A 72,089-nucleotide genomic window follows, 5' to 3' on the forward strand; every position below is an offset into this window, starting at 1 on the left:
GGGTGGCACTGATGGACACTGTAGGGTGGCACTGATGGACAATGTGGGGTGGCACTGATGGACACTGGGGCGGCACTGATTTAGCTATGTTGCCAGTCAGTGCCCATTTGTGGGCACTGATTGGCATCTTTTTTTTTTTAATGCTTTTTTTTTTTTATTTTTTGACAGACTTTTTTTTTTTTTTTGACAGACTTTTTTTTTTTTTTTTTGCCCACCCTGGTGGTCCAGGGTGGGCATCCCTGGTGGTCCATGTGGCGATCCGAGGGGGGGCTGCGCTGATAAACAATCAGCGCGAACCCCCCCTGTCAGGAGAGCCGCAGATCGGCTCTCCTCTACTCGCGTCTGTCAGACGCGAGTGAGGAAGAGCCGACAACGGCTTTTCCTGTTTACACCGTGAACAGCCGTGATTCGACACGGCTGATCACGTGGTAAAGAGTCTCCGTGAGAGACTCTTTACCAAGATCGGTGTTGCGGGGTGTCAGACTGACACCCCGCAACAACGATCGCCGCGATGCGCGCCCCCGGGGGCGCGCAGCGGCTCAGAATCCTGAGGACGTCATATGACGTCCGGTCAGGATCAGACAACCACTTTGCCGCCGTCAATATGTCATTGGCGGGCGGCAAGTGGTTAAAAAATAAAATAAAAATATATTAAAAAAATATATTTTTTTTTATTTAAAAATAAATAAAAAAAGGGGGGTTGCCAACTGGGGCCCTGGGGGCCTCCGGGCCCCTGGGGACCCCTAAAAAAATTGTCCCTTTAATAAAAAAACCTCTAAAAAAAAATTGGCCCTTTAATAAAAAATATATTAAACAAATATATTTTTTTTTATTTAAAAATAAATTAAAAAAAGGAGGGTTGCCAATTTTTTTTTTTTTTTTTTTTTAAAGGGGGTTGCTTTGGGCCCCCAACAGTGACAGGGCCCTGGGCAGCTGCCCCATTTGCCCTGTGGTAAAGACGGCCCTGCCCGTGGCATCTGAGCTTGGCACCATCCTGTCATCACACAACTTTCTATTACTTCCACAATCGGATCTCCTAACCTCTCTGAAAACTGCATCCAGGCACTGCTCCAACCAGGGGACCCTTCCCCTTGAAAGACGGGATGAACTGCTCTGGTCTCGAGACAAGATTTTTGTTCCCTCGGAAACCCGACACCTAGTTCTTAGTACTTTCCACGATCACAAACTGGGTGGGTCACTTCGGAACTCGAAAGACCGCAGAACTGGTCTCCCGCACCTTCTGGTGTCCAAGCTGGAGGCAGGATTGCAAAGCCTATGTGTCTGCATGTACTCGTTGCCAACGCAACAAAGGGCCAAATACAAAAAGTTGGGGGTTACTCAAGCCTTTGCCCATTCCTGAACGACCATGGTCAGAAGTCTCTATGGACTTTATTGTGGATCTCCCTCCTTCCGGGGGTTTTACCTCAATTTTTGTAGTCATCGACCGTCTTTCCAAGATGGCACACTTCTTACCCATGGTGGGCACCCCCTCAGCTACAGAAACAGCCAAAGTTTTCTTTAAAGAAGTTGTCCGGCTTCACGGGACTCCCAAGAGTATCGTCTCTGACAGAGGCATACAATTTACGTCTAAATTTTGGAGAGAACTCTGTGAATCTCTTGATATCAAGGTTTGTCTCTCATCGGCCTATCACCCGCAGAGCAATGGCCAGACAGAAAGGACGAACCAGACCCTGGAGCAATATCTCCGCTGTTTCTGTTCAGCCTCTCAGGATGACTGGTCCTCACTACTTACATCCGCAGAGTTTGCGTACAACAATTCCATCCATTCCACAACCAACCAAACTCCCTTTTGGTCTAACTTCGGGTTTCATCCTTCAATTTTGCAGAGCTCTATTCCAGAAACGTCGGTTCCAGCCGTTCAGGAGCACATAACCTCCGTTCAACAACATTTCAGGAAACTCCAGGAGATGATGCATCAGGCTCAGGAGGACCACACATTTTTTTTTGATAGGAGGAAAAAGGAGGGTCCGACCTTTGAAATCGGGGAGAAAATCTGGTTGTCAGCCGCAAACCTCAGGTTACACATACCTTCTCGGAAGTTAGGTCCGAGGTTCATCGGTCCCTTTAAAATCAAACGGAAAATTAATGATGTGGCTTTCGAGTTGGCTCTACCTAATTCTTACAGAATTCATCCCGTCTTCCATGTCTCCTTGTTAAAGCCTGTTGTTCCTGAGTCCTTCCCCAAGAGAGAAGAATTTCCGCCCTCACCTGTTGAGATCGAAGGTGAGATGGAGTTTGAGGTTGAGGCCATTCTGGGTTGCAGAAAGAGAGGAAGACAGCTTCAGTACCAGGTTAAGTGGAAGGGGTACACTGCGGAAGATAATTCATGGGAACCATCAAGGAACTTACATGCTCCGCGGCTAATCCGAGCCTTTCATCAAGACCACCCAGAGCTGATGTCCAGTTTGGGCGCCCGGAGTCCGCCCCTTGGGGGGGGGGCACTGTCAGGGAACCTGTAGCTCCAGCGCCTGATTCGCGCTACGGCACGTGCCCGTGCACCTCTGCGTTCCAGCGTGGTTCTGTTCTACGGCGCATCCACATGCACACCCACCAATCAAGGCTCAGCCCGGCCTATTTAAACCAGCCCCAAATCTATGGTGGGTTGCTGGTTTGTTGTCAGCTTATCCTGTTAAAGTACCTTGAAAACCTGAAACATTGACCTATTTTTGACCCGGATTGGACCTGACTTCTCTATGCCTTCTCCTGCACTTGACCCTCGGCTTGTTTCATCGGATCTGCTGCTGTCTATACCCCTTTGACCTCTGGCTTGTATCTTGGACTTTCTACCTTCTATAATCCCTGACCATTTGGCTTGTATCCCGGATCTGCTTATAGTCCTGATTTGAACTGGCTCTCAGTTTCCTGAACTTTGTTTGCACCTGAATCACTGTCAACACCTGCCACGGCCTTGCTTTGTGTCTACGAACCAAGTCTTCAGTGATCTACCATCAAACCATCATCCACTGCTGGTAGCCGGTGCCTCTTTGTGCCCTTCCTCGCTGTCTCCACCTCCAGGGGGTGAAGTGCACAGAGTCGCAAAGGTAGCCGCCCTCGGCATCTCGGCCTCGGTGAGTACTTATCCTGACAGCTCTGACATTGTACTTGTGCAAATGCTCCGATGCTTGACCCGATACCTGGGCAGTAAGGGGTGATCGGTGCAAAGGTGGGGGAAGTTACAAGCACCGATCTCCCTGTATAGATTTCAATGAAGCAGCGAAGAGCCGCTTTCCCCCCTGCGGCTTTCAGCTGCTTTATTGAAATCTATACAGGGAGATCGGTGCTTGTAACTCCACCCTCACCGATCACCCCTGACTGTCCCCTGTGTCCTCCTCCGTGCCCCCCTCTCCGTGCTCCTCCGGTACCCGCCATGTCCTCCCTTTTCCCCCCATGTGCCCCGCCATGTTCTCCCTGCTTCTCCGGTCCCCTGCCATGTCCTCTATGCTCCTCCGGTCCCCCTCCATGTCCTTCCTACTTCTCTGGTCCTTGGCCATGTCCTCCTTGCTCCTCCAGTCCCCCATCATGTCCTCCGTGCTCCTCCGGTCCCCCTCTGTCCTCCTCCGGTCCCCCCTGTGCCGGATCTGTCAGGATAGAGAGGGGAGGAAGGAGTCTGTAAATCTGTAATTTACCGGCTCCTTCCTTTTCTGAATGAATAGAGCCAGGGATCAATCACTGACTCTGTCCATTCACATAACTGAGCATAGTAATCTGTATTTACGATGTCTCAGTTTATGAATGCAGAGGAGCTGCTGTCTCCTGTCCATTCATTTTCAGTGCAGCTGAGGCTGCAGAGCAAGAGACTGGGGAATCTGTGTTCTCTCTTTAGACCTCTGATATCTCACCAAAGCCCCCCAACAGGGCTGATGAAAAAGAAAATAATAATAATAAAAAAATGTAATAAATATTTAAAAGGTAATTGTCAAAAAAAAAAACTGAAACTGTCCACTCCCCCCGAAAAAGGCAGTATAAAAAAAATAACAAAAAAAAATGAATTGTAATTTTTTTTAATAAATTGTAAAAAATAAAATTGTAAAAAAAATAAAAAACTACTCATACAGTCCACTGTCACATGACATTAAAAAAAGTATCCATTATCGGTATCAGCAAGTACTTGAAAAAAAAGTATTGGTACTTGTACTCGGTCTTAAAAAAATGGTATCGGTGCAACCCTGGTTGTAACATGACAAAATGTGGAAAATTTCAAGGGGTATGAATACTTTTTCAAGGCACTGTATGTTTTTTTGGTGTGTACCAATCTTTGTATATTCCCTTTTTGTTGATATTGTCAGCCCTAAGCAGCAATGGCCAACATATACTGTACATCGGATGCTGTACACATGTAGACATTAGCACAATGTTTATAAGCACTGCGGAAATTGACGGCGCTATATAGGTACCTGAAAAAATAATATGTGTACAGTGGATAATACTGCAGAAATAAATTATAACCCTTGATACAGTTGTGTTCTATTACTTACACTGCCAGGTGCAACGATGTGAATGGGCCCTATAGGCTTCTATACTGTTGCAGATGCTTACAAAACCATACGCTGTATGCACCCGTACATGACCTCTTTTACATCCATGTGTATTAGCCCTGATGTTTAATTTAATTTTAAATGTAATGATTTAATTAGTGACAAAGGACTTCCAGAGCACTATGGGTTACATAAAAATAAAGCACTGCAGAAGATGGCTGTCTCGAAGTTTGGTTTGTCTTTTTAAAACCTTGAACATAGCTGTCTGATAAAGTCACTGCTTTGACTCACTCATTCGTGAATGTAATTTTCATCTTGAGCTATTAACCACTTAAGGACCCCTTCACGCCGATATACTTGGCAGAATGGCACGGCTGGGCACAATCACGTACCTGTACGTGTCTCTTTAAGCCCAGCCGGTCCGAAGCTCCGTGCCCGTGCCTGTGGGACCCGCGGACCCGATCGCCGCCAGTGTTCCGTGATCGGTCACCAGAGCTGAAAAACGGGGAGAGGTGTGTGTAAAAACACCTTCCCTGTTCTTTGTTGTGGCAGTGTCATTGATCGTCTGTTCCCTGATATAGGGAAAGATGATCAATGATGTCACACGTCCACCCCCCTTCTCCCTACAGTTAGAAACACATATAAGGTCAAACTTAACCCCTACAGCGCCCCCTAGTGGTTAACTCCTAAACTGCAATTGTAATTTTCACAATAAACAATGCATTTTTATAGCACTTTTTGCTGTGAAAATGACAATGGTCCCAAAAATGTGTCAAAATTGTCCGATGTGTCCGCCATAATGTCGCAGTCATGAAAAAATTGCTGATCGCCGCCATTACTGGTAAAAAAAAATATTAATAAAAATGCCATAAAACTATCCCCTATTTTGTAAACGCTATAACTTTTGCGCAAACCAATCACTAAACGCTTATTGCGATTTTTTTTAACAAAAATAAGTAGAAGAATACATATCGGCCTAAACTGAGGAAAAACTTTTTTTATATATATTTTTTGGGGATATTTATTATAGCAAAAATTTAAAAATATAGAATTTTTTTCAAAATAGTCCCTCTATTTTTGTTTATAGCGCAACAAATAAAAACCGCAGAGGTGATCAATTACCACCAAAAGAAAGCAATTTTTTGGGGGAAAAAAAGGACGCCAATTTTGTTTGGAAGCCACGTCGCACCACCGTGCAATTGTCAGTTAAAGCGACACAGTGCAGAATCGCAAAAAGGGGCAAGATCCTTAACCTGCATAATAGTCCGGGTCTTAAGTGGTTAAAGTCTTGTTTTATTTTTTTCTTTAAAATAACCCTCCCTCTTGCTGGGTGCCCTACAGCAAGTAGCGTGCTCTGAGGGCACCCAAACAGGCATACTCCCGACCTATGTATCTGTATGTCCATTCACACACAGACCTGCGACTCGGCCTTCCCCCTCTGTCTCTTGATTAGCCCACTGGCTGTGACTGCCCGCAGCGGGAGCCAATCAGGAGTGTAAGTCACTGGAGAGAAAAGGCTCCCGTGGACATTGCTGGATTGAGAGGGGGCTCAGGTAAGTATTAGGGAGGGTTGGGGGGCTTCTGCACACAGAAGGTAAAAAACCTTGGGCCAGATTCACAGCCGAGATACGACGGAGTATGTCAGATACTCCGTCGTATCTCTCAGAGTATCTATGCGACTGATTCATAGAATCAGTTACGCATAGATATCCCTAAGATCTGACAGGTGTAATTGTTTTACACTGTCGGATCTTAGGATGCAGTACCGCGGCCGCCGCTGGGGGGAGTTTGCGTCGTAAACCAGCGTCGGGTATGCAAATTAGGAGTTACGGCGATCCACGGCGGTTTTCCGTCGCAAAGTTTAGTTTCCCGTCGCAAAGTTAGTCGTCGTTTTGGGTGCCTTAACTTTACACAGCACACGTATGTGCTGTATAAAGTAAGGCCGTCGTTCCCGCGTCGAAATGTAAAAATTCACGTCGTTTGTGTAAGACGTCCGGGAATACGGAAGTACGCTACGCACGTCGCCGTTCGAAAAAATGACGTCACTTCACGCAAAGCACGGCGGGAATTTCGAAACGAAGCATGCGCAGTAGGTCCGGCGCGGGAGCGCGCCTAATTTAAATGGCACACGCCCATTTAAATTACGCGGGCTTACGCCGGCGTAGGTTTTCATTGCAAGTGCTCTGTGAAACAGGCACTTGCGATGAAAACTTGCGGCGGTGTAACGTATCTACGTTACGCCGCCGCACTTCTACTTGAATCTGGCCCTATGTGCCTTTACAACCACTTTAACTCTGCAGCTAGTTACAAATCACCAGGAAAAAATGGGATTTGTAGTTGGTACAAAATTGTGACATGGACGGTGGACCTGGCGGCAAGGAGAAAGAGGAAATGAAGAAAAAAGCCCAAGAGCTTCACCCGCTGGCCATATAAAAGACTACATGATATTTCTATGCAATATTTCATATCACCTACTAAATATTTTGAATGGTAACAATTGTGGCACTGTGTCATAGAAATGTCGGGCGGATTTTGATCTGTACAGCAGTAGAAAACATTATAATGGAATAAATACATCACTATGATTTGAAGAGCCTCAACTGCAAAGTGAAATGAAACAAGATAAGATCACTTGATCCGTCTCGAGATGAAAGGAAACCAACACAAGTCTGTTTGTTCTTATATGGGGTTTTTGTTTGAGATAAAGCAGCTTGAGGCCACAACTGAAAAGCCATATCTGCCTATTCCATCTATGACATCCGCTGCGTTTTAAATCATTCACATAGTAAGTTATAGTTAGGATGGCTAAAATGTTTGAGGACGTTCTGCTGGGAGTGGTGGGACATGGAGGTGGCCTTGATGGAAAAGACAGAGGGCTAGATTCAGATAGCCCGCCGTAAGTTTGTGCGGGCGTAGCGTATCTCTGATATACGCTACGCCGCCTTAACTTAGTGAGGCTGCGGCTGGATTCACAAAAAACCTGCGCCCTAAGTTACGGCGGCGTAGCGTAAATCAGCCGGCGTAAGCGCGCCAAATTCAAATTTTGAAGAGGTGGGCGTGTTTTATGTAAATAAAACATGACCCCACGTAAATGACGTCTCTAACGAACGGCGAATCTAGCCCAGAGTTTTTGGGTTCTTTGGGCCAGATTCACATACATTTGCGGCCGTGTAACGTAACCCGTTTACGTTACACCGCCGCAAGTTTCCAGTTTTAGTGCCCGATCCACAAAGCACTTACCTGGAAACTTGCAGCGGTGTATCGTAAATACGTCCGGCGCAAGGCGGGCCAATTCAAATGGGCTTGTGCCATTTAAATTAGGCGCGCTCCCGTGCCGGACCTACTGCGCATGCTCCGTTTTGCAATTCCCGTTGTGCTTTGCGCGCAGTGACGTCACTTTTTCAAACGGCGACGCGCGTAGCGTAATTCCGTATTCCTGGACGGCTTACGCAAACGACGTTCATTTTTAAATTTCGACGCGGGAACGGCGGCCATACTTTATACAGCAATACGATTGCTGTGTAAAGTTAAGGCACCAAAAACGACGTCTAACTTTGCGACGGGAAACTAGACTAGCGGCGACGTAGCGAACGCGAAAATCCGTCGTGGATCGCCGTAACTCCTAATTTGCATACCCGACGCTGGTTTACGACGCAAACTCCCCCCAGCGGCGGCCGCGGTACTGCATCCTAAGATCCGACAGTGTAAAACAATTACACCTGTCGGATCTTATGGATATCTATGCGTAACTGATTCTATGAATCAGTCGCATAGATAGAAACAGAGATACGACGGCGTATCAGGGGAAACGCCGTCGTATCTCTTTGGTGAATCTGGCCCAGTGTTTGCTATTAGTTACACTTTCCATTTTTGTAATGCTTTTTCCTAATAGCGACAATACTTATTATTTATAGCACACATATTACAGTGTAGGCTGTGAGAATTCTCAGATGCTGCCAGTAATAAGCTGCTGTGGTTAGCATGGTTACCAAAGTGAGCAAAAATGAAACATCCTCCTGACATATACACAAGCTCGTAGATGGACCTCAGATTGCAACAGAAGCTTCCTCATTTCTATAAAATAAAAGTTACACATGTAGCATTGCCATAGAGATGACAAACACAGTTTTCGTTTGGGAATTTGTGTCTGGTTTCAATAAATAAGACAGACTATAAAGCTAAATGAGGCTCAGCAGTCAGCAAGCTATACAAATCATACTTGACTAGTAGAAGGAGCCAGTGTTTTACCAGGGGCGACTGGAGCCCCCCAGGGCCGGCTTTAAAGCAGGCCAAAAGGGGCAGCGACCCTGGGCCCTAGTAGGAACCCATGAGTAAGTCGCGTGCCTGTGACGTAACGCGTAGGGAGGAGCCTGCGATCGAATCCGAGTGCATCGGATCGAGCTGAGGAAACAGCATACTGAGTGGCGTTTTCATGCTTTACTGAAAGCGGGGATTCGTGAGTGCATATGTCAATGCTCTGAATACATTTTTGATCTGTCATCGAATATTGCGCAATGAGGTTTTTCTCTTTTCTTTCATGCAATCCCTGTCTGTGAGTACCTATATCATCTGATCACAGCGGTGGAGGGCTGGATTAGCATTCAGATTGAAGAGAGTGATTTTTCCCTGCATGGAATCCTGCTAATCACTGTGCACTAATTAAGGACATATTAGTAATTCACAGTTTATGGAGTGTTCTCCCTGATTAGTTTTCTTTGTACGTTTTATCACCTTTTAAGTTAATATTAGCGCATCTATATATTATATGACCCTGGGCCCTGTCATTGTGGGGCCCCTACTTGCCAACTATCCTGGTTTAAATTTCCTTGTCCCTTGAAGTTTTAGTCCTGTGCTGTGTCCCAATATCTCAGTGTGAAGTGCTGCTACTAATGCTACCCAGCTTTGCCCTATTCTTGTGTATGGATGACTCACCTGCAGACCCTGTGTTTACATGTAAATAACCGACATTCATATGTAAATAGCGACGTCATTCATATATAAATAGCAGTGGTTGGCAGCATTGAAATGTAAATAAAGGCAGCATTCATATGTATATCATGCCCCCCTAAGGTCATATCCACCCAGGGGCGGACTGACAACTCATGGGGCCCTGGGGCAATAGGAGATTATGGGGCCCCTGGGCAATAGGAGATTATGGGGCCCCCGGGCAATAAGAGATTATGGGGCCCCCAGGCAATAGGAGATTATGGGGCCCCCCGGGCAATAAGAGATTATGGGGCCCCCGGGCAATAGGAGATTATGGGGCCCCCAGGCAATAGGAGATTATGGGGCCCCCAGGCAATAGATTATGGGGCCCCCAGGCAATAGATTATGGGGCCACACAGTACTGTATATACACACACAGTATACATACACACACTGAGAAGGCACTGGAGAGGAGGGGCAACTATAATCTTGGTATTTTTAGACCAAAAGGATGTCGGTAAGGGACATTTCAGGGACAGATGTAAAAAAACACAGATTTTTACATACCATCCCTGGTTTTACTGAGGCTGGCAAACCTGATGGGGCCCCCTAGTGGCATGGGGCCCTCGGGCACTGCCCGAGTGCCCGAATGGTCAGTCCGCCCCTGTGTCCACCATCACCTATACTGAATGCTGCCCACTGGGGAGGTGAAGGGGCATGCTTAAAAGTCCTGCCTACAACTGTGGTCATTAAGCCTACCTTCAGCCTGTTCTGCTAAGGTAAGAAAATTGGTGGGGGTAGTGTGGGGTGTGCAGAGGTAGTCAGAGAAGGAATTACAGTTTGGGGTGCACAGGTGAGCAAAGAGAGGCTGTATAGAGGTAAGGGAGGTGGGTGCAAAGATGAGCAGAGGTGGCAGGTAGAGTTAATGGGGGGGGGGGGGGGTTGGAGTGAAGAGGATGGGGGAGGTTTGGGGTGCAGAGGTTAGCAGGGGAGGATGCAGAGGTGTACTGACAGGGTGGATAAAGTTGTAGGTAGCGTGTAGGGCAACCCATTTAATTCAATGTGCTGCTCTATGCACTGGAAATGCGGAAGAAAGTCCCAAACCCTTTTTCAAACTCACACGGTGCCACAGCACATGTCAGCAGATGCGTGGGGGCGTCATTAGCAATTAGCTGTGTATCTGCTAAAGGACAGCATATTTCTGTGGTGTCAGGAAAGAGATTTTGCATGTGTTCCTGACACACACAAATGTGAACGCAGGGTAAATGTCTCAGTTACATTGGTGGTCAATGTAAATCTTCTCATTACATTGGTGCTTGGTGTAGAATCCTTTCATTCACACTAGTGGCCAGTGTGAATATTCTCCTTACATTGGTGGTCAGTGTAAATCCCTCCTTACATTGGTGGTCAGTGTAAATCCCTCCTTACATTGGTGGTCAGTGTAAATCCCTCCTTACATTGGTGGTCAGTGTAAATCCCTCCTTACATTGGTGTTCAGTGTAAATCCCTCCTTTTATTGATGGTTACTGTGAATGCTCCTATTACATTAGTGGTCAGTTTAAACCCCAATTACATTGGTGGCCAGTGTTGAAACTCCTCTTTATATTGGTAGTCAGTAAAAAAAAAAAAAAAAAAAAAAAAAACCTCCCTATTTCATGGTGTGCAGGCAGTGAGGAGATGATGTGCTGTAACCTCTAGCAACCAATCAGTGAGCAGTATTTCTGTACAGTAATCTCTAGCAACCAAGTATGTGCTGTAACCTCTAGTAACTAATCAGTGAGCTGTAATGTGTGCTGTAGCCTCTAGCAACCACTAAGTAAGCAGTAATGATATGCTGTAACCTCTAGCAACCAGTAAGTAAGCAGTAATGGTATGCTGTAACCTCTGGCAACCAATCGCAATCGCTGCCTGATCTGATACAGTAAACTGATTTTGAGTCTAGATGCTATTTATAGTATGTCTTAAAGCAGAGGGAGAGCGAAATTGCATGGGGGGGCAAGAATTTTTCCCCCAAGGTCCAATCCAATATTAAAGATGGCCCTGCAGCCCCCACCCACCGATATGCAAAACCAGAAGCCTGTTGTCCACTGTTCTGCAGGAGAGCCCACATTGCAGCAATGTGCTAGCCCTACCAAATCTCAGATAAGAGTGCACAGAGCCAAGGCCAATGCCAAAGAGGCTTCTCTTTGGCGTTGCAATCTTATATGGACTTCCTACCAGGATGTTTTTTGCTGTGGGGGAGCGGGTGTTTTTTGCTTGAAAGGAGGGTACATTTTTGGAGGGCAGCTTAGTGGTTAGCACGTCCGCCTTGCAGCACTGAGTTCCTTTATTAAAATTCAGAAAAAGATGTGCATACATGGAAGGTGTTCCAGACCAAAAAGTAAAAGAGTCAGAATTATTTTTTTGGATATTGTGTTAAAAGACATCCAATACGTTTCAGGGATCAAAGGAACTCTCCCTTCAGGGCTTCAACAGAACATAATATAATGTAATGTAGTGGATGGTTGCTACTAGTTACTAACATCCACCATATCACCCTGCTGCCAGACCTCCATATATCACTCTCAGAGACAATGAACAGTCATTTTGCTTTGATTTTTTTTTTTTTATTATTGTTTATTTGGGGGATATAACTTGGTTGGGGGAAGGGGATATGGGATGCCCATAGAACAGATCACTTTGCCATCATATGTTAAATAATCACTGAATAAATTGAGCTTTGAAGAACTGATGGACTCCTCCTCTGCACTGACTCCTGCAGACTATTGCTCCCAGGACTCTTCCCCTCTTGCAAAAAACTTCACTGGGCAATGCTAGTTCCTCCACCACATCATCTTCACATTACACCAGGGATTACTCTGAATGGTCCCAGGTGCTCACGGAACATGCTGGCTTATTAATAGGCCAGGGGCCTGCAGTACCCCCTCTTGCAGCCTAGTTGATTAGCAGCTTGAGTTAGTTGATGGACTACTGATCCCAGCTAGTCCGACTTGCAAATCCTGAGCCGGCAGGCCACATTGGTTTGACACAAAACCCCAAAGTCTCTCCTCTCTTCTTGCACCCAGCTCCCCTGGCATGCTTCCTCCAGATACCCACTGTGACTCACTCACGACCTTCTCCTGCCCTGATTCCATGGTAAAGAACTTAAACAGACATGCGTACCGACTGCTTCTCTGGCTCCTCTGTTCCAGGACACCTCCTCCATGGCCGTGTAAGGATGAGGCTCCCTCCCAGCTCCCGAGCTCCTCTGCCGAGGCGCGCACCCCCCAGATGGGGGTGGGGCTCCTGTTTGCATCCTAACACTGCATTCTTCACATCTCACAGTTGACAACTCACCTCCAGTGGGCTGGACCCGAGCTTATAAAGGAGGCCTGCCCCCTGCCAATTCCAATTGGGGATTGGTCAGGACTCGTCACATGAGCTCCCTGTCACTCCAATTCCCAGCCCTGCCCCTCTTCCAGAACATTCTCCCTGGAAGCAGAGGAGGCACCCAAGAACTGAAGCACAGGTGGTCACACCCACTGCTACACTAACCACTCCCTGCCCCCAGATCAAAAACAATCAGGCCTAGCCTGAAGCATAGGCTTGCCTAAATGTACCTGCCTGGCACCTACCATAACAAAATTCCTCACTTCGAGCACCTACCTATGGTAGAGGGTGCTACATTCACACCCACCAATTTACAGCTGGTCCCCAGCTGTGGAAAAAAGTGCAAATTTTCAAAAATACCTCCTGGGCCCATGAGTAAGGCCATCCCATAATATAGGTTGGATGGGAGAAAACTTGGACAGGGCTATGCACAAATAATTTAAGTACAAAAATATAATATGTACATATTGGTCACATATTCACACTGTACATTGTTTGAGCATAGAATCCTAACTACAGGTCCCTGCAGCTAGGTGCATACAAGTGGAGTCAGAGCATTGCTCCCTCAGGAGGAATACTCTGCCTCACACAGGTCTTCATCTGTTCCCATGGTGGAGATGGACAGCCATCCCATCCGTGGCGTTCCTAAAAGAAGACACAAACAACAAAAACACACATCCTATCTGTACATTCCTAACTATACAATGCCACTCATCGTATCCCCCAAATTTGGGGTCTCTGTTACCCCTGGTCGCCAAGCTTCAACCCTCAAAGTCAATCTCTTTTTTGGGGGGCAAAGGGGCCTATCTTGATTAAGGGACCTGAAGCTGCAGCTCCAATAGCCCCTATGTTAATTCCAGCCATGCTGAGAGGGGATTACTATCTTCTCAGTGGCAAACCTTTTTTGCATTTACAACTGGTCATGTATTTCCCTGTCTTGTCACCCACCCAAGAGGGATCTAGGGGAACTTCCTGAGAGCACAGCCAGACATACATGCATAGTGGAAGGAAACTCTTCTCCTGGATGGAGGGGCCCCTCCTTAAGTGGCAGGCAGCAAGAGGTTTGGCAGGGACAGTACACCTATCAATGCCCATCCATGCCAGTCAGTGCCCACCTATCAGTGCTCTATAGTGCCACCCATAAGTACTCATCAGTGCAGCCTTTCAGTGCCCATCTGTGTCGCCTTTGAATGCCCATCAGTGTCGCATCATCAGTGCCACCACATTGGTGGCCGTCATTACCGCCTTAGTGCATGTCAGTGCAGCCTCATCAGTTCCCATCAGTGAAGTTTTCTTATTTACAAAATGTTATAACAGAAACAAAGAAAAACTTTTTTTTTTGAAAATTTTCAATTGTTTTTTTATTTGTTTAGAAAAAAATATAAACCGCAGAGGTGATCAAATACCACCAAAAGAAAGCTCTATTTGTGGGAACAAAATGATAAAAATGTTGTTTGGGTACAGTCTAGAATGGCCGCGCAATTAAACAGCGACTGTGCTGAAAGCTGAATATTGGCTTGGGCAGAAGGGGGGAAAGTGCCTGGTATTGAAGTGGTTAATTGAACAAGCTGATTGGCTGCCATGCACAGCTGCACCAGATTTTGCACTCTTTTAGGAAATCAACCCCTCTGTCTCGGCCTTAGAGATCCCTGCATCAACATCGCTTATGTTGCTGCAGGGATCTGTCCATTTCTTTTTAATTCAACTCGTTGGTTGAATGAAAAAAGCAGAGGGTAGCAATTCACACTATAGCTACTGATACATGGAAGGGAAGTAGTGACCTCTTGTGGTGAACAGTATGTATCATCCTTTGAGCTGGAACAGCAATATACAGTGTAGATAAAAAAAAAAAAAAAGATATCCACGCTAGTGGTAAATAAAACAGTTGCTGAATAGAAACAAATGATATATCAAATATAAATAAAGTGATGATAAATGATATCAATAAAAAATATATACATCAATATAAGGTAAGGTAATTTATAGTTAACGTCCCTAAAGAGTCAAACAGGTGCACAGTGAAATGTACTGGTAAAAATACTGTAGATGTGAAAAACTGTGGATAAAAAGTCCCATTCAAACTTTATTGAATCCAACAATACGATTTTAAATCATATTAAAAATGGGAAGCAAAACAAGGAAGAGGATATCAACCTCCATTGAAAAAACAGTTGACAACTCACTCCATATACAACCCCAGAGGGATATGTATTCTAATGCCGCGTACACACGACCGTTTTTCATGACGTGAAAAAATGCAACTTTTTTAATTGGTCATTAAAAACGATCGTGTGTAGGCTCCAGAGCATTTTTCTCTACGTGAAAAATGGGCATTAAAAATTTACACACGGTCGGAATTTCCGATGGAAAAAGTCCGTCTGACATTTTTCATCGGAAATTTCGATCTTGTGTACGAGGCAAAACAAGCCATTCGTATTTCAAGTGGAAGATTCTCCTTACTTCTAAAAGCCCTTCCCAACTGTACCAAAATCTACCAGGACAAGTTTTGAATGGACCTTGGTTTTTATGTAATTTGTGGTGGTTGAGATACTCTTAGGCTGCATTCACACCTGAACGCGGCGTATTGTACCGCAATTTGCCGCGACAAATTGCAGCGTTTCGTCCCGCGATTTGCTGCTAAAAAGGGTGTTTTTTAGCCTAAAATACGTCAGAGGGGTGATTAAACATTGTCGGCTATGCCGAACGCCGAAGCCGCCTGAAAAAAAGGGTCCGGGACTTGTTTTGAGCTTCAGGCGTACGGCGTTTCGGCGTTCGGCGTGGAGATGTGAACCCTCTCCATAGCCGACAATGTTAAATCACCCCTCCAGCGTATTGCAGGCTGCAATAGTGTCGGGCGTAAAAACGCCTAGGTGTGAATGGAGCTTTAGGGCTAGTTTACATTAGTGTTGGGTCGCTCTTCAGAGAGTACTTGACAAGCAGTGAGGAGGAGATATCTTTCCTTCTCACCACCTGCTTTAACCCTTTGCACCCCACACTAGTACACCATAACCATGTGCATTGTACTCAGTCGCAAGGTAACCTCATTCAGTTGAATAAGTCAGGTTCAGTGGGCGACACACATCCGCTGCCTTTGCAGCTAAAGAAGAGCGGTTGAGGGCAGTAAAAACACATCTCAACCCCATGGTTTTATCACTCCCCTCACTAGTGTAAACAAGGCCTTGGTGTTGCAATTGCTTTCATAATGTCTTGATTAACCACTTCTCTACTTTGGGTGTTTTTCAGATTTGGCGTTTACAAGACTAAAACATTTTTTATTTGCTAGAAAATTACTTAAAACCCACAAACATTATATATTTTTTTTTCTAATACCCTAGAGAATAAAATGGCGATCATTGCAATACTTTTTGTCACACCATATTTGCGCAGCGGTCCTACAAGCGCACTTTTTTTGGAAAAAAATCACTTTTTTGAATTAAAAAATAAGACAGCAATACATTTGGCCCAATTTTTTTATATATTGTGAAAGATAATGTTACGCCGAGTAAAATGGTACCCAACATGTCACGCTTACAAATTGCGCCCGCTCGTGGCATGGCGTCAAACTTTTACCCTTAAAAATCTCGATAGGCGACGTTTAAAAAATTCTATAGGTTGCATTTTTTGAGTTACAGAGTAGGTCTAGGGCTATAATTATTGCTCTCGCTCTAACGATCGCGGCGATACCTCACTTGTGTCGTTTGAACACCGTTTTCATATGCGGGCGCTACTCACGTATGCGTTCGCTTCTGCGCACGAGCTCGTCGGGACGGGGCGCTTTAAAATTTTTTTTTTTTTCTTATTTATTTTTATATATTTTATTATTTTTTACACTGAAAAAAAAATTATCTGCCGCGGAGACCGCCGTTATCGTTACCAGAACCGCTGACAGTAAAGATAGATACCTCGGTTGTGGCAGCAGCTGCTGCCGTTACCGAGATATGTATCTTTAAAGTGCCGCCGTATAAAGTCGTACAGCGGTCTGGAAGTGGTTAAAGTGCTAGGAAAGGCTAAAGTTGTGTTTAACCACTTGCTTACTGGGCACATATACCCCCTTCCTGCCCAGGCGAAATTTCAGCTTTCAGCACTGCGACGCTTTAAATTAAAATTGCGTGGTCGTGCGACGTGCCTTCCAAACAAAATTTACGTCCTTTTTTTCCCACAAATAGAGCTTTCTTTTTGTGGTATTTGATCACCTCTGCGTTTTTTATTTTTAGCGCTATAAACAAAAAAAGAGCGTAAATTTTGAAAAAAAAAAAACCACAATATTTTTTACTTTTTGCTATAATAAATATTCCATTTAAAAAAAAAAAAATCTCAGTTTAGGTCGATACGTATTCTACATATTTTTGGTTAAAAAAAAAAAATCGCAATTAGCGTATAGTGATTGGTTTGCGCAAAAGTTATAGTGACTACAAAATAGGGGATAGGATTCTGACATGTTTTTTATTATTTTTTTTAACTAGTAATACGGCGATCTGCGAATTTTGTCAGGACTGCGATATTGCGGCGTACACATCGGACACTTTTGACACATTTTTGGGACCATTCACATTTATACAGCGATCAGTGCTAAAAAAATGCATTGATTACTGTATAAATGTGACTGGCAGGGAAGGGGTTAACACTAGGGGGTGAGGAAGGGGTTAAATGTGTATCCTGGGTGTGTTCTAACTGTGTGGGGGGAGGGGGGTGACTGGGGGAGGTGACCGGTGACCGATGTACAAGGGACATAACATCTGTCTCCTCTCCCTGACAGGACGTGGAGCTCTGTGTTTACACACAGAGCTCCACGTCCCTGGCTCTGTCATTGCCGATCACCGGTACCTGGCAGACATCGCGGCCGACAGGCACGCGCATCGGCATTTCGGGGACGCGCCGGGCACGCGCGCGCCGCGGCGGCGTGCCCCCCAGTGGCCGGAGGACCCGAGGACGTCATATGACGTCCTCCTGGATTTACAGAGCCACCGTGAGGCCGTCTTTTGACTATGGCCCGGGGCTCAAGTGGTTAACTAAAATAAAAAAAGGAGGTTATACGTACCTGCTTTGTGCAACAATATTGCACAAAGCGGCCCCTTAACTTTCTTTTGGCGGTTGCCTGAAAGTGCTTCTTCCTGTGGGTGCCTGCAGAGCCAGCTCTAGGGGCACCCATTCAGGTACGTTCCTGTGTGTGTCCACAGACACACACAGCACTGGACAACCCCCACAGGACTCTTACTGACAGCAGCAGAAGCCTCATGCCGCTTACACACGGTCGTTTTTTGTGATGAAATAAAACAACGTTTTTTATCATGAAACAAAACGACGTTTTTCAAACTTCATTTTAAAAAAACGACGTTTTTCAAACTTCATTTTAAAAAAACGACGTTGCCCACACACCATCGTTTTTTCAAAATGCTCTAGCAAAGCGCGGTTACGTTCAGCACGTACGACGGCACTCTGTTCCATTCAAGCTCCCGTCATAACTTGCTTCTGAGCATGCGCGGGTTTAAAAACGTTGTTTTAAATGTTGTTTTACCCACACACTATGATTTTTTATGACACAAAAAACAACGTTTTGAAAAACGACATAAAAAATTGAAGCATGCTCGAATTTTTTTTTTGGCGTTTTTCACAAGACATAAAACAACGTTTTCCCCACACATGGTCATTTTAAATGACGTTTTTAAAAATGACGTTTTTTTTTCATCACAAAAAACGACTGTGTGTATGCGGCCTGAGGCCCCGTACACACGACAGAGGAACTCGACGTGCTTGGCACGTCGAGTTCCTCGGCGAGTTCAGGGATGAAGCCGCCGAGGAGCTCGGCGGGCCGCCTTCTCCCATAGAACAACGAGAAAATAGAGAACATGTTCTCTATTTTCTCGTCGAGCTCCTCGGCGGCTCCATCGAGCCAAAACTGTACAGACGACAGAGTTTCTCGGCAGAATCCGGGTTTTGACCGAGTTTCTCGGTGAATTCTGCCGAGAAACTCTGTCGTGTGTACGGGGCCTGAGACTTCCGCTGCTCTCAGAGTCTCCTGTGAGACCAGGAAGTCAGTGGAGTGGTGCTGCAGATGGGCCAGCACTGGGAACATTAGAGGAGACAGGTAAGTGTTTAGGAACGAGGGGGGAGAGGGGGAAACAGGTAGTTGGGCATTTTTTACCTTAGTGCTGGGATTGCACAAAAGGGAAACTACACTGCATCTGAGCACTACAAACCAAAAACACTATTTAACCACTTGCCTACAAGGCACTTTTACCCCCTTCCCGCCCAGGCCAATTTTCAGCTTTCAGAATTTGAATGACAACTGCGTAGCCATGCAACACTGTACCCAACTGAATTTTTTATCTTTTTTTTTTTTAGACAGATGAAGCTTTCTATTAGTAGTATTTAATCACCACTGGGCTTTTTTATTTTTTGCTAAACAAATGAAAAAAGGCAGAAATTTAGAAAGAAAAAAACAATCTTTGTTTTGCAAATAAGTAATTTTTCTTTTTCACTCATGTGCGCTAATGAGGCTGCACTGATGAGGCGGTGTCCTAACGTTCTTGTTCCACCATCTGAGAAGTTCCACAACCGACTGCGCAGACTCTGGGCATGCGCAGTAACAGGCTACGGGCAGGCTACGGAAATAGCCGAACGCAACAGCTGATCGTCAGCTGTTAGGCCCCGTACTCACGACCAAACATGTCTGCTGAAACTGGTCCGCGGACCAGTTTCAGCAGACATGTTTGGCCGTGTGTAGGCACGAGCGGACCATTTTCGGGCGGATCGGACAGGTTTCCAGCGGACAACTGTTTCCTGGACTTGCTTTAAAACAGTCCGCTGGAAACCTGTCCCCCCGACATGTACGGTCGTCTGTACAGACCTCCTGTACATGTCCGGCCGCCCGCCATCCCTCGCATGCGTCGAATGACTTCGACGCATGCGTGGAAGCATTTAAAAGGCAGGCCCGCCCACGTCACCGCATCATTGTCGCGGCGACACCGCGGACACGCCCCGCGTATTGTTTACGCGCGGAGTTCTGTTCGATGGTGTGTACAGCCATCGAACAGAAGTCCCCGGGCAGACATGTCCGATGAAAACGGTCCACGGACCGGTTTCAACGGACATGTCTGCTCGTGAGTACAAGGCCTTAAGAGGAACAAATACCATAGCTGGAACCAGCTCGGCAGATCACTCCCTTCTGCAAACTTGGTGTACGGTGTCTTAACGTTCTTGTTCCACCATCTGAGAAGTTCCACAACCGACTTCGCAGACTCTGGGCATGCGCAGTAACAGGCTACGGGCAGGCTACGGAAATAGCCGAACGCAACAGCTGATCGTCAGCTGTTAAGAGGAACAAATACCATAGCTGGAACCAGCTCGGCAGATCAGCGGCACTGATAGGCTGAAATGATTAGGAGGCACTGATAAGGTGTAACTGATAGGCGGGACTGAAGGGCACTAATATACTGCACTGATGGTCACTAATAGGTAGCACTGATAGTATGCACAGATGGAAACTGATTGGCACTGATGGGGCTGAACTGATCATCAGGCACTAATCACAGGATAGCCGGTTATCAGCTTTCCTTTCACAGTGATAGTGCTGAGGAAAAGAGACAATGTTTACATGTTATGAGATGTGTTTGGACACAGCTGATAACATAATAAACACAAAGTGCAGGGGTGCAAGGTTCTGGTAGGGTGTCAATAGACGCTCCCATAATTAGATGACCATGCTATAGCCATCTTTCGGCTATTCCGCGGTCGGCAAGTGATTGATTTATTTTAAATGTTCAAAGCAAGTTCATTCATATCTATGCTCTATTTTGCTGAGTAATCACTTTGAAAAACACCCCCTAGAATTCTTGGCTGTGGCCATCTTGAGTAAGGGCAGATGATTCATGTAGCATTTGCATCTTGGGATCCATCTGCCCTAGGAAACCCATTTGCTTAGGCCGGGAAACCAGGAAGTAACTAAAGAAATTTAAAAAAACAAACAAAAAAAACAAGTAAATATGATATACCTTGCTATCTATGTACTAATGCTAACAGAATACAGATTAAAATGGCCAATGTTGATTGAAGGAGTGAAGTTCCACTTTAGGTTATTTTCGTTTTTTCGATTTTAGAACCATTTTAAGTGAATGATGCTAAATTGCACATTGGCTACACAACACATGCTATGGTAATTACTGATTGAGCGATCAATCAATCAATCACATGAGACAAGCATATATAACAAATTCTTTATTTGTACATTTATTGACTGGTCTTTTTAAGGCAGTGCCATTGCATCATTTGTGGACCAATTAATTCATTGTTTTAGTCCAGCAGTTGAAAGGTAAGTAACGATAAACGGAATCTAGTGAATTGTGTTTATACAGCATGAAGAATACTTTGATTTATTTTTTTTGAAACGGACCATACATAGCCCAGGAAATTGGATTAGCAAAGTTTGCGAGTTTGCTGAACACTCCTGGAGATAAAGAAAGAAAAAAATCTGTGTTACAGAGACCATGTGTTATGTATAAGTCCACAATCCTGTAAAGGTATATTTTATGGAGATATATTATTTTTGACAGTCCAATATAAAATCACTTGAAAACACTCCTTTCTCCTGTGCAAATAAGCCTGACGCGATGCTCACCAGGAAACACAATACAGCAGCTCATGTACACAGTTGACTCCATCTTACACTTCTCTTTTCTCCAACTTTTCGCCAACTTCTATCCCCTTTTGCACACCATCACTGCTCTTATGGCATCATGGCGATTTTCCATGTTATCCTGGATTGGCTGCATTCATGCAGTCAAGGTGACCATGCTTCCAAAGATTTTATATTTCTTTCGGGAACCTGCCTGTTCGAATCCCTGCATTCTACTTACCTATCCTCCAGAACAGACTCCTCTCCTTCATTTGGGCATACAAGCATCCCAGGGTCTCCTGCTTCTCTTTGTATGTTCATAGATTGTGAGGCGGACTGGGTGTTCCAAATATTACAAAATATTACCATGCAGCCCAAATTTCCCAACTCACCAGGCTCCATTCAATATCTGACATCCCTCTATGGGTCCTCTTAGGCCCCGTACACACGACCCAACATGTCTGTTGAAACTGGTCCGCGGACCAGATTCAGCAGACATGTTCGGTCGTCTGTACACCCGAGCGGACAGGATTCCAGCGTACATTTCCCCGCCGGGCCTTTTTTCCAGCGGGCAAATATTTCCAAACTTGTTTAGAAAAAGCCCGCTGGAATCCTGTCCGTCGGACATGTTCGGTCGTCTGTACAGACCTACCGTACATGTCCGAGCGGCCGCCATCCCTCGCATGCGTCGAATGACTTTGACGCATGCGCGGAAGCATTGACCTTCCTGCGTCGCCGCGTCACCGCGTTGTCTGTCCGCGCGGATTGTCTCTCATTTCTGTCTGATGGTGTGTACAACCATCAGACAGAAATCTCCGACTGGACATGTCCGATGAAAACGGTCCGGCGGACCGTTTTCAGCGGACTGTCCGGTCGTGTGTACAAGGCCTTAGAGGTGCCTAACTGTGTGCCGGTCCCCATCTCCGCCCCCCAAATTGCGCCCCCCTTTCTGTCAGCCCCCTCATGGCCCATGAAACTTTGGTATTCAATACGGTACTCCAGTAACCTCATTGCTCTGTTCCTTCCACTACTCCCTCTCTTGAATAACCCCATGTTCCCACCAGGTCTAGAACAACCACATGTATTTTCTTGGTGGCCTGCCCATGGGTTCTCACCAGTGTTGCTCATCTTCCTTTAAAAAAGTAATTAGTTACAGTTACAAATTACTTGTCCGAAAAAGTAATTGAGTTAGTGACTCAGTTACTACATTGAAAAAGTAATTAGTTACGCAAAGTAACTGTGACTTTTTTTTAATATTCTACTATTCTATCTATTCACACTGCACACTGAATCTATATTGTACAGTATTGCTGGGCAGGTGGAGTGTGATGATGATGTTAATAATTGTACACAGTATTGCATTTGCTGGGCCTGCCTGGGCATGTGGAGCGGTCCTGTGGAGTGTCAGTGACACTCCACAGGACCGCTCCACATGCCCAGGCAGGCCCAGCAAATGCAATACTGTGTAAAATTATTAATATCATCATCACACTCCACCTGCCCAGCAATACTGTACAATATAGATTCAGTGTGTGTGCAGTGTGACACTCAACCGGACCGCTCCACATGCCCAGTCAGGCCCAGCCCCAGCAAATGCAATACTGTGTTAATTAATTATTTATATCAACTCCACCTGCCAGTGCCCAACTGCCCACTGCCCAGGCTGCGTCAGCAATATACTGTACATCATAAAAATATATATCAGATTCAGCGTGCACTGCAGCCACTCACTAGGCCGCTCTTCCCCCCCCTCCCAGTTCCAATCTGATGCCGCTCGCCTCGGCTCCTCACCTGTCGGTGCACTGCTGGCGCTCGAGTCTCAGGTGAGGTGAGTATCCCCAGAGTCCGGACCGGTGGTGGACGGTGGAGTGGAGCCTCCTCGGGGGCCAGGGGGGATTGTGGGCGGCTGTCGGCTGAGGTGAGGAGGTGAGCCAGACTGAGACTCACTCACTCCCTCGTGACACTTCACTCACACCGACACTGCTGCAGGGGGGCGGCCGGGTGGGAGACTCCAGGCGCGTGCATGCGCCAGGCCAGCGCCTCCCACGACAAGTCACGACGTCGATGACACATGAACCGGCTGGTGGCGACGAATCGAATCGCGATGTGACCCTCCATCCAATCACAGGCCAGCTCCATCCCGCCCTGACAGAGTGACAGTGACACTGATGTGTCACAGTCTGAGACATGACCCCCTCAGTCAGAGTCTGCCCAGACTTCCCCCCCCCCCCCGCGCACTCTAAGTAATTTCGGTAACGCCGCCCAGTAATGGGAATGGCGTTGCAGAGAGGGAAAGAGTAATCTGGTAGATTACTCGTTACCCTCAGGAGGCCCATCGTTACGTAACGGCGTTTATTTAAACGCTGTTACTTACAACACACACAGGTTCATCACTTTCTTAGTTCCCGCACTTTCCCCACAAAGCACCTCCAGCTGAGCTCTTTTGCCATCTTCAGCGGCGGCACTTCCCTCCAACACCATGACACCTTCCCGTACCAAAAGACTGCCTTCAAACGTACCTGTCTGCACTGTCCAGGTGCCCTGAACACCCTTTCTGGAATTTACTCCTCACTCCAGGCCAACGGCACCTCAACCTCCCTCTCCTATCTGCTCCAATGGGAACAAGACCTGTCCCACATTGACCTTCTAGACTAGAGTAAAGCCTGGTCCAGCATAGCGAAATGCTTCTTTAACACAGCCACATCGGAAGCTGTCTACATGGTCCTCCTTCACTGTTACTGGGTTCCAGCCCGCATTGCCAAGTCAAACCCATCCCATAATGATAGATGCTTCAGGGGGTGCCATTTTAAAGCCACCAACTCTTTATCAGTGGTGGTTAGCTGTACTTTAAACGCCCCTCCCAAAAACAATCCCACAGAATTATTGGTAAGTGGCATTATACCCAAAAAGCAATCCCACAGTAATTGATAGTCATATTAAACCATTAATTCATTCCATAAATTCTTTGTACTTCCTTTCCTCTGCTGTAAGAAGGAGGGCCGGGCTCAGCAACGCAAACACTACCACATTCTTTACATTGGTGTTCACTGTGATTGGTCATCACAGTGATCACATGGTACATAGCTTCTCCTGTCGGCACTGTGCCTTTAGCCTATGTTCTGCGCTGTCTAATGACGGTGGGAGCAGCGGCTTTGTTTATGCAACAACCTAAACAGGAAGGATGTACGGGTACAGCCATCAGCCCTAGTAAAGGTGCCACCTTCCGTAATTACAATTGCAGAGTGGAAAGTGAGGAGTCTTTCTATATTATTGATAAAGATGGTAGTGAAACCTGACAGAGCTTCTAACTCTTCCTCATTCTATTAAAAAAACATTTGTTCCCCCATTTTAATATATTCTTACCACCAATAGCGCATAGCTTGGAACACCCATTGCTACAGCACTTCCCATTTTGGCCACATTGCTTATCGGTTTGACACTGGTCCTGGACACCTTGACAACTGAGGGTAGTAGGTTTGGGGCATGCTGCAAGAAAGTGAAAATAAAATCATGAAAATAAATGTTCCTTTTGTACACCAGTGGATATATAGTACATATTAATATGGTAAATTGTGCCCCAAATAAAAATGTATGCAGTTAACAATTGAAACAGTCATACAGAGACCACAAAAACAGCGGCTATCATATTGTTTTATCTACTGTCCTGTGATTTCAATATCCACACATTAACAACAACAACAACAACCGGATTAATGTATTTTCTGGTATGTAGTGACAATTGCTGAGAGCAGTAGAGAGCGGTTGCACCGAGATCATTTAGGGCTCATTCACTTGGGAACTCAGCCCAGTACAGCATAAAGAGCCCTTTGTTCATTAGCGCTGAGCTGCTTGAAGGCACTTTGACAGGTAAGCATGGATGGCTTCATGGATCACGACACAAAGTCTGTGCATCTAGACCACTCACCTGCTGCAGCATGCCTGTCAAATGAGGAACAGCGGTGTCTGTACATAAAAGAAAGTATTTGCTAGAGATAAGTATGAAATGTTGTGAAGGTAAGATAGAGATATAGATGGCGGAAGGTGAGGAGTATAGTGGAGCAGCCAGGAGAGCTGAGAGCAAGGACCTGGTGAGGAATTGATAGATGTATCAGGGAGAGGGGTGACATGTTTTGTAGGAATAGACATAGCTTGTAAGAGGAGAGGAGTGTAATGAAGTCTCTTAAAGGGGAAATTAAGTCTCACCTTTCCGACAGAACCCCCCCCCCTTTCTACCACCTTTGTCAGTTTTTGTATTTGGGCGGGGGAGTGGCTACCTGGCTTTGATCGGTACTCCCTCCCACCTTCAGTTAGATCGGTTGATCCACCGGAAGTTCTCTTCAGCGGCGGCACTTCCCTCCAACACCATGACACCTTCCCGTACCAAAAGACTTTCTTAAAACCTGTCTGCACTGTCCAGGTGCCCCGAGCACCATTTCTGGAATTTACTCCTCACTCCAGGCCAACAGCACCTCAACCTCCCTCTCCTATGTGCTCAAATGGGAACGAGATCTGTCCCACATTGACCTTCTAGACTAGAGTAAAGCCTGGTCCAGCATAGCGAAATGCTTTTTTAACACAGCCACGTCGGAAGCTGTCTACATGGTCCTCCTTCGCTGGTACTGGGTTCCAGCCTGCATTGCCAAGTCAAACCCATCCCATAATGATAGATGCTTCCGGGGGTGCGGTCAGCAAGTTGATGAAATGCACATTTGGTGGTCCTGCCTCGTGGGATTTTGGTTCAGCCCAAAATGTAGAGTTTACTACCGCTTAATAGGGTAAGAGCTATAAAATAACATTCAAACCAATTATAGATTTGGGTTTTATTTTGTACAGCTTTAGCTTTTTTTTTATTTTTAGTGTCTGTGGAGATGGGCAACTATAAATTGGGGTTGGGTTAAAGTCATTGGGTTTGGAATGGAGTGCCTCCATTGACTTCTATTGAAATTTGCTACAAAGCTGCTATAAACATCATATGCATGTTTATGGTGCGGTCGCAAAGCGTCAAAAAATGACCACTAACATTGTAAAAAATAATATTTCACAGGGCTTTGAGAAGTGTCCCTTGATATGACTTGAAATCCTGTGCAACGCGTTTCTAACACACCCAAAATGCGCATTCATTTTATAGCGTTAAGGCACATTAAAGGCTGCAACGCGTTTCTAACACACCCAAAATGCGCATTCATTTTATAGCGTTAAGGCACATTAAAATGTTTAAAATGTAACAACTATAAGCACTTTCAAAGCCCATTCACACATTCTCTACACTAGATAAACACCAGTGGTCACTAGGATACATAAAAATCTAATTGTTTTCTATGTGTTTTGTTCACACTGCAATGCAGCTGGAAGTGTGTGATGCTGTAAAATGTAGGGTTGTCCCGATACCGATACTAGTATCATTATCGGGACCGATACTGAGCAAATGCTCCCGATGCTTCTGCCGATACTTATTTTTTTTCCCCCCCTCAGGTGACGAGAGGGTGCAGAGAGGGGGCGGAGAACGGGTGCAGAGAGGGGGTGGAGAGCGGGGGCTGAGAAGGGGTGGGGAGATAGCGGAGATCATTTTAATTGCTTAGAGGGGCGGAGAGCTAGCGGCAGAGATTGTGCTAACTGCTGAGAGTGGGCGGACAGGAGCGGAGAGGGGCTAAGAGTGGGCGGAGAGTGGGCGGAGATGGGCTGAGAGCAGGACGAGCAGGACGGACATCGTAGCAGGCAGCCCTCGGCAAATAAAAGATTGTGTGAAGTGACTATAGCTGAATACTGTCACTAGTAGGACACAGTAATGCACACTGTCACAGTTGCAAGCTATGTGCAGTTGCCAAAAGTAATTGCGTGCCGTGTGTCACTGTCTACTGCATTGCATGTTCTTTCTGTGTCAGTATGGAGTCACATAAAAAACAGAGAATTATCAATTGGACTTTAGGAATGTATAGTTTTATTATAAATAACATTGCTCATTTAAAAGAAATAGATCAATTTATTTATAGATCTGTATTTTTTATTTTAGATCCGATTTTTTTAAGCAAAGTTCAGTTTTGATAAGCTCAGCATGGCCCAGGGGGAGGGCAGAGCTGGGAGGGGGGGTGGGGGCTGCCTTTCTCTCATGAATAAGAAGATAAGAATTAACTCTTAAGGAGGACAGTGCCACCCGCTGACAGTTATTCTGTATTGCACCTATAGGGCCAGATTCACAAAGAGATACGACGGTGTATCTACAGATACACCATCGTATCTCTGACTTACACTGGTCCTATCTATGCGCCTGATTCATAGAATCAGATACGCATAGATAGGGCTAGATCCGACAGTGTTACAATGTGTAACACTGTCGGATCTTTTTTTAAATTTAAAAATGGCGCCGGGGTCGTTCCCGCTGATTTACGATAAATAATATGTAAATCAGCTAGATACGCAAATTCACGAACGTACGCAGACCCGTCGCAGTGTTCTTACGTTGTTTCCGTAGCGGTTTTCCGTCGTATACTTACCCCTTCTTTTATTAGGCGCAGCCAATGTTAAGTATAGCCGGCGTTCCCGCGTCGAATTTGAATTTTCCTACGTCGTTTGCGTACGCCGATTCACGAACACGCGCGTTGCAAGTCCCGCTCACGTCGCAACCACTGACGTCCTAGTGACGTCAGTGGGAGCAATGCACGCCGGGAAATTCCCCGGACGGCGCCTGCGCATTTAAATCGGCGCGGGAACGCGCCTGATTTAAATAGTACACTCCCCTAGCCGCGGAATTTGAAATCTTGCCGGGGGAGTTAGGATCCGCCGTCGCAAGTTTGGAGGTAAGTTGTTTGTGAATTAGCCACTTGCCTCCTAAACTTGCGGGAGCGGATCTTAATTCACGTAGATCGAGCGGATCTATAGATCCGCTGCGCTACGTGAATCTGGCCCATAGTGCTTAATAGAAGTTTAAAATCCAAAAAGCAGCATTGATTAATTTTCAACTCGCAAAATAGTGACCCCAATGAATGTTTTCGCTATCTGTAAAGGGGGATTCTTCCCACTGATCACATTTAAAAAAAGTATCGGTATTGGCGAGTACATGGAAAAAAGTATCGGTACTTGTACTCGGTCTTAAAAAAGTGGTATCGGGACAACCCTAGTAAAATGCAGCCGTAACATTTAGCCACAGCACACTGAGAGGCACCACATGTCACCAGACAGCAGTGCAGACACATAAATTAAATCTTTCAAAGGGAAGACAAATCTTCCAGTGGGGACACCTGTTCAAATCACAGCTAGAATTTTCTTCACTGTGGATTTTTTTTTTTTACTTCCTATTGGTTCCATGTGACAGGGAGGGAATGGAGATCGCCCTTTGGCTAGGTTCCCACTACTACAATTTGATTTTGATCCAATTTTCACTGCGATTATATACTGCAACTTGGTTGCGTTTTGGATGTGGTTTGCATATTCTGAGGGGCCAAAATCACGCTGGAATTGCACCAAAGTAGTACAGGGCTGGTATTGAGGGGGTTCAAAAATAAATGAAGGTATGTTTAGCCTTAAATGTCACCCATTAAAGTTTATTGCAAGTCTGTTATTAGTAGAATAAAGTTCCCTGGAGGATTACATTTCATTGCACTGAAATTGCATTGTGTACAATAGCTAGATGTCATGGATAAGCCCAAAACACTTTAACTTGCCCCCCCCCCCCAAAAAAAAGTCAGTGGGCCAGATTCTCGTATTTTTCCCGCGGCCATAGCGTAAGCCATTTACACTACGCCGCCCCAACTTACTGGAGCAAGTGCCATATTCCTCAAGCACTTGCTCCGTAGTTTGCGGAGGCGTAGTGTAAAAGGCCCGGCGTATCCCCGCGTATTTCAAAGGGGGCGGCTTATATTTAAATTAAGCGCGCCCCCGTGCCGATCGAACTGCACATGCGCCGGGCTAAAAATAGCCCAGTGCGCATGCTCCAGTTCTCGGCGGAAAACGTCAATGACGCCGACGTGTGCGTCATTGAAGTAAAGTCGTATTCAAGAACGACTTACAAAAACGACGTACCCGATGGGAAAAGACGACGCGGACCAGACGCCATACTTAACATGGCATACGTCGGACTGGCGTAAGGTTACCCCTCATATAGAAGGGGTAACCTTACGCTTACGACGTAAGCGACGGTTACGCAACGCGATTTCGTTTGGGAATCAGTTTATCAGGCTCATTTGCATAAACAAATGAGACCTGAACGTAAACGCCACCTAGCGGCCGGCGGCGAATTACATTTAAGATCCGACAGTGTAAGTGACTTACACCTGTCGGATCTAAAGCGTATCTATGCAAAAATGATTTTAGGAATCACTCGCATAGATACGCGGGTCAAAAAAGAGAGATACGACGGAGTTTGCTGAGATACTCCGTCGTAACTCTTCTGAGAATAAGGCCCAGTGTCAATTAAAGTCCCCTCCCAAAATAATCCCATAATCATTGGTGGTGAGTGGAATTTTAAAGCCACCAACTCTTTATCAGTGGTGGTTAGCTGTACTTTAAACACCCCTCCCAAAAACAATCCCACAGAATTGTTGGTAAGTGGCATTATACCCAAAAAGCAATCCCACAGTAATTGATAGTCAGTGGAATTTTAAACCATTAATTCATTCAATAAATTATTTGTACTTCCTTTCCTCTGCTGTAAGAAGGAGGGCCGGGCTCAGCAACGCAAACACTACCACATTCTTTACATTGGTGTTCACTGTGATTGGTCATCACAGTGATCACATGGTACATAGCTTCTCCTGTCGGCACTGTGCCTTTAGCCTATGTTCTGCGCTGTCTAATGACGGTGGGAGAAGCGGCTTTGTTTATGCAGCAACCTAAACAGGAAGGATGTACGGGTACAGCCATCAGCCCTAGTAAAGGTGCCACCTTCCGTAATTACAAGAGCAGAGTGGAAAGTGAGGAGTCTCTCTATATTATTGATAAAGATGGTAGTGAAACCTGACAGAGCTTCCAACTCTTCCTCATTCTATAAAAAAAACATTTGTTCCCCCATTTTAATATATTCTTACCACCAAAAGAGCATAGCTTGGAACACCCATTGCTACAGCACTTCCCATTTTGGCCACATTGCCTATCGGTTTGACACCGGTCCTGGACACCTGGACAATTACGGGCAGAAGGTATGGGGCATCCTGCAAGAAAGTGAAAATAAAATCATGAAAATAAATGTTCCTTTTGTACACCAGAGGATATATAGTACATATTAATATGGTAATATGTGCCCCAAATAAAAATGAATGCAGTTAACAATTGAAACAGTCATACAGAGACCACAAAAACAGCAGCTATCATATTGTTTTATCTACTGTCCTGTGATTTCAATATCCACACATTAACAACAACAGGATTAATGTATTTTCTGGTATGTAGTGACAATTGCTGAGAGCAGTAGAGAGCGGTTGCACCGAGATCATTTAGGGCTCATTCACTTGGGAACTCAGCGCAGTACAGCATAAAGAGCCCTTTGTTGATTAGTGCTGAGCTGCTTGAAGGCACTTTGACAGGTAAGCATGGATGGCTTCATGGATCACGACACAAAGTCTGTGCATCTAGACCACTCACCTGCTGCAGCATGCCTGTCAATTGAGGAACAGCGGTGTCTGTACATAAAAGAAAGTATTTGCTAGGGATAAGTATGAGATGTTGTGAAGGTAAGATAGAAATATAGATGGCGGAAGGTGAGGAGTATAGTGGAGCAGCCAGGAGAGCTGAGAGAAAGGACCTGATGAGGAATTGATAGATGTATCAGGGAGAGGGGTGACATGTTTTGTAGGAATAGACATAGCTTGTAAGAGGAGAGGAGTGTAATGAAGTCTCTTAAAGGGGAAATTAAGTCTCACTTTCCCGACAGAACCCCCCCCCCCCTTACCACCTTTGGCAGTTTTTGTTTTTGGGCGGGGGAGTGGGTACCTGGTTTTGATCGGTACTCCCTCCCACCTTCAGTTAGATCGGTTGATCCACCGGAAGTTCTCCTGTCCCCGTCCCCGCCCGCAACCTTCTGGGACACATCACAGGTTCCAGAAGGCTTCAGAGCCATTAACAAAGCTCAGCATGGCTCACGCATGCTCAATTGCCAGCTGGCTGTGAAGCCGCAGGGAGTCACGGCTGGCTGCCCACAGTTAACATACCAACGCTGAGGACCCGAAGACCAGTGAAGAAGCAGCTTGGGTGAGGATGGCACTGGGCAGGTAGGTGTTCCCTTATTAAAAGTCAGCAGCTACATTATTTGCATGTCCCTGCAACAAAGTATATATCGGCAAAACAAAGCGCCAAATGAGAATAAGATTGGGGGAACATATTCGAGAAATTAGGGAAAAAGACCCTGACAAACCGCTCGCAAAACACTTTGCCCAATTTCATAACGGCAAACTGAATGGGATGAGAGAGAAGGGTATTTATTCCCTCAATCTCTCACCTAGAAGGGGCGACTTTGATCAGATTTTATTACAGAAAGAAAAGATGTGGATATTCCGTCTCAATTCCCTCGCACCTCAGGGGTTAAACAGTGAACTCAATCTTCAACCATTTCTGCCCATGTAGGTTTTTTTGTTCCTTTGAGTGGATATATATTTAATATGTGTATTTACATGGGCAAGGATCAATGGACAAACGAAGTGTAATTTTTTTACCTATATATATGGTCTATGCCCTTTGGCTATGCAAGCGGTCAATGGATATACATATACCAGTGATCCACCTAATGTTCTCTGGATAATCTCTAATTGACACTTACCACTATCCCCCGCAGTTTAAATTGAATTATATACATGGTATGCAGCTGCCATTATTTGGCGACTGTAGTCTAAAACCCGTGGCTGGAATATGTTTATGAGGGTGTCACCTTCGTCTGCATAACCTGCAAATGGGCTCATAATATTACGCCCCGGGATCTTTTGTATCAATGGAATCGACAGTATATATATTATATACCGATCTACCCTCTAATAACATCAAATCTAAAATCTAAGAGAATTTGAAGCTAGGTTAACATACACCAATAAGAGCTTGATTCTAGCAACAAATATCATTACTATACTTTATTTTTTATTCTCTATTTTTTCCTTATATAATCAATATGGTAAGATTACTTGTAGAGGTTTAAAATATATGTATGGCTGTGATCTCGACAAAATAGTAATTCCTCTATTCCTATTTTCATCCCTATTTTCTGAATTTACTTTATTTTATTTTCACTTTTTCTTATTGCATTCGAATTGTCTCCTTGTCTATTAACCATATGCATTTGAGAATATTTATGCTTTTTTGGTCAAGCATTTTTCTCCAATTATGTTCACTCCTCTATGGATAAACCGTTGTCTGAGCAATTGACTGCTATATGAACATACGTGTCTATCAGAAACACATTTCCACACAATTATCCCCGTCCTTGTTTTTTCTTTTTCCTCTTCTCTAAATTGATTAATTTCCGATTGCAATCAGGGAAGGACACTACAAAGAGGAAATCCCTGACTTGCATCGGCACGCCCAGATGGAGCTATGCAATAACTTGCGAAACTAGTCGGCGAGAACCCCCGGCTATCCGGTTGTTACACAGACCTCTTTTAGAGTCCGAGGATAAGTCGAGAGCTGTTTTAGGATGCCAGACAGACCCAGGTTTAATTTAAACAAGTTTCCAGTTCAATAATATATAGAAACACTGAACAATTAATTCTGGAATATCAATAATTAAGACTACTATGGTGGTTGCTAAAAAAAAAAAAAAAAATTCTAAAAGCCCAATTAAAGTAAAACGAATAGATATTCAATCAATCACACAATCCATGTACGAAATGTAATAGTCATACTCGTCTCTGTACTTTCCTGTTATAGCAGTTGCACCATGCATCTATATAAGGCTGCACAGTCCAATAAAAACACAGCATTTGACCACAGAGCCACTTCCTTATCTCTTCCCTTGCACAACAAGCCTTTTGTGATGAGACTTGTTAAGAAGGGTGTACCTAGAGATGTATTAAATCAGCTTTTCTCAACCTGGGTTCTTCTGAGGTTTTTAGAGGTTCATTGAACAGTGGGTAGGGGCAGTTTAATCTCCTGTCTAACCCTCTATGAAAGGGGGCACTACATCGACCACCAGTGTAGGGGAGGGGGGGGGGGGTCTTTCTCCCAGTAAATATTTATCTAAGGGCACTTCTTCCACTGATGACCAATGTAAAGAAGAACCACACTGACCACCAATGTAAGTAGTCACTTCTCTGCTAATCACCAATGTAAAGGGCCACTACAATTTTTAATGTCTGCATTTCTTTTTTGGCTAATATTATTATTGATTTTATTTTATAATTATGACTTAAAATAATTTAATAATAGTGCAGGGGGGCTGCTAAAAATTATATGAGCTACCGGTGTTGGCTGCTCATGCAGGGCTCATGGGCGTCGCCCCCCATCCATGTGTCTGGCCCCCTAATCTACATGCGAGTGCCAAAGGAAAAAATAGTGTGTAGCGCTATGGTCAAAACAGTAAACAACAACAAAAATTGTGGTTCTGTATAAAAGCACAAAAGAATGGTGAACTGTAAAAATCCTGTAAAGAAATTACTATGTGCAACAAATGAAAAAAAGTCCAATATGTGCAATCATATAACATTGAGTCCATATAAACAGAAAACACCACGTGCAAAGATGGAGGAAATCTTGATTGTACTCCAATAAAGCAATCCGAAAGTGAATGATCACCGCCACCAATAGTAACAAATGGAGGCTTACCAGAGCAGGTGGACTTGAAATGACATATATCATACAAGTCAAAACAGGCTTAAAGTACCAGCCAAGGTACACGATATCAAGGAATACACCGTCCAGAGTTTCTGCTAGAAGCCCATTGCATTAGGGTGTGCACCCCAAAGCTCAAACACATATTCGTGTGTATGCGTATATTTACTGACGGTGTCATTAGAGCAGTGGATAGTGTCAGTAGGGTAGAAATTGGTGTCAGTAGGGTAGTGGATGGTGTCAGTAGTTTTTATTTTTATTATTTTAGTTTGTATTATTTTTTACAATTTTATTGGTTTATTTTTCCTTTTTTACCATTTTTCTAAAATAGGGGGAATGTGTGGCACATGGGGTTATTAGGGCATGCCCAGGCACACCTGGCACACCCTGTGCGCACGCCTATGATTGTATATAATTAGACATGGTTTCAAAACAAACAGAGAATGGATTTTTCCAAGGGAGACACAAACGGCAATAAAAACCTGAAAAGTTCTAACCCTTCAACACTCAACCCAAAGTGTAATGATAAAAAAGTTTATCTTTAGAAACACTTTGTCATGAATGAGTTACCCCGATGGCTGCAAATGCTGCTATTTTGCTGTTACTTGAAGTGGTGAATCATCATCATTATCATTACAGAACAAGTCCTGTTAAATATGACTAACTATTACCAGTTGTACACCATGACTTGGATAAACGAGAAGTGAGGACAGGGAGCAAAAGAATGAGTTTGAAACAACATATCCATTAATGCTTACCTGGCTTTCCTAAAAAGAACCCCGAAGCTTCTAAATGAAGAGTGGCAATAACACAGAAGATAAGCAGGTAACACAGTGGTCTCATTTTGGCTGCGTTGTATATTGTATGTACTATAATAAAATCATGAAGCTGTATTTATACTCTACTATATGACAGAAAGAAGGGAGTTGTCCGGATCCGATCCTAAAAAAAAAAAAGAGCTTTGCTGTTTTCTCTCAGTACTCCACCTGCACATTGTGTAATAAAAACACTGCATTAAAAAACACAATGTATGTAAATGATATACAGCGTTTAAAAAACAAAACAAAAAAAATACATATATGACCTTTTTTATATTTAAACGAAGAATATAATTACAACTTGAAGACATCAGGAGACACCCACCTCATCTAACCTGTTAATAGTGAAAGAAAAGAGTGTCTATCACACCCTTCTCCACCCTATTTAACAAGTAGAAAACAAGGGTGAGGTTAATAAAAGTGGGAGTTTATCTAGGTCAAATTGCCAACCCAGCGATGCCCAGGTAAATGGCACACATTGTTATTTAAACAATAATGAAAATCAGATTGATACGAGAGCTCAAAAAGTTACAGATAATGGTATTCATGGAGAACCTTGCTTTAGAACTGATATAACATCAACATAATTCAGCATTTGCAATCCTTTTTAAAGGCTTAAAAATCACAGAAATAATTTTAGGAAAAGATATTAGCCTTCCCACTCCACCCTAAAGTCTCCCCTTACTGAGGACACTAATTGGTTAGGTCCTACAGCCCTAGAGATGCTGCTAATTGGTATGAGAGAGTAACCTCATTTGGCCCGACCTAGAGTATACGGGAAGACAGGAGAGGGGTGCTGTCTCAAAAATATTCCAATTGCACACCTTCCTGGAGAGTGGCCGATGAGAAAAGAGGGTGCTGAAGCGATCACCAGCTGGGAACTGGAAAAGCCCTCTTTTGCCATCCAAGATATTCCACACCAAGAGTCCCAACTCAAATATACAAAAATCTGCAATCTTGTAGCTGGAAGAGCAATTTATCTGGATCCTTATTCTTTCTCATCATCCAAACTACACTGTAAATAATATAAAATAAAAAAACGGCAACGTTTTCCCAGACTGTTCACTCACCAGCCCACCCAGCTGACTTTCCTGGAGAACTCCTGGATGTGCTGACTCTCTCCCGCTGTCCTCACACTTGCTCCCGTGCATCCAGGAAAGGATTCCTCTGTGTGATGTAGAGGGTCCCTCCAGCACCCAAGCCCAAGGTCCAGGGTCACCTCCCCCAGACTAGGAGGCACCCTCAAGGGCCACCGACAGCCTTCTCAGCACTCCTTCTCCATCTCCCACCCGACTTCCCCTGCTGGAATGACTCATGAGGTACCTGCCCCTTGCAAGTCTATTTTGCTGAGGATTGACTGGGGCACTCATCAATACTTCAAGGAGCTCCTCCTAAACTCCACCCTCTACTCCTGGAAGCTTCTCCAAGATTCCAGAAAGCAGGGAGATTTACCAGAGGTAATATTTGCTGGGTCATCCAGCCTCTCCAAGTCACTCAGCCCTGACCCAGATTGAACCCAGGCTTGGCTGTCAGCCAAGCCAAATTTAATTACACTAACATTTATATACACTAGCACCTAGCTAAAGGGTGCTACACTGACATGTGCCTGTTATACCATGTGTTTATGTTAAAAAGTATCCGGTTCTCTTTGTATTGCTTCTTTTGTGTGACATGCCTGGAAATCTTGCCGAATCCCCTGCTTCCCTATTTCAAACTGACCACACAAGGCATGAGAATACATCCAATGTAGACAGTTTCCTGGCTGTGCTGAAATCACAGCCTGACTGTTCTCCAATGACCAGACTTGTGCTGACACACCCATCCAATACATAGCCATTCACTGGGAGGCTCAGTATCCTGCTGTTTCTCTACCCCATCTCTCTAAACCCTTTATTCCGCCTAAGAGCAGAGATTATGTGATCACGTATGAAAAAAGAGTACTTATAATATTTGTTTATATAAACAAAAATATTTTACCATTTCTATTTTAAATTGAATGGAATAATTGAAAAAGGTATTTGTTCAGATATCATTTAATAAGTGCTCAAGTGCTTGCCTCTCAGCTCACCCCTTAGTGGTTATACAAAAATTTTTATGAAGACATTCCTTTTCCATCTCTGCAGGGGGAATTTCACCATATATGCACGTGTGACATGTACCATTAGAGTGGATGTAAACCCGATTCATAAAATTTGAGCTGGGCACATATATCTGCAGTATTTTGTTATCTCTTTTCAATGAGCCAAGTCTTCTAGCTCTCTGAACGGTTCCTCTGTTATCAGCCTGATGCCGCGTACACACGATCGGTCAATCTGATGAGAACGGTCTGATGGACCGTTTTCATCAGACCAAACCGATCGTGTGTGTGCCCAATCGGTTATTTATCCATCGGTTAAAAAATTTGAAACTTGTTTTAAAATTAACCGATGGATACCTAACCGATAGAAAAAAAACTATCGTTTGTAGGCACGTCCATCGGTTAAAAATCCACGCATGCTCAGAATCAAGTCGACGCATGCTTGGAAGCATTGAACTTAATTTTTTTCAGCACGTCGTTGTGTTTTACGTCACCGCGTTCTGACACGATCGTTTTTTTAACTGATAGTGTGTAGGCACGACTGACCATCAGTCAGCTTCATCGGTTAACTGATGAAAAAAATCAATCAGACCGTTTTCATCAGACTAACCTATCGTGTGTATAGGGCATGAGAAATCCTGACATATTTTTTGACTTTTTAGACAAAAGCAGCCTGAATCTTTTGTCAAAGGAGGTTGCTAAAATAGATTAGCAGAGAGCAGCTCATATTACAAAACAGCTATGACAGTCTCTGCCTATGATGAGAGGGGGTGTGTGCCATTCCTCCAATCAGCAATGTTAGCTATCTTGGCTGTATGCCCAGACATCACACTCTGTGTTAACCAGGAAGAGAAAATCTCCTAATAGGATCTCAACTTTCTAAACAGTATATAAATGTGAAGACAGCAGATATACATATAAAACCTATGTAGGGAGGTTTGGTTAATCTCTGTGTATCATGTGAGGCTGTTCACTTCACTGGGTATGGAGGGTTTATATCCACTTTAACATAAACCTTACATTATGTAGCTTTGCCACATTGTTTTAACCACTGATGGATCTTGGGCACATGGGATACACCCCCTATAATTTCACCTAAAAACCTTGTATACCCTCCACCTCTGCTCGTTTTACCCACTGTGCAACTGGTAAAACCCATGTAAATGAACCGTGAACAGATGTTTCTCTCTTCATTGATAAATTGAATACAAACTTTTTTGTTTTTATTTTGCCAATTTGTCTTTTTAGTTTTGTATAAAATATATATATATATACACACACAGTGCCTTGCAAAAGTATTCGGCCCCCTTGAACTTTGCGACCTTTTGCCACATTTCAGGCTTCAAACATTAAGATATAAAACTTTTTTTTTTTTTTGAAGAATCAACAAGTGGGACACAATCATGAAATGGAACGAAATTTATTGGATATTTCAAACTTTAACAAGTAAAAAACTGAAAAATTGGGCGTGCAAAATTATTCAGCCCCTCTACTTTCAGTGCAGCAAACTCTCTCCAGAAGTTCAGTGAGGATCTCTGAATGATCCAATGTTGACCTAAATGACTAATTATGATAAATAGAATCCACCTGTGTGTAATCAATTCTCTGTATAAATGCACCTGCCCTGTGATAGTCTCAGAGGTCCGTTTAAAGCGCAGAGAGCATCATGAAGAACAAGGAACACACCAGGCAGGTCCGAGGTACTGTTGTGGAGAAGTTTAAAGCCAGATTTGGATACAAAAAGATTTCCCAAGCTTTAAACATCCCAAGGAGCACTGTGCAAGCGATAATATTGAAATGGAAGGAGTATCAGACCACTGCAAATCTACAAAGACCTGGCCGTCCCTCTAGACTTTCAGCTCATACAAGGAGAAGACTGATCAGAGATGCAGCCAAGAGGCCCATGATCACTCTGGATGAACTGCAGAGATCTACAGCTGAGGTGGGAGACTCTGTCCATAGGACAACAATCAGTCGTATACTGCACAAATCTGGCCTTTATGGAAGAGTGGCAAGAATAAAGCCATTTCTTAAAGATATCCATAAAAAGTGTTGTTTAAAGTTTGCCACAAGCCACCTGGGAGACACACCAAACATGTGGAAGAAGGTGCTTTGGTCAGATGAAACCAAAATCAAACTTTTTGGCAACAATGCAAAACGTTATGTTTGGCGTAAAAGCAACACAGCTCATCACCCTGAACACACCATCCCCACTGTCAAACATGGTGGTGGCAGCATCATGGTTTGGGCCTGCTTTTCTTCAGCAGGGACAGGGAAGATGGTTAAAATTGATGGGAAGATGGATGGAGCCAAATACAGGACCATTCTGGAAGAAAGCCTGATGGAGTCTGCAAAAGACCCGAGACTGGGACGGAGATTTATCTTCCAACAAGACAATGATCCAAAACATAAAGCAAAATCTACAATGGAATGGTTCACAACTAAACATATCCGGGTGTTAGAATGGCCAAGTCAAAGTCCAGACCTGAATCCAATCGAGAATCTGTGGAAAGAACTGAAAACTGCTGTTCACAAACGCTCTCCATCCAACCTCACTGAGCTCGAGCGGTTTTGCAAGGAGGAATGGGCAAAAATTTCAGTCTCTCGATGTGCAAAACTGATAGAGACATACCCCAAGCGACTTACAGCTGTAATCGCAGCAAAAGGTGGCGCTACAAAGTACTAACTTAAGGGGGCTGAATAATTTTGCACGCCCAATTTTTCAGTTTTTATTTGTTAAAAAAGTTTGAAATATCCAATAAATTTTGTTCCACTTCATGATTGTGTCCCACTTGTTGATTCTTCAAAAAAAATTAGTTTTATATCTTTATGTTTGAAGCCTGAAATGTGGCAAAGGGTCGCAAAGTTCAAGGGGGCCGAATACTTTCGCAAGGCACTGACACACAGCAACTCCGATCTAGATAAAGGGTCTCTGACCCAGAATCTTTACCACGTGATCAGCCGTATCCAATCACTGCTGATCACATGGTTAAGTCGTTTATTGGCTTTTTCTCACCCGCGTCTGTCAGACGTGAGTAGAGGAGAGCCGATCGGCTGCTCCTCTGATGGGGGGGGGGGTCTGTGCTGATTGATTATAAGCGCAGTCCCCCAGGGATGCCACCAGGACCACCAGGTATGCCACCCAAGACCACCAGGGATGCCAATCGGTGCCCACAATGGATGCTAATCAGTGCCTATAGTTGATGTCAATCAGTGCCAAACACTAATGCCTGCAAATAAGTGATGCTTATCAGTACCATCCATCAGTGTACATCAGTGTCACCCATCAGTGCCACCTATCAGTGCCCATTAGTGTCACAAATCAGTGCCTATCAGTGCGGCCCTTCAGTGCCCATCAGTGCCACCTATGTGCGTCCATCAGTGCCACCTATCAGTACTGCCTATCAGTACTGCCTATCAGTGCCACATATTAGTGCCCATCATCAGTGTCCATCAGTGCCACCGCATCAGTGCCCATCAGTGCTGCCTTTTCAGTGCCCGTCAGTGCAGCCCCATCAGTGTCCACTTACTTATTTACAAAGTTTTGTAACAGAAAAAAATAAAAGTTTTTTTCAAAATCGTCTTTTTTTAAATTTGTTTAGCAGGAAAAAAAATCACAGTGGTGAATAAATACCATCAAAAGAAAGCTCTATTTGTGGGAACAAAATGATAAAAAATGATAAAAAAATGTGTTTGATTACAGTGTAGCATGTCTGCACAATTGTCATTCAAAGTGCGACTGTGCTGAAAGCTGAAAATTGGTCTGGGCAGGAAAGTGTATAAGTGCCCTGTATTGAAGTGGTTAAACTAGAACACAGGTGTCATACACAAGGCCCGCGGGCCGAATCCGGCCCTCCATGCCATTTCATGTGGCCCTCGCACCTCTCCTGCAGCTGCAGGAGATCTCCAGCCCTCCTCTAGTCCTCCTCCAGACCCGTACTTTCTGCTTTCAAGCAATACATCCAGCTTCTTCCCAGCAGCAGCATAAGGAAAGGGGGGTGCACTGTGATGTAAGGGAGAGTGGAGGACTCAACTTCTGATGATGGGGTGGCTCTTGACATCTAATGGGAGGCAGTGGCGGCCCGTCCATAGGGGGCGCCCGGGCGCCGCCCCCCCTCCCCAGTCAGAAGAAAAAAAAAAAAAAATTATTTAAACCTGTGCCTTTAAAAAAAAAAAAAATCCTAAAAAGGTCCTTATGTGCACTGTGTCCGCGCGCCGGGCGCCGGGGACAGTGCGGTAGGAGTAGCGCCACGTCTGTGCAATCACGGGATTGCAGACGTGGCGCTACATTGGCAGCCAAAATATGCCATTGTGGCGCTTCCCAGCGCGCCATATGCTTCCGGCGCGATTGACAGTAGTATTGTCATTGGCGGGCGGGTGCATACACTTTCTATGTGCACCCGCCCGTCTCTGTGCTAGTTCCGACGTCACTGGACAAACAGGAAGTGACGTCGGCACTATCCAGCTCAGTGCGCCCGTTCGTGGAACAGGTAAGCTGCATTCCATGTCTTCCCCTCACCCCAGTTTGTACTGTTCTGTGCTTCGGCGGCAGCAGCAACAGCATCGGCGGCCGGCACACCCCCCCACCCGCTTATTGAGACTTCAACATGCCGTCAGGAAGCACCACCCCCCCCTCCCGCTGGTTGAAAACTTTTTTTAAATGTCTGCCGTCAGGAAGCACCCCCTATTATTGTTTTTTTTTAAAATGCACATTCACTGCCTGATCCCCACCCATCCACCTCGGAGCCTTTTATTGTAGTTAGACTGCTGGGACTTTTAGTTCTCCATCTTCTCCTGGGGCTAATGGAGAAGATGGAGATTGGAGAACTACAAGTCCCAGCAGGTTATACATACAATAAGGCTCTGAGGTGGATGGCATGCACCTGAGCCCAGGAGAAGATGGGGAACTACAAGTCCCAGCAGGTTATAATATAAGGCTCCTAGGTGGATGGGTGTCTTATATTATAACCTGCTGGGACTTGTAGTTCCCCATCTTCTCCTGGGCTCAGGTGCATGCCATCCACACCCATCCACCTCAGAGCCTTATTGTATGTATAACCTGCTGGGACTTGTAGTTCATCTTCTCCTGGGGCTCAGGTGCATGCAATCCACCATCTATGGGACTACAAGTCCCAGCAGTGAGAAAAACTGGACAAAGATGGTGGATTGCATGCACCTGAGCCCCAGGAGACGATGGAGAACTACAAGTCCCAGCAGGTTATAATATAAAGCTCCGAGGTGGATGGATGACTGGACAGTGACACAGTGGGGACAATTGGCACAGCGGCATGAATGGGCACAGTGGTGACAATTAGCACAGTGGCTGCGTTTGGCATGGCACAGTGGTGACAATTGATGGCACAGTGACCACAATTGATGGCATGGAACAGTGGCTGCATTTGATGGCATAGCACAGTGGCTGCAATTCATGGCATGGCACAGTGGTGACAATTGATGGCACAGTGACCACAATTGATGGCATGGAACAGTGGCTGCATTTGATGGCATGGCACAGTGGCTGCATTTCATGGCATGGCACAGTGGTGACAATTGATGGCACAGTGACCACAATTGATGGCATGGCACAGTGGCTGCATTTGATGGCATGGCACAGTGGTGATAATTGATGGCACAGTGGCTGCATTTGATGGCATGGTACAGTGGTGACAATTGATGGCACAGTGGCTGCGTTTGATGGCATGGTACAGTGGTGACAATTGATGGCACAGTGGCTGCGTTTGATGACATGGCACAGTGGCTGCGTTTGATGGCATGGCACAGTGGTGCGAATTTTTTTTTTCTTTGTTTGCGCCCCCCCAAAATTTTTGAGCACCAGCCGCCACTGATGGGAGGGGATGCGCTGGACATCTAATCTTACAGATACAACTGGCCCTTTGGAGGGCAATCATAATGCTGATGTGGCCCACGATGAAATTGAGTTTGACACCCCTGAACTGGAATAAAGGATTACCCACCTTTGAATGTCACATTTGCTGCGTAATATATATGCTCCAGTAAATTTTGTTTAACCACTTCCTTACTGGGCACGTATACCCCTTCCTGACCAGGTGAAATTTCAGCTTCTGGCACTGCGTCGCTTTAACTGACAATTGCGCGGTCGTGCGACGTGGCTCCCAAACAAAATTGAAGTCCTTTTTTTCCCACAAATAGAGCTTTCTTTTGGTGGTATTTGATCACCTCTGCGGTTTTTATTTTTTGCGCCATAAACAAAAAAAGAGCGACAATTTTGAAAAAAAGTCAATATTTTTTACTTGTTACTATAATAAATATCCCATTTTTTTAAAAAAAAAATATATTTTTTTTTCTCAGTTTAGGCCGATACGAATTATTCTACATATTTTTGGTAAAAAAAAAAAAAATCGCAATAAGCGACTGGTTTGCGCAAAAGTTATAGCGCTTACAACATAGGGGACAGAATTATTATTCATTTTTATTATAATTTTTTTTTACTAGTAATGGCGGCGATCTGCGATTTTTTTTATTGGGACTGCGACGTTATGGCGGACACATCGGACACTTTTGACACATTTTTGACGCCATTCACATTTATACTGCGATCAGTGCTATAAAAATGCACCGATTACTGTATAAATGTGACTGGCAGTGAAGGGGTTAACAATAGGGGGGGCATGGAAGGGGTTAAATGTATTCCCTGGATGTGTTCTAACTGTGGGGGGAGGGGGGTGACTGGGGGAGGTGACCGATCTGTGTCCCTATGTACAAGGGACACAGATCGGTCTCCTCTCTCCCCTGACAGGACGTGGAGCTCTGTGTTTACACACAGAGCTCCACGTCTTGTCCCTGTAGCCGCCGATCGCGAGTGCCTGGCGGACATCGCGGCCGCCAGGCACGCGCATCGGTATCTCAGGAATGCGGCGGGCGCGCGCGCCCTCTAGTGGCCTGGAAGAGCGGAGGACGCATATATGCGTCCTGTTATAGATTTAGAACCACCCTGCGGCCGCACATATTCGTACGGCCGTCGGGAAGTGGTTAATTATATATATATATGGGGGGCGTGGCCGGACCTAGCCAGCTGATGGACGCTTGAAGCCTGAGCTCCTGCCACCTCAGAGTGCACAACGGCCAAAAACGGAGAAAATTCAGCGGATCTTATCCACCGACCATGGGCACAGCATCCAGGAGCTCTTCTGCCTCACGGTCCCGCTCTCCTAGACGGAACACGGGCACAGACCCGCAAAATATACCGGAGATGTTCCGATCCCTCAGGGGAAACATGGCGCCTTCCCGCCATAACGAGCCCTCAGGCTCCTCACCTGCCATACCGCCTGTCACTTCAGGGATAGTCCTATCGGCGCAACCGGAGATGTCCGCTCCTACACCAGCAGACAACCGAGGGGGGACACCGACCTCCTCACCGCAGCAGCATCTTACCATCGCCGACCTGCGGTCCGTGGCCGCTGACATCAAGGACACCCTGGCGGCCGCCATAGCGGAGCTCCGAGTAGACATCCACTCGCTGAACGACAGAGTATCCCGCACCGAAAAGAGGGTGGAAGACCATGACCTCATCCTCCAGCGAGCAACGAGGAAAACCGACGATCATACCCTACAACTGAGGGACATGAATCGTCACCTCGAGGATTTAGATAACAGGGGACGCCGCCAGAATTTACGGGTGCGGGGCCTACCGGAATCGGTCGAGGCGGACCAGATCCCGCAAGTAGTCACGAGCATCTTCAACTCTGTGCTCGACAGACCGCCGCAAACACCCATCGCCATGGACAGGATACACCGTGCCCTGCGCCCGAAAGGCAGGGACACGGACCCGCCACGGGATATCGTCTGCTGCCTGGGTGAATACAGGCTCAAGGAAGACATCCTCAAAATGGCTAGGGGCAGACGTATAGAGCATGAAGAGGCCCCGATCCAAATATTCCAGGATCTATCGGGGATCACACTGAAGCACCGCCGGGACCTCAGACCCCTACTGGACGTCCTCCGTGGAAAGGACATTAAATACAAATGGAAGTTTCCGTTCTGCCTCTCGGCCTCCCACCACGGCCGCACCGCGCTCCTGAAAGTTCCGGAGGACCTGCACCGCTTCTGCGAAACGCTAAACATCCCACTCGTGGCGGTGCCGGAGTGGTACGCGGCATACCGCCAATCGGTCAGCAGATGGCCCAAACCGAGGGATGAAGCGATGGAGACGCAAGCCTCCAATTACCGGCGAAGAAGATCCCCGTCGGGATCCAGGCAGCCTGTTGGCTCACAGAACCCCCGGAGCGACCGCGAGCCCTCCCCATCCCAGAGAGCTAGGAGGGTCCGGAGAGAATATTGAGAGATTACTGATGTCTTAACCCCTTGTTGGCCCATTTGTTATACCTGGACTAAGTTCGGCTACCAAAAAGTTAAACCCCTCTACATTGTTTGGACACCAAGTTGAATCCTCCTCAGTTTATTTTATTGTTGACATTACTCGTGCCGGAGCACGCAGCACAGCAGGAGAAGACACCCGTTGACACGCTCACCGCCATACTAAGGAAAGGCAGCAAAGGAACTACATCCCCCAGACTGCACCGCGCTAGGAGGAAAGCGCACGAAGCAACCACGTCACGGACTGGGCGGGGTGCGCGCCACGAACTACGCTACCCAAGCCGCCATGCGGCAGGAACTGATACACTACCCGGACAGGGCGGGGCTCCTCCCGCGAGGCCGCCGAAGGGGACAAACCGCCCACCTCTCCGAGAGGTCGCTCTTCACTGGCCGCGAAGTCCACCTCCGCCTGATCATAGCCACCCGAACCCAGGACAGAGACCCTTGCTCCCGGATGACTCTCCATAGGCGGACCGTACGCTGCGGAAGACAACCCAGAGGGAACCGCTCCACTGCCACCCCCAGGTACCCGGACTAGCTGGCCGCTGGGCACCACTCAACGCCCGGAGCGGACTGCAGGCCTGCGGCCCTGGAAGGGTCTTACCACTCCCGACTCAGCTACCTCCGGCTCCTAGACTATCGCACCCCATTCGGACTGCATTGCTGATATCCGACCTTAGAGTGTAACATTGTTTTTCTCCTCAGGTATGGTGTAGCGTAGGCCCTGAGAAGGAGGTGAATCGGAGCATAGAGCTCCGGTTGGGACCCGCGCGGCTAGAAACGCCCCATCAGCACGTGCATCGATCCCCATGGACGGATCGACAATGCCCCGACGCGGAGGCCGCGGATGTCTCGGTGGGGGCCATAGGCCCCCGCGGGGGTAACGCGGGACACTTGGCTATGGTGGGCAAGGTAAGGCTGCGGGGCGCTGCCAGGGCTCACGTGAAGTGTTCAGGATACTTAGCGACACAGTCATGCCCCTAAGCCGCTACCCGGGACAGGCGAGGACACGCTTACTTGCCCATCCTGGCCTGCGACTCAGCCCTTCTGAAACATCACCAAGCCTCCTGAAGGTTCATTGCTAGGTGAAAAGCCTACTCTGAGGTGGCACGACACGAATGGCCACAGTTGCTGATTTACTTGGTTATTTAGTTACTGTAGTTAGTATTGTTTCACAAGTGCTTTCGACACTATTCAATACATCTGCGGGTGAGTCCGAGCCAACCCCCACACAGCTGTACACAGAGGTGTGCGCACCGCACGTTGTGGTGTGCGCGCTGGGTGTGCACTGTAACCCTCCGACTAGCCCCATACCCCCCCTAGGTGAGAGGTCCCCACCTCTAGCCGCCTAATCGGTACAACCCAGCCCCCCCCAGACACACCCCCCTGATTCAGCACCAGTCCAGTGCCAACCCCCATCACTCATCTTTACCATCCCATCTTCCCCTCCGTCATCCCCCCCCCCCACCAGCCGATATGGCGCACAACGCAATTCCTACCCCAACTGCCCACTTGCAACCCCCTGTCGCATTACAGCTAAAATTATACTCGCTTAACGCGCGAGGGCTCAATGTCCCAGAGAAGCGCTCGCGCCTGCTATGCAATATCCAGAGGGAGAAACCTCACGTGGTCCTCTTACAAGAGACCCACTTCCGATCAGACAGTGTGCCCACGCTCCGGAGCCCCTACTATCCGACAGTATACCACGCTACCACCGACGAATCCAAATCTAAAGGGGTATCTATCCTTCTCTCCAAACATTGCCCAATGCAGGTAGACGATATTCAGAGGGATCCACAGGGAAGGTACCTCTTCCTCAAGGGGTCAATACAGGGGTCGCCCGTCACAATCGCAAACATTTACGCCCCCAATTCAAAACATGTACAATTTTTCCGGGAAGTAACGTTCCAGCTCACGGCGTTCCAAGTAGGAACGCTGATCCTGGGCGGAGACTTCAACGTCCCCTTAGTCCCCCTGGTAGACACATCCAACGGGACCTCTTGCCTCACATACCGAGCCCTCAGAGCCATTAAAGTCCAATTGGACCTCCTAGCCTTACATGATTCCTGGCGTACGTTACACCCAAACGAAAGAGATTACACATATTTTTCATCATTACACACCAAATACACACGTATTGACTTGTTCCTCACCTCCCAAGACGCCCTCCCCCTTCTCTCGGAAGCCACTATAGAACCCATGGTGCTCTCCGACCATCACCCCATCACTATAACACTAACGTGGCCGGGACGCCGCCCCAAGTCGGGTATCTGGAGGATGGACGATTCCATTCTCCTAGATACCGTAGATTTCGCCGCTCTGTCAACCAGGATCTCCCAGTTTTTCACAGAGAATGAATCCCCAGAGGTCTGCCCAGCTACGGTGTGGGCCGCACACAAATGCGTACTGCGGGGCGAGATCATATCTATGATGGCGAAGCGCCGCAAACGCAGGGCTGCGCGCATCACGGAATTGGCCGACCGGGTCAAAACCCTCGAACGCACGCACAAACGCACCCTAGCAGCAAACACCCACAGTGAGCTTCTGGCGGCAAGGCGGGACCTGTTGGGAGAACTGCAGATTCAACTGAAACGCAAGTTCGCCCTAAGCCACAAGCTCTATTATGAATTTGGAAACAAATCAGGGAAACTCCTGGCAAGCGCCCTACAGAAAAAAAAATCGACCCACACTATCCGCACCATTACATCCCCTACAGGGGTCTCACACTCCAGGACCGACCATATAGCGGAACAGTTCAATCGATACTTCTCGTCGCTGTATAACCTACCCACACCCCGCGTAGCGAAAGGGGCCCCAACACGCTCAAAATTGATTGCGGACTTTCTGGAGGATTACGGCGCACCCCCCCAACCGCTGCCGGACACGTCACACTTAGACACGCCGGTGACAACCGCTGAAGCTCTAATGGCGCTGAAGCAACTGAAACCCGGCAAGAGCCCGGGCCCCGACGGCCTATCCTCGGGATATTACAAATCGTTCGCTGACGCCCTGATCCCCAAGTTTGTAGCGGCATTCAATGACATCCCTCTAGCCCCTCACACCAGTACGGACCTACTGGAGGCCCACATCACGTTAATACCTAAACCAGGTAGGGACGCTACGCTCACGCCCAACTACCGCCCCATCTCACTCCTCAACGTGGATGTAAAACTATATGCGAAGATCCTGGCTAACAGGATACTCCCATATTTGCCGAACCTGATCTCCACAGACCAAGCCGGCTTTGTCCCGGGCAGAGAAGCCAGGGACAACACCACCAAGGCTATAAATATCCACCACTGGATGTCCACAAAGAACGCTCAGGGATTCATGCTGTCCCTTGACGCGGAGAAGGCGTTCGACAGGGTGGCCTGGGACTTCATGTCCGCGGCCCTGCTCAAGTCGGGCTTCCCCCCCCGCTTCCTTCAGATGGTTATGGCCCTATATTCCACCCCCACTGCCAGGATCAGGGTCAATGGTCAACTGTCGAGCGCCTTCTCCGTGGCCAACGGTACCAGACAGGGATGCCCCCTCTCCCCTATTCTGTTCGTTCTAACCATGGAACCGTTCCTCCGCAGGCTAAGGGAAAACCAAGACATCAGGGGTATCACGATCAATCGCAAGCAACACAAAATAGCGGCATACGCGGACGATGTCTTGCTGTTCTTAACAAACCCTTTGGTCACCATACCCAACCTCCTGAAAGATTTTAAGCTGTTTCATACGCTGTCCAACTTACAGATCAATTTCAGCAAATCCACGGCACTCAATGTCTCACTGCCCCAAACCATGGTTGAACAATGTAAGTTGAATTTTCCCTTCCGGTGGGAACCCCACGAGATTACTTACCTGGGAGTCAAGCTCCCCGCGCGCTTATCAGAACTCTACTCCAGAAACTTCCTCCCAGCGCTCCAATTGATCAGGGGTGATCTGCTTAACTGGACAAAGGGCACCTTCTCCTGGTTCGGCCGGGCAGCCATTCTGAAGATGAATGTGCTCCCTAGGCTGCTGTATCTACTGCAGGCAGTCCCAATTAGACTCCCTCAGACCTTTTTTAACTCCTTTAAAACAATCTGCAGGTCCTTCTTATGGGCCGATCGCCCGGCAAGACTGAGCTGGCCTAGGCTTTCCCTCCCTAAACTGAGGGGTGGCATAGGCTTGCCCGACCTGCTCCAATACCATAGAGCCTGCCAGATGGCCAGGATCGTGGACTGGCATGTCCATGGCCAGAGCAAGGGATGGGTGGAGGTTGAGGAAGCCTTCTCAGGGACCCCCATAGCACACCTACCATGGATTGCCCCACAATCGATCCCGACGCCCTGTAGGACCCACCCACTGATAGGACCTTCCCTGTCCAACTTCAGAGCGGCGTGCAAAACGTTGGAAATTACCCCTTATCCCGGCCCGATGACACCACTGACTCGAAATCCCGGCTTTCCTGCAGGCATCCAGGTCTCGGACCTGACGCAGCCTCAAATTACCACCACACTCCGCGCCCACCAATTCTTCCAAAACGATACACTTATGCAACACTCGGCCATGACCGCAAAATTTCCAAAACATGTTATTCCCCTATTCAAGTTCTTTCAACTCCGACACTATTTCCAAAGTATCCCGTCACCAACGAACTGGCACAGGGACCTGTCTCCCTTTGAACATATCTGCTGCCACACAGAACCGCAGAAACACCTGATCTCAACCTTGTACGCCCTCCTTATGTCTAAAACGCAACCCAACACCGACATACACCGTCTATGGGAGGTGGACCTTACCTTCTCTCTCTCCAAGGCCGAGTGGGAATCGGTATGGACACATGTACACAAGGGTTCAATAAATGTTTCTGCCCAAGAGAACAGATTTAAGATATACTCTCGATGGTACAAAACACCCGATAAACTGCACAAAATCTTCCCCAACGTCCCCTCCACGTGCTGGAGATGCCAATCGGAGACAGGCTCCCTCCTGCACGTGTGGTGGGACTGCCCTCTCATCAGACCATTCTGGACGGCGGTGCACGACACCATCTCCCGCATCACCACTTGCCCGCCTGAATTCACTCCTGCCCAATACCTCCTACACCACTCTGCCGGGGCTGCCTCAAAATACCGTAAATCACTAACTCTTCACCTCATAAACGCCGCCACCCAATGTATCCCCCTGCACTGGAAATCGGCCTCCCCCCCCACTGTCGCCGAATGGGAGTCCAGAGTGGACAGGATAGAGGACATGGAACGTGTCATACACCAAGCCAGGGACACATCAGACAAGTTTAGACTGACCTGGGCATGCTGGTCTCATTACAGGGACCCACTTCACCAGTCGTCCCCCACAGATGTTTCCCCCCCCCCAAACCTACCGGGCGATCCCAAACACTCTGGGGCCTCCCCCACACTGACTCATCTCTGCCTCCCATCCAACAGTAATTCACCCCCCCCCCCAATCCCCACCTACGCCTTTTCCTGGGCAACTGGACGACACAGATAATAGACCACACCCAGACCTTACTGACCTCCTGAACCCCTAGAGGACTGTTGAAGAGACAGACCTACATTCAATCCCTTTACCCACTTACAACACACACGAGGCGACTGCTCTCGCCGCGAACGTGCCGAAATACTGGACCAATCAGTACACCCTTCATTAAATGCCTCGATGGGCCCCCCCCCCGCCCACAGCAGGATCCCCGACAGGGGTGGGCGGTGATTGGGTGGACCCCCCAAAGGTCGCGGAATACACCACGCACGATAAAAACCGTGTTCCCCCCTCGTCAGAGAGGGTATGGTCATGGATCAGGGAAAATACATCCTTAACCCCTTTCCATTCCCGTTCACCCCCCCCTCACTCTGTTAGCGTCTTACTCTTACGCCAGGTTCGTTCTTCCCGGATTTTGGCCGTTGTTTATGTAAACCGCTAGGCACTGAAGCACCTAATGACGACACTCTGCGTAGTGTATTTCATACTGTATGTATGCACGTTAGACCCAATAAAGTGTTTTATTAAAATAAAAGGGAAGATAATAGAAGAAGACGAAGAAGTAGAAGAAGAAGAATCCCACGGATGAGACACGACATGTATTATATGTTCTGATTTTTCATGACATTGGCATACAACTACTCATACCTTTCAGTTTGTATTGTACTTTGCGTAACCTTGAAGCATGTACTGGCATAAAATTCAATAAATTTCTTTAAAAAAAAAAAAAATTATATATATATATATATATAAAGTTTATCACAAGTTTATCACATTTATATAAATAATATTTTTTAATGTATTACATTTTTTTTGAGTGCAGTCAACCTTAACGAAGTCTATTAGGATGTAGTGGCTGCACAGACATAGCCGCTTATATTAATGTGACAGACAGAAGGGACACCTGTCACACACTGTACAGCTGCTCCATAGTACACTCCAATGGGCTTCCTGCACGCAGCACCTGGAGGCTAGAGATGCCAGAGAAAATGTATACAGGCCACGGTGCCTGTGTAAATGAGGCACAGTGAAATGACATGACCAGAAGGAGTGTTAAGTCAGCCATACATGAATTGAGATTCAGAAGGATAGGCAGGAACCGGATGAATTTTAATCCATGTATGGGCAGGCTGGTAGTACAACCAGCCTGTCAGATTTTCCCCAATCGACCAGTGCTGCAAACTATAGAAGGCAGCACTGATCAGTGTATTCTGACGGCAGGGGTGTCTACCCACTTTTAGAATACAATACCTCAGCGGGGAGGGTTCCCCCATTCACATCAAACATGTTCATGGAGAAATCAGGTTGTAATACCTAATCATTTCCTTATATCTTAACCACTTCCCGACCGCCGCATGTAGATATACGTCGGCAGAATGGCACGGACAGGCACATCAACGTACCTGTACGTGCCTGCATAGACGTGGGTCGGGGGTCCGATCGGGACCCCCCGCTACACGTGGCGGTCGGGTTCCCTCGGGGAGCAATCCGGGACGACGGCGCGGCTATTTGTTTATAGCCGCTCCGTCGCGATCGCTCCCCGGAGCTGAAGAACGGGGAGAGCCGTATGTAAACATGCTTCACTATGGCGCTGCATCGATCGAGTGATCCCCTTTATAGGGGAGACTCTATCGATGACGTCATTCCTACAGCCACACCCCCCTACAGTTGTAAACACACACTAAGTGTACACTAAATCCTACGCCACCTGTGGTTAACTCCCAAACTGCAACTGTCATTTTCACAATAAAGAATGCAATTTAAATGCATTTTTTGCTGTGAAAATGACAATGGTCCCAAAAATGTGTCAAAATTGTCCGAAGTGTCCGCCATAATGTCGCAGTCACGAAAAAAATCGCTGATCGCCGCCATTAGTAGTAAAAAAAATAATAATAATAATAAAAATGCAATAAAACTATCCCCTATTTTGTAAACGCTATAAATTTTGCGCAAACCAATCGATAAACGCTTATTGCGATTTTTTTTTACCAAAAATAGGTAGAAGAATACGTATCGGCCTAAACTGAGGAATTTTTTTTTTTTATATATATGTTTTTGGGGGATATTTATTATAGCAAAAAGTAAAAAATATTGCATTTTTTTCAAAATTGTCGCTCTATTTTTGTTTATAGCGCAAAAAATAAAAACCGCAGAGGTGATCAAATACCACCAAAAGAAAGCTCTATTTGTGGGGAAAAAAGGACGCCAATTTTGTTTGGGAGCCACGTCGCACGACCGCGCAATTGTCTGTTAAAGCGACGCAGTCCCGAACTGTAAAAACACCTTGGGTCTTTAGGCAGCATATTGGTCCGGGGCTTAAGTGGTTAATTAGTCCTGGCTCACTTTCTCACAGAACATTCATCAAGAGAAGAAGAGTGTCTAGCTTTGTATCTTGAACCAGTTCAACCTCTGCTGATCTTCTGATAATTGCCACTCTACACCTTGTATGCAGCCTATAGATTAGACTTTTTTTTAGTTCCAACTATGGGTTCAACCAAAAAAATGACTAATCTAGAGTATGGGCTGCTTACAAGGTGTAGAGAGGCAGTTATCAGAAGATCAGCAGAGGCGGTACTGATTCAAGATACAAAGCTAGAGACTTCTATTCTCTTGTTCTGTGAGAAAGTGAGCGAGGACTAATTAGGATGTAAGGAAATTATTAGGTATTACAACACCCTAGGATGAACAGTTCTCTGTGCCAGTATGCCACGCCAAACTGTATCTTTAGGGCGGAGATAAGAAACTGGTGAGAAAGACAAAGCAAATTCGAGTTTCTCTTTATGGACATGTTTGCAAGCCCACGTGTTTAATATGGGGTTAACCTTTGCTGTCAAAGGCTGTACGCCTTAAATAATAACACAATTTGTGCAAATACAAGTGTGCTCATAAGTTTACATACCCTGGCAGAATTTTTGATTTATTAGCTATTTTTCAGAGAATATGAATGATAACACAAACTTTTCTTTCACTCATGGTTAGTGTTTAGCTGAAGCCATTTATTTTCAATCAACTATGTTTACTCTTTTTAAATGATAATGGCAACAGAAACTACCCAAATGACCCTGATCAAAAGTTTACATACCCTGGTGATTTTGGCCTGATAACATGCACACAAGTTGACACAAAGGTGTTTGAATGGCTAAAAAGGTAACCATCCTCACCTGTTATCTGTTTGCTTGTAATTAGTGTGTGTGTATAAACGGTCAATGAGTTTCTGGACTCCTGACAGACCCTTGCATCTTTCATCCAGTGCTGCACTGATGTTTCTGGATTCTGAGTCATGGGGAAAGCAAAATAATTGTCAAAGGATATGCAGGAAAAGGTAGTTGAACTGTATAAAACAGGAAAGAGATATAAAAAGATATCCAAGGACTTGAGAATACCAATCAGCAGTGTTCAAACTCTAATCAAGAAGTGGAAAATGAGGGGTTCTGTTGAAACCAAACCACGGTCAGGTAGACCAACTAAAATTTGAGCCACAACTGCCAGGAGAATTGTCCGGCATGCAAATAAAAACCCACAAATAACTTCAGGTGAAATACAGGACTCTCTGAAAATATGTGTTTTGGCTGTTTCAAGGTGCACAATAAGGAGGCACTTGAAGAAAGATGGGCTGCATGGTCGAGTCGCCAGAAGAAGTACCCTGATTTCAATACACCAAACAGCACAGAGACAAGCCTTAAAACTTCTGGCACTATAATGAAAGGTACAGAGGTGGATTTCGGATGTTTTGGGGATGTGTGAGCTACAAAGGCACATGAAATATGGTCAAGATGAATGCAGTGTGTTATCAAAAAAATACTGGAGGAATATTTGCCCTCATCAGCCATGAAGCTCTGCATAAGACGTACTTGGACATTCCAAAATGACAATGATCCAAAACACAAGGCCAAGTCGACCTGTGTGGCTACAGCAGAATAAAGTGGAGGTTCTGGAGTGGCCATCTCAGTCTCATGACCTAAATATCATTGAGCCACTCTGGGGAGATCTCAAACGTGCAGTTCATGCAAGACAGCCCAAGAATTTACAGGAACTGGAGGCTTTTACCAGGAGGAATGGGCAGCTTTACCATCTGAGAAGATAAAGAGCCTCATCCACAAATACCACAAAAGACTTTAAGCTGTCATTGATGTTAAAGGGGGCAATACACAGTATTAAGAACTGGGGTATGTAAACTTTTGATCAGGGTCATTTGGGTAGTTTTTGTTGTGATTATGATTTAAAAAGCGTAAACACAGTTGATTGATAATAAATGGCTTCTGCCGAACAGTAACCATGAGTGAAAGAAACCTTTTTGTGTTATCATTCATATTCTCTGAAAAATTATAAATTCTGCCAGGGTAAGTAAACTTATGAGCACAACTGTAACTAATAAAGCAAGTATTTTGTTGCTACTAAAGATATTTGGTAAATGAATATACAGATATGTGTAGTGGGTGCCCCGCATCTCCCGTGGCCATGCCAAGCTGACCAAGGCTGACCTCCTCTACACTGACTGTATGTGTAAAGTGAGCGGCACTCACACAGGGATAAGCAGCCACCCACTCTTGCTTCCTCCCCTGCATCCTCATTAGCAAACGAAGAGGAGACAATTAAAAAGGACTCCAGCTGCTGCAGAGGATTGTGGGAACGTGTAGTTCACAGTAAAGATGGCCCCATTCAAATCCCTGGGAGCAGAGACTACAACTTCCAGCCTGCTTTGGGAGGAAAGTGAGAGAACTCCATTTTGTCTGCCTGGGACCAGGGGGGGACCACCACGTGACGGGAAAGAGACGTGTGGAGAGAGGCTGCTGTGATCCTGGGCGTTGACTGCAGCCTACTGCAACATCCAGTGCCTCCGCTGTTTCTGCCCAAGAGAACGGGACCTGCACCGCCACACCAAAGGCCTCCCTGCATCATAGCTGACAGCAGAGACACAACGCAGATTGCTTTAGGCTGACCAAGCGGTTGCATTGGGCCTATTGCCACATGAGGGACGAACTTGCATTGCTTCAGAGTAACCACCTATTGTCTTCAGGATCTGATGAGCGGGCTCATGCCTAATTCGTCTTTAAACTGACAGGATCAAATAGCATATGAACACTGCTAGCAGACAGCATAGCCTGGATTATCAAATAAACTGTCACATTATATCATCTCTCTGCTGATTATTAACCCACTCATGGTACCTAGTGAGGAGCCCTTGTTTACATCTGTGCTCCTCAGGCCTAACATTAGCACTATAAAATAATTTTTAGATTAAATTATTATTTCGCTAAGATAGCTCGCCCATTTAATGAGCTGCTGAAAAGCTAAGAGGAAGATGACGACCCAGATCCGACTAAGCCTGTCAGACTAGCTGGAGGGTCCAGAAAACCCAGAGAGTCCATTCAGGAACAGTGGACTGCCCAGTGTGAAGAGGCTTTTAGGCAGCTGAAGTGGAGCCTAACAACCGCTTCAGTTTTGGCCTATGCAAATCCAACCAAGCCATACAAACTACACGTTGACGCCAGTCGAGATGGGATAGGTGCTGTATCATTAACCACCTATTGGGGTTTACTTTCAGCATTTAGTATTGACGGGGGGTCGGAAACAAAGACGTGGATGCTTTGCCAAGAAGGCCCCATTGTTCCAGAGACCCTCCAGAGGAATGGACCCAGCTGACACCCAAAGGGTTGCAAGCCTTATGTCAAGGAGCAGAATGCAGAGCTGCAGGTGGATCCAGGGCCAAAGATTGGAGTGTCAGCCACTGGTGTCCCCAGATGTTATTGCAACATCACCCAAGTTGGGAACAAAGGTCTGTTCAAGCTCTCTAAGTGGAACTTGCGAAGGGACCAGTTGGAAAACCCTCTATGTAACTTAGCATCGAAGGTTTTGGAGAGCCCACCCCCTGACTTGCTCTTTTTAGTCCCCGAATGTTGGGTGGACAGACTGAGATTGCTAATGCAAAGGGACCCATGTTAAGAAGTGCGTTCCCTTGCACCATGGCCTGGATGCTTGTGTCTAATTGCAGCTGTGCTTTCCGTCCTCAGAGTTGTCCCTAGGAAGAAAGGAAACTGCTGGGAAATGTTGTTCCACTCCCAGGGAAAATTGGGGTTTCAAAGACACTGGGATGTTTAAGTTAGCTAAGTAGAATAAGCTGTGGCAAAAAGGGCAAGTTCTCCCCTTACAATTGACAATGGACTGTCAAATGCACAAGGACTGTTTTCTGGATATGCTGCCCACCAGGTGGTGTGAGAAGTGCCAGCCTGAGTGAGCCTTGGTTCTTATTGGAGCAAATATTGATAGGAATTTCTAATATATTTTGTAGAACTTCTATGAAAGGGGGTGGCATCCTCAGCTGAGAATGGGGCCCAATTTCACCATGTTGGTATGTATAGAGATTATTGTAGTTTATGTTATAGGGTGTACTTATGCTACTATGCTGCTCTCGGCTGAGGGTCATTAATATGTGCTCCATATTCACTTATGTACGGTGTTAATTTTGGCAGCAAATTTCGAGTTAGTTTTAGTCTTATGCCGCGTATACTTTTTTCGGGTTGTAAAAAATTACGTTGTTTTTTTATGTCATTAAAAACAATCGTGTGTGGGCTCCAGAGCATTTTTCACGATGTAAAAAATGGGCATTAAAAATGTAGAACATGCTCTAAATTTTTCACAACGTTTTTAACGTTGTAAAAAATGGTCTTGTGTGGGCTTTAACGACGTGAAAAAAACGCTAGTTATGAGACGGGAGCGCTTGTTCTGGGCAAAACTAGCGTTCGTAATGGAGATAGCACATTCATCACGCTGTAACAGACTGAACAGCGCAAATCGTCTTTTACTAACACAAAATCAGCAAAAGCAGCTCCAAGGGTGGCGCCATCCGAATGGAATTTCCCCTTTATACTGCCGTCGTACATGTTGTACATACACGCCCTTTGCTAGAGCATTTATTTTTTTTCACGATCGTGTGTAGGCAAAGCCGTTTTAACGATCAGGTTGAAAAAAAAACTAAAGTCGTGTGTACGTGGCATTAGTCTTATGCCACGTACACACGATCGGTTCATCCGATGAAAACGGTGGATTTTTTCATCAGATATGGGATAAAGCTGACTTTCATCAGTCTTGCCTACACACCATCAGTTAAAAATCCGTTCCTGTCAGAACACGGTGACGTAAAACACAACGACGTGCTGAGAAAAATGAAGTTCAATGCTTTCAAGCATGCGTCGACTTGATTCTGAGCATGCGTGGATTTTTAACCGATGGACTTTCCCACAGACGATTGTTTTTTTTTCTATCGGTTTTTTAACCATCAGATCATTTTAAAACGGGTTCTACATTTTTTCACCGTTTTCATCAGACGAACCGATCATGTGTACGCGGCATAAGTCTTAAGACTAAAATGGCATTTTAGTTTTAGTCCCATTTTAGTCTTCTGCAAGTGTTTTAGTTATAGTCTTTGACTAAAAGTATTCACCCCCTTGGCTTTTTACCTATTTTGTTACATTACAGCCTTTAGTTCAATGTTTTTTTTAACCTGAATTATATGTGATGGATCAAAACACAATAGTCTAAGTTGGTGAAGTAAAATTAGAAAAATATATACATAAAACTATTTTTTAGAAATAAAAAGTCACATAATTAGTGAAATTGATGTCCATTTGTGTGCAATCTAAGTGTCACATGATCTGTCATTACATATACACACCTTTTTAAAAGGCCCCAGAGGCTGCAACAACTAAACAAGAGGCACCACTAACCAGACACTGCCATGAAGACCAAGAAACTCTCCAAACACATAAAGGACAATATTGTTGAGAAGTTCAAGTCATGGTTAGGTTATAAAAAAATATCCAAACCTTTGATGATCCCTAGGAGCACCTTCAAATCTATCATAAAAAAAATGGAAAGAACATGGCACAACAGCAAACCTGCCAAGAGATGGCTGCACACCAAAATTCACGAACCGGGCAAGGGGGGCATTAATCAGAGAGGCAGCGCAGAGACCTAACGTAACCCTGGAGGAGCTGCAGAGTTCCACAGCAGAGACTGGAGTATCTGTACATAGGACGACAATAAGAAGTACGCTCCATAGAGTTGGGCTTTATGGCCAGAAAGAAGAAATTCATTACTTTCAGCAAAAAACTAAATTACACGTTTTGAGTTTGCGAAAAGGCATGTGGGAGACTCCCAAAATGTATGGAGGAAGTTGCTCTGGATGAGAGTAAAATTTTACTTTTTGGCCATCAAAGAAAACGCTATGTCTTGCCCAAACCAAACACATTACATCACCCAAAGAACACCACCCTCACAGTGAAACATGGTGGTGGCAGCATTATGCTGTAGGGATGTTTTTCAGCAGTCGGGACTGGGAAACTGGTCAGGGTTGAGGGAAAGATGGATGGTGCTAAAAACAGGGATATTCTTGAGCAAAACCTGTACCACTCTGTGTGTGATTTGAGGCTAGGACGGAGGTTCACCTTCCAGCAGGACAATGACCCCCAAACACACTGCTAAAGCAACACTTGAGTGGTTTAAGTGGAAACATGTAAATGTGTTGGAATGGCCTAATCAAAGCCCAGACCTCAATCCAATAGAAAATCTGTGGTCAGACTTAAAGATTGCTGTTTCCAAGCGCAAACCATCCACCTTGAAGGAGCTGGAGCAGTTTTGCAAGGAGGAATGGGCAAAAATCCCAGGGGTAAGATGTGGCAAGCTCATAGAGATTTATCCCAAGCGACTTGGAGCTGTGATAGCCGCAAAAGGTGGCTCTACAAAGTATTGACCGGGGGGGGGGTGTGAATAGTCATGCATATTGACTTTTTATATTATTTTGTCCTATTTGTTGTTTGCTTCACAATAAAAATAAAAACATTTTCAAAGTTGTGGGCATGTTCTGTAAATTAAATGATGCAAATCCTCAAACAATCTATGTTACTTCCAGGTTGTGAGGCAACAAAACATGAAAAAAATGCCAAGGGGGTGAATACTTTTGCAAGGCACTGTAGGTATATTGACAAATGAAAGCCGACGTGACAGAGCACAAAATATATAGAGATTCCAAACAAAGGCATAGAGAAACCAAGATAAAATGTAAATGGAATAATAAAAGATGGTCCTATTAATCTAATTATACTTTATAATTATGTAATACCATTGTTCTTAATTGCTTGCTCTGCATCTGGAATGTCGCAATAAAGCTTATCTCTGGAAAACCGAGAGTTGCTTGTCCAGAATTACCTGGTAGTTTAATACAAGGACTAACTAATATTTAAAATTTTATACGTTATCATATACATAATTATAAAACAGAGGATTGTAAATACTGTAGACTTAGAGCAATTTACTGATGGTGGGAAACAAAGTTATGACTTACCGTAAAAATAAAGAAAGTCTATTGTGTAAGAAAAAAGTGTCATCATTTTATTCTAAACTTAAATTTTTTTGGGGATACCATAATTTAGGATAGTTTTTAAGTTTTGAATAGAGCAGGAAATAGTTACAATAACCCCTTTTGTGATTTTTAACCACTTAAGACCCGGACCATTAGGCAGCTAAAGGACCTGGCCAGTTTTTGCGATTCGGCACTACGTCGCTTTAACTGACAATTGCGTGGTCGTGCGACGTGGCTCCCAAACAAAATTGGCGTCCTTTTTTTCCCACAAATAGAGCTTTCTTTTGGTGGTATTTGATCACCTCTGCGGTTTTTATTTTTTGCGCTATAAACAAAAATAGAGCGACAATTTTGAAAAAAATGCAATATTTTTTACTTTTTGCTATAATAAATATCCCCCAAAAAGATATAAAAAAAAATGTTTTCCTCAGTTTAGGCCGATACGTATTCTTCTACCTATTTTTGCTAAAAAAAAAAAATCGCAATAAGCATCCATCGGTTGGTTTGCGCAAAATTTATAGCGTTTACAAAATAGGGGATAATTTTATTGCATTTTTATAAAAAAAAAATTTACTACTAATGGCGGCGATCAGCGATTTTTTTCGTGACTGCGACATTATGGCAGACACTTTTTGGGACCATTGTCATTTTCACAGCAAAAAATGCATTAAAAATGCATTGTTTACTGTGAAAATGACAATTGCAGTTAACCACAAGGGGGCGCTGTAGGGTTATGTGTGACCTCATGTCTGTTTGTAACTTTAGGGGGGTGTGGCTGTAGATGTGACGTCATCGATTGTGTTTCCCTATAAAAGGGAACACACGATCGATCACAACGCCACAGTGAAGAACGGGGAAGCTGTGTTTACACACAGCTCTCCAAGTTCTTCAGCTCCGGGGACCGATCATGGGACTTCAGCGGCGATCGGGTCCGCGGGTCCTGCGGTCACGGAGCTTCGGACCGGGTCGCGGGCGCTCGCCCACAACCCACGGCTGGGCACTTAAAGAGGATGTACCTGTACGTGCTTGTGCCCAGCCGTGCCATTCTGCCAACGTAAATGTGCAGGAGGCGGTCCTTAAGTGGTTAACCACTTAATCACCGCCCCATAGCCGAATTACGACTACAAGGCGGTTCCTTAACTCTGGGAGGACGTCCATGAATCGTTCCCGCGCGCCCCCTCGGGCGCAGACACGCAATCATCTGTGCTCGCCGGGTCCTAGGGACCCGCAGCAACAAGGATCGCGGTAAAGGGCCAATGAACGCAGCTCTTTACCATGTGATCACGCCGTCCAATGACGGCGCGATCACAAATGTAAACAAACAAGGACATGGGGTCAGTTTGAATTCATCGCTCTCCTCTCCTCACACCGATTCAGCGTGAAAGGAGAGCAATTAGAGACAAACTGTAAGTGCCTTTTAGTGCCCAGCAGTGCCCAATAGTGCCACATCTGTGCCATCTCTGCCACATTAATGCCACCTGTGCCCTATCAGTGACACCAGTGCCGCCTGTGCCCATCAGTGCCGCCTGTGCCCATCAGTGCTCATCTGCCCCACTGCAGTGCCACATCAGTGCCGCCAGTGCCCACCAATGATGTCTGTGCCCACCAGTGACGCCTGTGCCCACCAGTGACGCCTGTGCCCACCAGTGACGCCTGTGCCCACCAGTGCCACACCAGTGCACACCAGTACCACCTTTGCCCATCAGTTCCACCTGCACCACTGCAGTGCCACATCAGTGCCGCCTGTGTCCACCAGTGCCGCCTGTGTCCACCAGTGCCGCCTGTGTCCACCAGTGCCGCCTGTCTACTTTCCAAAAATTGGTAATTTGGGGGGGTATTTATACTTTACTGGCTTGTTAGGGTCTCAAGAAATGAGAGAGGCTGTCAGTACATCAGGTGTGATCAAATTTAAGTTATTGGCACCATAGCTTGTAGACCCTATAACTTTCACCCAGACTAAATAATATCCACCATTTCTTTTTTTTTTTTTGTTACCAAAGATATGTAGCAGTATACATTTTTGGCCAAATTTTGCAAAATGTTATAATAGAAATGAAGAAAAATTTATTTTTTTACAAAATTTTAAAGAGCAAACTTTTTTAATCTCCAAATCATATTTTTTCTAAAAAACATACCCTACTCCTACTCTATAGTGAGGTTCACTGACATTAAAATATTCCACTTTCTCTGGTAACTAGGAAATAATCTGGTCCAATGCGCAATTCTTTAAATATATTGGTGACCAGGCCCCATGTAGCGAAGTTCTTATTCTTCATACTCGATCAGTTCACAGGTGCTACCAAGCTTCATTCTATGCCTTCCAGGAACAAGGACCAGGACATTCATTAAACCTGTGACAGCTAGTACCCGTGTTGTAGCACTTTCAGATGAACTATCAGGTAATGTTCATGGAACCACTGCTAGGCCTTCCATAAAGAACTTGGGGCAGATCCACGTACCTACGCGTATTCTTCCGGCGGGCGCAGTGTATCTAAGATACACCACGCCGCCGTAACTTTTTTTTTCTTTTTCGAATCCTCAAATAATTAGTGCCGTAAGTTACGGCGGCTTAGTGTATCTTTGGCGGCGTAAGGGCACGGAATTCAAATGGATGTAATGGGGGCGTGTTTTATGGTAATACGTCGTGACCCAACGTAAACAACGTTTTTTTTTTTAACTGTGCATGCGCCATCCGTGGGGGTATCCCAGTGTGCATGCTCGAAATGAACCCGGAACAAGCCAATGCTTCCGACGGTGACGTCATTCTACGCAAATCCCTATTCGCGAACGACTTACGCAAACGACGTAAAAATTTCAAATTTCTACGCGGGAACATACTTAACATTGAGTACGCCTCATAACAGCAGCTTTAACTATACGCCGGAAAAAAACTAACGCAAACGACGTAAAAAAATGCGCCGGACGGACGTTCGTGGATCGCCGTAAATAGCTAATTTGCATACTCAACGCAAAATTCGATGGAAACGCCACCTAGCGGCCGCCGAAAAATTGCAACTTAGATCCGACGGCGTACTAAGACGTACGCCTGTCGGATCTAGCCAAGATGTCGTCGTATCTTGTTTTGTGGATACAAAACAAAGATACGACGCGCAAAATTTGAAATTACGCGGCGTATCAAGAGATACGCTGGCGTAATACCTTTGTGGATCTGCCCCTATATCTGTATATGATTGTAGAGAAAACTTCAGAGAGAACAAGCCTAAAACAACAACGTATCAGTTTTTGCCCACATTCCACTAGATGGCAGTAGACTTCTATTTAGACTTTATCATCTAATTTTTTTTTATCAAATAAGCTATACATGTAATTCAGTTATTTATGTTATAGTTATTTTAAAATTGTTTTATTTGAACTTTTCTGCATTTTCCACTATTTGGGATCCTCTGATCACTGTCTCCTGTATGTGTGTATGTTCAGTATGACTGGCAGTAGAGCACCTACAAGGGGAAACCCCTGTGCTTTATCCCAGGTGCTTTGTTAGTATTCTGAACAGGAAAAAGACCCCAAAATAATGAATACGCTGATAGGTTATAGAATGGTAGGGATTTGCATTAAAACCTGCAGTCAGCAACACTATATAGTGTAATTATAGAAAATAAATAAAATCACATTATCCTTGAGAATGTTCATGTACTTACCTCCCAACTTTTCTTGTCAAATTTGTTTATTGAATCTTAAAATTTAGCATACATATGTACATATGGTGGCAGCAAACGAAAAGATCACATATATGGTAATAATATCGAGTTGTAGTTCCAACATAAACTAAAAGTAGTTTAACTAAAACAGTTTTAGCATAGATCTAACTACTTAAACGATTACATCATACATTGTATAAGATGACCTCAGATTAAAAAAAATGAAAAAAGTTCCTAATTATAATTAAGAGTATAGTCTTTAAATAAAATAAAAAAATATTATTATAGAATCTAAAATCTTATACTACATATTGTAACTACTGTATGTACCAGTGGCAGTGCGTCCATAGAGGGCGCAGGAGCGCCGCCCCCTCTCGCTCCTGCACCGCCACTGATCAACAAAACATAGATCCATGCATTGCATGAATCCATGTATTGTTGCTGCCGCCCACTATTCAGATGGCCGGCCCCCTAGTGAGTGCCGGCCATCTGAATAACGGCAACTGGTTGGCTTAGGAAGTGCCTATCAGAGCCAGCGGCCTGAGGGCTGTAATCGGCTTTCAAATAGTTAACCAGGGGACGTGCGGGGGGTGCGTTCCCTGGCTAACACTGACAGGCGTCTCAGCCAATCAGGTTGACCGGTTCTGGTTAACGGTAACCTGATTGGCTGAAGCGTCATCAAGGGCGGGAGAAGACATCGAGGGACCGTGGAAGGAGGATGACTGACCCCAGAAAGGTAAGTGCCGGGTGGGGGGGGCAATCTGGCAGCATTTTACAGAGCACAGTGGCGACAATTGATGGGCACAGGGGCGACAATTGATGGGCACAGGGGCTACAATTGATGGGCACAGTGGCGACAATTGATGGGCGCAGTGGCGACAATTGATGGGCACAGTGGCAACAATTGATGGGAACAGAGGTAACAATTGATGGCACAGTGGCTGCCTTTGATGGGCACAGTGAAGCTGCAATTGTTTTTTTTTTTCCGTTTGTTTGCGCCCCCCCCAAAAAATTTTGAGCACCAGCCACCACTGGTATGTACCACTAGTATAATGATAATAAAGGAAATAAAAGTTCTGCTACCAGAAGATACAAAAAAAAGTAATCTTTGGTAGGATAAAAAATAGATAGGGAAGAAAGAAATGAGAGGTAGTAGGGGCCCCTGGGGTAGTAAATCATGAATGCAGAGAATGGAAGTATAAATCGAGATTACCAAGGTCTTATTAGGGAAGCATCAAAATTAGAAGGCAAAAAGTGAGTCACCCAAGGATTCCATATATTCTCAAAGTTGGATATTTTATCTTGAGTTATAGCCTCTGTTTTGGCATGGATCATTGCTTGATTGATTCTATGTTTAGTTTCAGAAATTATTAAAAATGAGGATTTCCAAGCTTTGGCAATTGCTTCTTTTGCGACTGTAGTGATCTGTAAGGCCTCGTACACACGACCGGACATGTCCGCTGAAACTGGTCCGCCGACCAGTGTTAGCAGACAGATCCGATCGTGTGTACAGGCTAGCGGACAGATTTCCAGCGGACAAATGTTTCTTAGCATGCTAAGAAACATGTCCGCTGGGAAGCTGTTAGTACGTCTAACCAGCGGACAGAAATCCTGCGCATGCGTCGAATTGATTCGTCGCATGCGTGAAAGCATTGAACTCGCGCGATAGAGAACGTCAGTGTCGTCTACGTCACAGCGTTCTCTGTCCGCGCGGATTTCGGTTTGATGGTGTGTACAGCCATCAGACCGAAATCTCTCAGCGGACATGTCCGATGAAAACGGTCCGGCGGACCGTTTTCATCGGACTGTCCGCTCGTCTGTACGGGGCCTAAGAGTTTGAATTGGCGGTAGGAGAGAGTGGCCGGTTTTAGGTTTAACCACTTAAAGGGGTTGTAAAGCTTTGTGTCTTTTCACCCTAATGCATCCAATGCATTAACCGTTTGACGACCGGCTCACGCTGATATACGTTGACAGAATGGCACAGCTGGACAGATCGACGTATATATACTCAGCAAGCTCCGTGACTCCGACCGCGGGTATACCCATGATCATCTCACGGAGAGGAAGAATGGGGAAATGCTGATGTAAACAAGCATTTCCCCAGTCTTCCTAGTGACAGGACACTGATCACCGCTCCCTGTAATGGGGAGCGGTGATCAGTGTCGCGTCACACACATTCCATCCCCCCTACAGTTAGAAGCACTCCCTAGGACACACTTAGCCCCTTCAGCGCTCCCTACTGGTTAACCCCTTCACTGCCACTGTAATTTTTATAGTAAGCAGTGCATTTTTATAGCACTGATCGCTGTATCAATGACAATGGTCCCAAAATGGTTTCAAAAGTGTCCGATATGTCTGCCATAATGTTGCAGTTACTATAAAAATCGCTGATCACCGCCATTACTAGTAAAAAAACAAACATTAATAAAAATGCCTAAAAACTATCCCTTATTTTGTAGATGCTATAACTTTTGCGCGAACCAATCAATAAACGCTGACTGTATACCATGGGAGCACGCCCGCAAGGTAACCCCCTCAGGAGAAAACTTCCCAGAGGGGGTAGCTCTTGCGTGGAGGAGCCACAAGACCCACCGTGTTACCCCAGAAGAGGACGTTTGGGGCCACTCTGTGCAAAACGAACTGCACAGTACATTTATAAGTGCAAATTTCAGAATTTAGGCTACAAACAAATGCGCTAGGCAAATAGCAATGTGATTTAAGGTAGATATTAAGGTAAAACATATTTTTTTGTTATTTTCGATATTATAAGGGCAAATTATTTAGTCACATCACCCCCTGCCTCCATCCCTCTCTACCACCAACACCCCCTGCCTTCACCCCCCTCTGCGGTGCCACAATCTCCCCCTACCTCCAATCTCCCCCTGCCTCCATCCCCTTCTGCGGTGCCACCAACAACCCCTGCCTCCATTCCACACCCTCTGCGGTGTCACTGTAACGGAACCCCAAATGGGACAGGGGCTAACGCCGTTTAAGATATTCCATTCCAAACCCAAGACAGCTTATCGGCACTCCACAATCCGGCGAACACGACTCATACGGATTTCCCCCAGAAACGAGACACACAACTTTGTTCTCTGGTTCAAAGGATTAGACACTTTAATGAGAAACTCAGGCTCTTTATATACAGTCAGCAACCAAATATGAACAATGACTCAACTCCACCCACAACATTACACAATGGTTCCTAACAAGCCTCCAATACACATCTTTTAGGTAGACATGATGACTCCGGCTTCTCTCACCTGCTATACAATACACATTCCTTTAGTAGACATAATCGACATGAGCTAATTAACTACAGCTGACAAGTCAGACATCTGACCATTAGACTGTGCTAACTCACAACACACATCTATCATCAATAGAACTTTCACACACTACAGTGTCAATTAGCATAACACAATGAAAGGTTCTTGGGAGCCATACTAAGGTTAATTTACATTACAGTAGCAGACGACATTAACACCTTAACAGTCTATGTTCCCACATTGAATGAGTCACTCTTTCAATTGACCTGTTGGGTTCAGAATCACAAACAGTAATATTTCAAGATATCCTGGAATACATTGTGAATCATCATTACTGCCCCATCTCATGTAGTCCAATATATAATTTCTCAGTCATCCTATGCCCCTAGTGGACATAGGATGACTTTAGACACAAGAGTCATCGGTGAAGCTGAAACAGGAGTACCCCACACCCTTCAAGAGCCTCTGGGTCCCACAGGCCATTTCGTTACAGTCACCATCCCCCTCTACGGTGCCACCAACACCCCCTGCCTCCAATCACCCCCTGCCTCCATCCACCTCTGTGGTGCCACCACAGCCACCATCATCTCCTGCCTCCAATCATCCCCTGCCTCCAATCTCCATGTGAGTTCCAAGCCGAACCAATCTCGGCTATTTTTATTGGCACATTCCGGCAACCACGGACATTTACGAATGGGGGAAAAAAGTGCCCGTTTTTACGAACTGTCCGTAAAAATACGGACGGTTGGCAACACTGACTGCTTCACACTGTGAGCCTCAAAGCTGATGTTAATATCATCAACTCAAGCCACCTGTCTGGGGTCGCCTACTTATAATGTGTTTATTTTAAGAAGGTCTAGTGTGCCTCCTAAGTGTCTTTCACTCACTGTTAATTGTGCTAATTAACTCACCTATTGTTTGTCTGCTAGTAAACTATTCTGGGATGGGATGTGTAATGTACTTTGTTGTGACCTTGGGACTGGGAAGTCTGACCTGGAATGAGATATCTGATTAATCACAACATTGTCCAGGTGGCTAGTTGTTTAATTAGTTTGATGTTTATAATATATTGTGACATTGGGGGTTGTTAGCGCTTGTGGTAGATGCATTTTCTTGTAGTGAGTCCACACCAAACAGGCATATATCGTTAAGGGCGTGGTAGCCCACGTTTATTGAATGAGAAAAACAAAATTAAAGTCCACTCAGGGGTAGGGGTGTAACGGATCGTCATTGATCCGTGATCCGCACGGATCAACCTTTTCGGATCGGCACACATGTGATCCGTATGATCCGTAGATTGTGAGCTCCCTCAGCCTCCTCTCACTGCAGTACACTGACTGACAGGAAAGGAGGAGGCGGGAAACGAAACACTAGCACTCGGCCAATCAGGATGCTTAACAGAAGCGATGACCCAGAGCTGCCCTGCCTCCAAACCAATCAGCGGGCGCGTTACAAGCAAGGCAGCGTGTGTGTGTGTTTTGGCCGGAGCTGTGTGTGAAGGGAAAAGGAGATGTGCTGCGGAGCCCGGGGGGGAGGAGGGGGAGGCCGAGTGTTTGTGATTGTATTCCTGGACGGGGGAGGATGTTATTCGGCATCCCCAGCACTGGACGAGGAGACCATCAGAGAGCAGAACACATACGGTAGTGAATACATTGTATGAGCCTGACACATCCCTCCCCTCCACACCGTGTTCCCTGTGATCACACACTCACACACACTATGGGGACACCATCATACCCCACAATAATCACTGACAGGTGGAGGAAGAGCCCTGCTGTGTGTGTCAGATCATATATTTCATAGTTATTTTCAATACAAAACTGAGCTTATGTGCTTAAATACAGTATTTAGAAATCCAACGGACTGTTTAGTTTTAAAAGCAACAGCAAACCTTGCATGCTTGCTAATGTGACAGAACACCTCTGATTTTCACATTTAACATTTAGTTAAATGTGAAAATCAGAGGTGTTCTGTCACATTAGCAAGCATGCAAGGTCAGCAGGTTTGCTGCGGCTTTTAAAATGTACCATGTAAACAGTCCGTCGGATTTACATATACTGTATTTAAGCACATAAGCTCCATTTCGTGTTGAAAATAACTATGAAATATAAAACTCTGGTGGGTGTAACACGATTTGTCGTTTTTTTTTTTTTTTTTTTGCTGATCCGAAAATGATCCGATCCGTGACTCCTGATCCGAGGATCGATCCGATCCGTGAGTTTTTTGATCCGTGGCACCCCTACTCAGGGGTTTAAACGACATTCAAAGATAAATGAAAATACCAGCCCACCTGGCTACTCTTCAACAGCACTGCTGCTATAGTTACTGGTACCTTAAACCACCAGATCTTCCAGTCTCAATCTTTGACGCACATAGCTTTGGGCTTCTTAAACGCACACAGCTTGAAGTCCCTTAATGCACACAGCTTTAGGCTCCTTGGGCGCACACAGCTTTAAAGCCCTTAAACGCACACCGCGTCTGTCTTCATACAGAGACACTTTCTAGCAGCCACCTCCCTCTCACTTCTGTTCTGACCAGTCCCTCATTATATGGGCTGTGTGCACCTGTGTGCACACATTAGTGGTTATTTACTAAAACTGGAGACTGCAAAATCTGGTGTCTCTCTGCATAGAAACCCATCAGCTTTAAGGTTTTATTGCCATAGCTTAATTGAACAAGGTGAATTTAGAAGCTGATTGGCTAGGCTACCATGCACAGCTACACCAGATTTTGAGTGCACCAGTTTTAGTACAGTTCCCCCATTGTCTTTCCAATGGTTTAGATGGTCACTTATTTGGTCTTCAAAAGGAAATTTGGCCATGGCCCTGTTTTCTTACCCTTTCCCCTCCCCATGCCCCGTGTTTTTGTTGTGTTTAGTATGCACACCTCACCACTCCTAGCTTTTACCTATCTTCACTTCCCTTTTCCCTTACCCAATCTTTTTTTACGTCCTATTCTTTGTCTGGGTATACATTTTATAACTATATGTATATATATTACCATTATATCTGAAATGTGTTCAACTTGTCACAGTCTTTCTTTGTACTGGCAGATATGTATATGTGTTTTTGTCTTTCAATAAATGTACATTGGGCCAAATCTTCAAAGGAGATACGCAGGCGGAACTGCTGTTCAGCCTGCGTATCCCTGTGGCTATCTTTGGAAACGATCCTCAGAAGGATTTTTCCAAAGATAGTCAGAAGATCCGACATCTGTAAGACACTTACACTGTCGGATCTTAGGATGCAGTACCGCATCCGCCGCTGGGGGCATTTCGAGTCGAAATGCCGCTTTGCGTATGCAAATGAGTACTTAAGCAGATCCACAAAGCTTTTAAGCTTTGTGTTTTCTGCGTAAGTTACGATTTGCACGCGTTAAATTAGGGCTGGTTTTACAATGTGTAAAGTTAGTACACCATGTAAAACCAGACCTTTTTTTAGATCGCCGCGATTTGTTTTTAAATTTAAATTTTTTTTCCCGGCGCGTATTTTTTTTTTCACCCGTCGCAACTTTTTTGTCGCAATCCACAAAGCCCGGCGTAAATTACGTTCGCGCGCTGCACGTCGGGAAAAATGACGTCACACGCATGCGCAGTACGTCCGGCGCGGGAGCGCGCCTCATTTGAATAGGAATCGCCCCCTCGAGGAGACGACCGCCTTGCGACGGAGGCACTTAGGTTACACTGCGTGTAATTTCTAGGTAAGTGCTTTGTGGATCGGGCACTTAGGTAGAAATTTAACGCCTGTGTAACTTAACTGCTGAAAGTTAAGTTAGGCAGCGTTTTTGAGAATTTGGCCCATTGTTTCTTGATGTGTCAAATGTAAAAAATATATCAATGAAAAAAATGTTATCATATAAAAACATACTAAGACCACATGAAAAACTCTTAGGCCCCGTACACACGACCGAGTTTCTCGGCAGAATTCAGCCAGAAACTCGATCAGAGGCGTATTCTGCCGAGAAACCCGGCCGTGTGTACACTTTCGGCCGAGGAAACTGACGAGGATCTCGTCGGGCCAAATAGAGAACATGTTCTCTATTTCCTTGTTAGTCAACGGGGAAACATGGCTCGCCGAGATCCTCGGCGGCTTCACAAGGAATTCGACGAGCAAAATTATGTGTTTTGCTTGTCGAGTTTCTCGGCCGTGTGTACGGGGCCTTATTCAACATGGCAGGGAAAAGGATAGCAGTTATTTTCAAACTGCATTCTTTATTAAATAAACCTCAAAACCAAATAGAATTACAGAGCTTGGAATATATGATTTTTTTTGCCAGCACTGACAAAAAGTAGTATTGTAAAGGGAAAAAAATAGAGAGCTCACAGCTAGCAGTAATTAGTAACATTAAAGTTGGCTTGTTGAAAATTCAACAAATTATCCAAGTGGCTTTTTAAGTTGAAATTAATGTTTTTAGAGTAGAGCTCCACCCAAAAGGGAAAGATCCACTGTACGGCCTCCTCCCCAGATCCTGTTTTTGAAATTGAGCTTTTGGGGAGGAATGAGGGAACCGTGAGAACACAACTGGGGTGAGCACACTACTGGATCGAGGGACAGGTGAGTGACTGTTTATTAATCACTTGGCATCCCGGCCGCGATGTCCGCCAGGTACCTGCAATCGGCATTTACAGAGCCCAGGGACGTGGATCTCTGTGTGTAAAGACAGAGATCCACGTCCTGTCAGGGAGAGGAGACCGATGGTGTGTCCCTTGTACATAGGGACACCAATCGGTCACCTCCCCCAGTCAGTACCAGTCAGTAAGAATCACTCCCTAGGGAACACAATAACCCCTTGATCGCCCCCTAATGTTAACCCCTTCCCTGCCAGTCACATTTATACAGTAATCAGTGCATATTTATAGCACTGTTCGTTGTATAAATGTGAATGGTGTCAAAAGTGTCCGATGTGTCCGCCGTAATATTGCAGTCCTGACAAAAATCT

At 45.5% G+C, this 72,089-nt stretch overlaps 1 protein-coding gene across 2 annotated transcripts; it reads right to left on the reverse strand.

The window, feature by feature from the left end:
* Nucleotides 1–14,440: 14,440 nt before the first annotated feature.
* Nucleotides 14,441–35,027, reverse strand: LOC120915311 (WAP four-disulfide core domain protein 2-like). 2 transcript variants are annotated; one of them, XM_040325692.1, is made up of 4 exons: nucleotides 34,902–35,027; nucleotides 30,423–30,545; nucleotides 24,766–24,888; nucleotides 14,441–14,622 (listed from the first exon to the last, which is right to left on the reverse strand). In XM_040325692.1, the coding sequence occupies exons 1-4, from the start codon at nucleotides 34,984–34,986 to the stop codon at nucleotides 14,456–14,458; spliced, it is 498 nt and encodes a 165-aa protein (XP_040181626.1). In that variant the 5' UTR covers nucleotides 34,987–35,027; the 3' UTR covers nucleotides 14,441–14,455. The 2 variants fall into 2 exon arrangements, with proteins under 2 accessions (XP_040181626.1, XP_040181627.1); XM_040325693.1 differs by lacking the exon at nucleotides 14,441–14,622 and adding an exon at nucleotides 20,991–21,234 and having other exon boundaries at nucleotides 34,902–35,021.
* Between the last annotated feature and the right edge of the window lie 37,062 nt (nucleotides 35,028–72,089).

This window comes from Rana temporaria, chromosome 10, assembly GCF_905171775.1.
Source record: "Rana temporaria chromosome 10, aRanTem1.1, whole genome shotgun sequence".
Lineage (NCBI taxonomy): Eukaryota > Metazoa > Chordata > Amphibia > Anura > Ranidae > Rana > Rana temporaria.

Excerpts from the sequence above, each read along its gene's own strand:
- LOC120915311 (XM_040325692.1), bottom strand. The coding sequence starts at position 34,986 with ATGAGACCACTGTGTTACCTGCTTATCTTCTGTGTTATTGCCACTCTT. Across the intron at positions 24,889-30,422 it reads CAAGCTATGCTCTTTTGGTG|CATGCCCCAAACCTACTACC; the intron begins GTAAGAATATAT and ends ACTTTCTTGCAG. Across the intron at positions 14,623-24,765 it reads CAAGCTATGCGCTATTGGTG|TATATTGCTGTTCCAGCTCA; the intron begins GTAAGAATATAT and ends TTATCTACACTG.